Source organism: Panthera onca, chromosome B2, assembly GCF_046562875.1.
Source record: "Panthera onca isolate mPanOnc1 chromosome B2, mPanOnc1 haplotype 2, whole genome shotgun sequence".
Taxonomy (NCBI): Eukaryota; Metazoa; Chordata; class Mammalia; order Carnivora; family Felidae; genus Panthera; species Panthera onca.
The window spans coordinates 139,677,450-139,749,538 of record NC_138343.1 but is presented as its reverse complement, the minus strand read 5'-3'; positions in this window follow the sequence as shown (position 1 = coordinate 139,749,538).

The window sequence follows — 72,089 nt, the reverse complement described above, 5'->3', positions numbered from 1 at the left end:
CCTTTTCCATAGAAATCGTCCGAGGTGATCAGCTTCTAATTGGCAAATCAAATCGGATCTTCTGCTTCCTTTTACCTGGCCTGACACCAGTACTTAATTTTCTTCCTTGAAACTCTTTTCTCCTGATTTTGCTCCCATGTCTTTGGAACACATTCATTTGATCCTAGCTGGCTTCTTTCCTTTATCCTCTCCTTAAATATTGACTCTCCCTTGGTTCCACCTTCTCTCTTCATTCTTCAAGCTCTCTCCGGGTAGTTTTTATTTACTCCTGTGTTTTCATGTCTTTCCCATGGACGACTTTAAACTCATACCTCCAGTCTTGACCTCATGCTTGAACTCTCCTCAAGTATTGCCGGTTGTTTTCTGATATTTCAAACTCAAGCTGTCAAAAACCAAATTCGTTATCTCCAGAATCTAGCCTGGCTTTTGGCGTGGGACAGTCTTGCTGAAGCAGAGGAGTTTCTGGCAGGTCGGAAGATAGTTTCCAAGCGTCTCACATCTGCATTCTTTCCTGTCCCTTGGAGAATTCAAAACCAGGCAGAGGCAAACTGCTAATTCCCATCCCGACTTATCTTCCGATCTTCCGCCGATTCTGTAGTTACCGAAAACAGCACACAAAATAATGACTTCAAACTCCTGTACAAACAGGTGTGTTGGCCAGCTTTGCAGTGGGACCAGAAGGCCTTGAAGAGCCTGACTTTTGGGCCAGTACAGAAGCTTCAGTGTTATGTCTGTGTGCCTTAATCTATTTTTGTTACTTCTCTAAAAAGAGACAATAAGCATCTCCTGGAAAGTCTAGCTCTGGAATTCTGCCGTGGATGTATTTAGATGGGCCTTGTTGTGTGTCGAGGCTCAGCTCTCCCATTCTTTTGGTACAGCATGCATTATTCAGGTTATTTGAGTCGAAGTTCGTTTTGCCTTCTGGTCGAGACTGGTAATTCAGACTTCATCCAAGATATTGGGAAACAGAGAGGAAGATGTCAGCAGGCCATACCACTGATCTCGTCACACGGATGGTTGTTCTTCTGAGTGCCTGGTTTCATGAAACCCAGAGAAGAGAGTAGTAGGAAAATATTTGGGGGTAAAAGCCATGGGGGCTCCACCTGATCTCTCTTAAAGGCCACATCTTAAGCTAGTAGCTATTTACAACAAAAGTTAGCATTAGCAATCGTTAGTTGGGCCCCTTGAAGCACTCCATACATTGCTTGGGGAGTACCTGGAAAAAAGAAGGAGCCTTGGGCCAGTAGGGAGAAAATTTCAGAATAGGAGGCACTTGGTGACACAGAGACTAACCAACCCCAGTGCACTGTTTTTTTTTTTTTTTTTTTTTTTTTTAATTTTTTTTTTAACGTTTTTTATTTATTTTTGAGACAGAGAGAGACAGAGCATGAACGGGGGAGGAGCAGAGAGAGAGGGAGACACAGAATCTGAAGCAGGCTCCAGGCTCTGAGCCATCAGCCCAGAGCCCGACGCGGGGCTCGAACTCACGGACCGCGAGATCGTGACCTGAGCCGAAGTCGGACGCTTAACCGACTGAGCCACCCAGGCGCCCCCCCAGTGCACTGTTTTTAGGGTCAGCAAAACTACACCAAGATTTCTGAACCCCTTTTTGCTGGCGTGGTCTAATAATGATGAAAACATATCAGGACCAAGTTTACATAAGGATCTCAGGTTTTGAATTGGAAGCCAGTATCCACCTATGGGATGGAGACAAACATTGGAGTTGCTCTAGGAGGGCAGAGGTCTTCCTGTCTCCCAGGCAGGAAGGCAATGCAAACAAGGACAAAACATACAATGATTGGTGACATAATTCCTTTGCGTCTTTAATATTTTTATCTGGACCCCAATTTGAAGGTGTGTTTAAGGAGATCTATGGAAAGCAGATGACATGGGGGACGCTTACTGCTCTGTAGGGGCTGAGCCGAGAGGTGGAGAGAAGGGAAGATAGAGAAGGAAAAGGCGCCAGTAGGAGGGAGGCGTGGCTCTAGTCACAACTAGAAGACACTTCCTAATGGGACACATGGAGCCTTATTTAATTCTCCTGTGGCGTTTCAGTCTGGATGCTTTCAGGTCTTTTGAACTCGATGCTTTTCTCTTACACTGACTCAGTCGATGCAGATGAGAAAGTCTTGTGAGGCAGTAATGTCACCAAAAAAACTGTGTCCTCAGCTTTTATTGTTCTGTAAGGCATTGCAATTGACACAGCCCAATCAATAATGACTACTTTTAAGTGAGGAACCATTCTTGGAGACACTGCTGCGGCATTTCAGATTTACAGATATTTTCTCATTCAATTAAGAAGATGGAGACCATTCAACCCCTGCTGGTCAGAGAGCTGGAATTCCTGTAACACGCTTCTGCCCAACTACATTTGGCTGCAGAATGCCCCTATAAGAGAAAATTTGGGCCGTGTCCCCCGATTTGATGCCCAGTGTTTTACATATTCAAGGGAACTGTGTGGAACACAGCAGAGCACCTTTTCGGTTTACTGGGAAGAAGTCCTTCTGATTGAAGTTCTCCTTCTGACAATTTTGCTCGTATCAGGCAAAAAGTTGTCCATTGATGATGGTCCTTAACAGTTTGTAGCTTCTTCTACAACCTAGGAGAGATGGTCGTCAAAGCTGTGCCATTCCTTAGAGCAGCGTAAGTGTCCAACGCATATATAGAAAAAGATCTGCATTCCCGGATTTGGTTTTTTGGTAGAAAGGCTCCCAGCCTATGGAGGACAGAGGAGCCTCCAATTGTAGATACGGCATTGGACCAGATGTGGAAACTCCGACAGCTGGAGGGAAGGACAACTAAGATACCCAAAGCTCACAGGTAGCAATAATTTAAACAAGCAAATCTTATTAAGGTATGGTATATGTACAATGCAGTGCATGAATACAAAGTATGTAACTTGATGAAATCCCCCGTAGACACGTATCCAAACCAAGTTGTAGAATACTGCCAGCCTTCCAGAAAGCTTAATCCTGCCTTCTGCTAGTAAATACCCTCAAAGGCTTACCATTATTTTGACTCTTATCCCCATAAATTACTTTTGGCTATTTTTGAATTCTTTTGTATTTTGCTTTTTATGCTCAGCATTCTATTGGTGAGATTCACCATAATGCTGCTTGAAGCATAAATGTATTCCTTTTTATTGCTATTTACTAGTCCATTATATGAGTATACTAAAGTATATTTACCCATTCTACTGTTGATGGTCATTTGAAATGTGTCCAAGCCTTAGCTCTTATGACAAAAACTGCTATGAATATTCTTACACCAGTCTTGTATGCTTCCAGAAAGTTTTCCCAGGTGGATATAATATTTTATATGTCTCCCAGCAATGGGGGAGAAGTCCAGATATTTTACGTATTTACCAATACTTAATATTTTTGTCTTCTAAAATTTTAGCCATCCCTGGCAAGTGCGTAGTGATTTCTCATTGTGGTTTTATTTTGGATTCTCCTGATGAATATACTATCTTGCATTGACCGTCATTTCTTGTGCTTAATCGTCACTTGGATAGCTCATTTCTAAAGTATCTGTCCAGCTGTTTTGTTCATTTTAAAAAACTGGGTCGCTTGGCTTTTCCTTCGGGTTACGGTAATGCTGTGGATATTCCAAGAGTTCTTTGTCTAGTGTATATTGCAAATAGCTCATCATAGACCATCCGTTACCTTAGAAGTGCTGCCTCTCCAGGATTCTCTCTTGCTGACACTGATGGTCATACCTAATTCCAACCTTCTAGTACTGAAGTCCAAAGGAAGCAAGGAGAACCGAGAGGGAAATGGAGATTCCCTTATCAAGTGTTATCCAGGGGGGAGGTGCGTTTTGTGCACAACTATCCCTAAACCCTACGCCTCATGTCCTTTTACGTCTTGGGGTGCCTTTTACTCATGTCTGTCAGCACCCACATTATATTGTCGTCTCTTCACTGGACTGTGAGTTCCTGTAAGACAGGTTTCGTCTTCTCATCTGTGTATCCCCAACAACCAAGTCGGGGCCTGGCTATGTTCCACTTTGTCATTACTCAAAAAAAAAAAAATGTATTAAGCAAATAGATGGGTGCGATGATTTTAAGCATAAGAGTGACATGACGGGGTTTGCATTTAAGTAGATAATTCTGGCAGCAGTATGGAGAGAGAGGATGAAGGTCTCAAATATTAAGTGGCAATTTTAGATCACACTTGTTTAGACAGCAAAGCCAGAGAAAGTATTCTGAACAATAACAGAAAAGGTCTGCGTGTGCTTTATTTCTATAGCCAAGGGAGGCACCATCAACCCCAAAGTAATGATGATGTCAAATTTTGTTAGAGAATTTACGGAATCTGACTCAGTGATAGGTGACAATACAAGACAACAGAAAAGATATGTCACAAAGCCCAAATGACAAATGTCAATTGAATGGCTGCACACGGTTAAGCGCTAAGAGTTCAGAGGACCTAGCGATTACCATGAACCACATTGATCAGGATTTTACTAGTAAGATTTTTTCCCTAAATACTAAGACATTAGCTGATACGCGTCTTTTATTATGATGATAAGTATTATCATTACAAACCTGAAACTAGAATGAGTTGAATGAGAAAATATAAACGGGGAACGTTGAAGGGAGGAGCCAGTCGAAGTTTCTAGAGCTGCAAGGGTCAGCACCACTGAACTCAGAACGGCAGTGGCTCTGTAGGTTGCTGTCGACTGCAGGCTCTTGGATGGGGGTGCTCACCCCTTCTTCAGAGTGGACTCTGCCTCTGTGTTCACACTCTGCTCTTCCAGCCACAAGTCCCCAACAAAGCTAATCTTGCACCTTTGGGAGTTTTTATAAATGTGGGGATCTAATGCTTGCAAATCCGCGGCTTACATTTTTAATTCGGAATTACCAACATTCAAAACACACAAACTTAATTTTTTAAGAGTGGCAAGTTGTTTTATTGGGGTAAAAAATGCATAACAGAATTCACCATTGGAAGCATTTTTAAGTGTACATTTGTGAAGTACATCACAGCATTGTGCAAACAAAAGGACTCCAGAGCTTTTTCATCTTCCCAGACTGACGCTTTGTCCCCAGTAGACACCCCCTTCCTCCCCTCCTCCCAGCCCTTGGCGAGCACCCTTCTGTTTTCTGTCTTTATGAATCTGACTGCTCAGGTACCTTGTAAAAGTAGAGTCACACAGTATTTGTCTTTATGTGACTGGCTCATTTCACTATTAGCATAATGTCCTCAAGACTCATCCATGTTGTAGAATGTGCCAGAATTTCCTTTATGAGGTTGAATAATATTCTATTGTCTGTACATACCACATTTTGTTTATCCGTTCATAAAGTTAAATTTATCATTCCTACTTCTCCAGAGTGAATGTGAATATTTTTAAATTTTGTTTACATGTTGTCAGAAGAAGAAATAAAGTGGGAGGGAAGGAAACTAGAATTTATTTGGAAACTGTTATGGATCCAACACTGGGCAGTAACCTTCACACACTGTGGCCATTTGTGCCTCACACCAGCCCTGTGGAGTGGGCATTATCACAACAATAGTCAGCCAAAGGAAGTCGAGTGATTTGAACCCAAGCTTATTGTATTACAAAGATGATTAATTTTCCACGATTTTGCTGTGCATGGGGATGAAGCCCAGAGAAAGCAGACACCACAAGTTTGAAATGTGTAACGCTTATCCTTGGTTACTCCTCATACTTTCGTCATCTTTCCACTTTCAACACCCTTCCCCCAACCCCAGATAATCTGTCATCTGGGTCAACCAGGTTCTAGCTTTAAAAGGAATCGTTTTCTTTTATTTTAAAGCATGTAACTAAGTAAGGCAAACCATGATTATTTCAATAGACGCTGCAAAGCATTTTAATTCTTCACATTCATTATTTAAGGAAAAAAAAAGAAACCTTAACACTTAGCTGAATGACAGTATCCAAATCCCTTGATCCTGGCTTCTTCATCTACAAAATGAGAACTAGGTCTCTCCAAGTCTTGGATTTCCCTTGTCTCTTGCTATTCAACCCAACACTTGATTTTTGTAAATTACGTTGCCATTTGTTTCCGTCATGCTTTGCAATCCTGGAAGGTACTTCAGTGATGGGATTGCTGAATCATAGAGAAGAAAGATGTGCTTGGATGCTGGGAGTTTGCACAATGGACTGACCACAGAAATGTCAACACTTCAACTCAGTTCTTTACTGACTGAACAGCTAAGCCACGGGGATATTGCTGACTGATAGACCAATTCAGTTTTGACCTATGAGTCTCACGGCTGACCTCAGGCCCATCCTACAGCTTTGCCCTGCCCTACGGTTTTTGTTAAATACTTGGATGAGAGGTCTGCTAGCTAAATGGTCAAGTTTGTAGATGACGCGTAACTAGAAAGGATAACAAAATTAGGAGTGCAAAACATTTTTAAAAGCCGGAAGCATGATCTGAATCTAAGAATGTTAAATAGATGTCGGGGCCAGCATTTGGATCCAAAAAAAGCCAGCTAACTGCTCAAGCACAGATACGGTAGCAGTGAATTCATCAGGACTCCTGGAAATCTAAGAGACAGAAATATAACTGTCATGGACACCAGAGAGGGAGGTTTTTGGTAAGCAAACCACAAGGGCTTAGAACTTGAGTGCTGTTAGGACTTCCTCAAGTTGCCTCATTTCTGACTCTCCTTGGGTATTTGTTTTGATGAAGGATCAAGGATATTTAACCTGGAGAAGAGGGCATTTATGGAGACATGATAACTGGCAGTCATATACCGGAGGAGGCGTCCTATGGAAACAGGACTGGACTTGCCCCATGCTACCCTAGGGATACACTCTGGGACACCAACACCACCTGGGACCTGGGGCCAGCAAACCCTACCATAAAGTGGAAAGAGCATAGCCCCGACCACTTGTTAGCTGTGTCATATTCGGTGCCTTGATTAATGTGTCTCATGGGGACACGTGAGTGTCTCATAACACTGTGTTAAAGATTCTGTGACGTAATGAATCTAACGCTGTTAATAGTGTGCCTGACATGTGCATGGGGTGGCTTCATTCACGGTAGCATTAGTATTGATAGATTTTGCATGAACATAATGAAGCGATTTTCAACAAATCGAGGGATCCAGCGGCAAGTGAGAGCCTTCACAGGTAGTGAGCTTCCTGCTAACTGCAGGTGTTTAAGCAAGGGCTTGAAACCCACCTGGTAGAGTACATTCAGACGCCTCCCCTGGGTATTAGACTAGGTGGCTTTCAGGGTCCTTTCTGATTTAGAAAGTCAGTGATTCTAGATCCTTATCCATTTCTTAACTCCTTAAACAATTTTTCAAATTCATATTCATAATTTATCTGTTTGCAAAAATTTAACAAGTAACAGTTTTAGCGATAATTATTGCATTTCTATATTTATAGATAACTGGCACATATGGAGGTGGAATAGCACAATTTGATATTTTCTCATGTGCCAGATTTTTTTAATAAATATAGAAAATCCTATAGTTATGAAAAACTATTTGTTAAAATTAAACGTATATGCAACTGGGCATCTGTTCTGATATACCAGATCTCTTGAGAACCGGGTTTCCTGTTGCCATTGGATGGAACCCAATATTAGCCCAGAGTTCAAGGGCCTATGTGTCAGATTGCCCAAATAAAAATTGAAAAAATTTACTAGTCGTCACATGTGATGCACTTCTGTTCATTCCGGTTGAAATTTAATTTTCTGTCTATAAAAATAAAAAAAAAATCCCCTCCCTGCAAAAAGCTATAGTAAGATATATATATATATATATATATATATATATATATATATATGATAAAAATTCTCAATGATAAAAATTCCAAGTTGATTGCATGGTACAGTGAAAAGATGGGATTTTTAGAGCCAACTAGATTTGGGCATTAATTCTGGCTCTCTTTCTTTTTACCTGTGTGATCTTGGGCTAATTATTTAACATTCTTGAGCCTTCTTTTCCCACCAGTGAAAGGTGGAGAGTGATACCTACTTTTAGGTATGTTGTAAGGGTAAAATAACATCAACATAGTTCCTTGCTTGCAGTAGACATTAAAAAAATATTGATTTTCTCTTTGATATGTGTGAGCTTATGCATTTTGGAAATGACAATGGGGATTGTACTCATGTTGGCAATAGTTTTTAAAGTAATATCTACCATTTGTTGAGTGCTTCTTTCATGCTAGGTACTAGATTAAACGTTTATAATACACACTTGTTTAATTCTATCAGGAGCTCCTTGAGATGCATGGCATCTTACAAGAGAGGGAACTATTAGAGAAGTTAGCTTCTTAAAGATCCTAAAGCTTGCAAATGGCAGAATGGGATCTCACAGCCAGTTCCAGAGCCTGATTTTTAATTCTACTCCATACTTCTTGACTAATATTCTAAAAGAATCTGAAAGAACCAAAGTAATGTTTATGGTGTTTGCATTTTCATTTCACTAAGGTGAAACGTGACGTTTTGGTTTTACGTCATTGAATTTTCACAACCCGCTATGTTTTGTGATCACAACTCCCGTAGATTTTGACAGGTGGGCATTGGATCATGATCTCCTCGCCATTACCATGGTGCTAGTGCCATTAGGCCTGTTCTTGCCACTTTTATGCCTTGTTTGTCTTATAAAACCAAACCTATGTATTTATAGTTCTCGTATTATTAATTTACATGGTGAAATATTCCAGGCAATATGATCTAGACAAAATTGTGGACGACTGAGTTTTATCTCTTGTCTCCCTTCACCTGGGAAATTTCTCTTTGGGTCTGTCATGCCCTCCACCTCCATGAGCAGTCGGGTCCAGCTGCTTGCATTCCCACCGGCTTGCCTGGGGGGCAGGAGCCTCACCCCCAGCGGGCTGGGCAGAGTGCCTGGTACTTACTGCCCGATGACTGCCTATGACCCCCGAGAGCTTCCAGAGATGTTTGGAACACCTGTTCTTTCAGTTTAGAAGGACACAGCTCTTAGCTTTCACTGGATGTCAGTGTTTAGTTTGTTAGCTTCCAATCGAGGCTTATTTTTGCAAAGTCAAATCTCCTTTCAGACAAATGAAGTTAAACGACTGGTGGCGAGGGAGCTGCTTGACCTTGAATTATTTTTTTCTTTTCGAAGGACAGTTGACAAAGGGGCTGAGAGATGAGATGAGATTGAACATGCTCTGGACAAACCAGAGAGAGTTTACGAGCATAAATATGCAGATCAAGGAGCAAGTAAATGTGTCAGAAACTGGTGGCTTCATCTCCAGAACTGGAACAGTCCACACCTTTTTGACGGTCATGTCTAGCGCCATACAGATTGCATGGTATGTGTTTTAAGTGGTCTTCTATATAAAAATTTTTGATATTTAACAGGTTCTCAACCCATGTTATGTAGGTATTAGAAAAAATAAGAAGAGATTCAAGAAGGTCAAGAGTCTAATATTTTATTTAAAGTACAATTGGACCGCTTTCATTTTCTAATTTGATAAATAAATAAAGAAGATTCCCTTCTATCTGTAAAAAAAGATGCTGCTCTCAGGTTTGATGAACTCAGACTAACCACGTTGCAAGTGTTCGGTAGCCGCATGCAGCTACTGGCTACTCTATTGGAAAGTGACGAGTGACTATTCTAATAAATTGCATTGCTAAGAAACAGCTTGAAGAGGTCAGGAGAGATTCTCAATACTGGTTGCACATCAGAATCACTTGGAGGCACTTTAACAATATCCTGACGTCTCGGGCCCATTCCCAGAAAAATCTCATTTACTTGATCGGTGTCAAATGTAGGCACCAGTATTTTTAAACATCTCCCCCAATTGATTCTAATGTGCAGCCAGATCAAGAATTATGGGGGCGGATGGAAGGGCAACCGAAGGTAGGATCGACCTACATCCGTCGGATCCGTCTACATATGTTTCTTTGGTGCGATGGTCTGAGTGTGTCCCCTTTAAATACATGTGTTGGAATTCTAACCCCCAAAGATGATGGCATTAGGAGGAGGGGCCTTTGGGAGGTACTTAGATCATGAGGGGCGGAGCCTCATGAATGGGATTAGTGTCCTTACAAAGAGATGGTACAGAGTTGCCTCCTGCTTCCGCCATGTGAGGACACAGTGAGAAGTTGGCCCTCTGCAGCCACAGGGAAAGCCTTCACCAGAACTTGACCACGTTGGGGCCATGATCATAGACACCCAGCCTCCAGAACCGTGAGAAATAGGTGTTTGTTGTTACAAGGCACCCAGTGGATGGTGCTGAATGGGCCAAGTCACTTGGCAAAAGGAAAAAGAAGATAATACTAACACCACTAAGACATCTATGACTCGGAGGCACTTTCAGAAGGATTGTTTTCTTCACTTCACGTAGTCCCGTGTGCAGATCTTGCTGCTGTTTCGTTGAAGGCGTAGTAGAAACGTGGAAACATCAAGTTGGTTCACCCATTGCAGTTGTACGGAATCAGAGCAGAGACGAAGTTTCAGATGAAGTGACCAGTCGGGAGACCTGCTCTTTCCACGGTACCATCTTGCTTGACTTGTCTTGTTTAATGGTAATGCAAGTGTGTCTTCAGTTGGAACTATGGGTCTGCTCTTCCTTATCTCCTTGTCTAACGAAATGCAATTTCCTCACTTTGAAAGGAAACTAGAAACAAATTTCATTAGTAATAAGAAAATACAGTCAACGGCTCCTTTCCACAGAGGCAATGTTTTCTAGATAATTTTTTCAAATGTTTGGTGTGTGTGCGCGCGCGTGTGTGTGTGTCTGTGTGTGTGGAGGGGGGAGGCGTGCGGAGGAGTTCTCAAAACACGATGACTAAAAACAGGCCTTTTCCTCTCACTTTTCTGTCTTCAGGGGAACTTCCTCTATATCATCCTTTGTATTTGATTCTCCAAGTTGAAAGAGCTGTTCCCCTCGATGTCTGAGACACTTTTCTAGCCCTGACTTATGCATTTCAAAGTTCAATTTCTTGGAACTTGCTCAGAACTTGTTTGTGGGGACGCAGGATCATTGACATCGTGGTACACCCATGGGTTCCGATGGCCTGACGGCGGGGGGGGGCGGGCACACAGGTGCCGCTCTGGTACTTGGGGCCAGGGTGGGGGCCGTTGGCTCAATGAGAACTGTTCTCCACATTCTCACAGAGATTTCCTATGAGCTCTCCTGAAGTCAAATGTTTGACGAAAGGTATTTTGTGATTTATTTATCATATGGAATTTAGGACATTTAATCTGTGATTTGAATCTCAGACCTGAAGTGACTTAAGCCCTTTTATTTCAATTCACTCTGTGGTCACTAGTTTTAGGTGAAGGAGATATCTATTTGAAGCTAAGAATTACAGTTAGTTTCCAGTGCTTTACTTATAGTGTTTCTCTTGGCCTACTTTTCATGTACTTCAAAAATCACTAAATAGAACAGAATAGGAATTTGGCTCTCTCACTGATCTCAGTTGTCCTCAATTTCTCCTTTAACATTAATAGTGTAAGTAGATCCACCTAATTAAACCATTTATTTGTCATTCTTGCCGTAGAGGTCGTACGTGTGACCTTAGAGTTGCACTGCTGAGAACCTTAATTCTGAAATACAGTTGACCCTTGAACGACAGATTTGAACTGCAGGAGTCCACTTATATGAGGGTTGTTTTTAAGAAATAACAGTACAGTCCTCTACAAGCATTGCTTCTTCCTTATGATTTTCTTAATGACATTTTATTTGCTAGTTTGCTTTATTATAAACATATAGCGTATAATGCATATGACATATAAAAGATGTTTTCATTGACTGCTTATGTTATCAGTAAGGCTTCTGGGCAACAGTAGGCTATCTGTAGTTGAGTTTTTGTGGAGTCAAAAGTTATACATGGATTTTAGACCGTGGGGGGTCAGCCCTCCTAAACCTTGTGTTGCTGAGGGTCAACTGTGCGTTCCCACAAACTTCTAGTTTTGAATGCCTGGATCTAAAAAACTTCACTCAGTAAACCCATGTCACAAATTCCTGAAATTTGGGGACTACTGGTTCAAATAAAGGCATTTATCCATCCAAGAGCAGAGGAGATTCAGGGACGCACTGCCCCATAGGAACCTAAAGAAAGAAAATAATTCAGGAGATGTTTTGCAGAAACCAAACATTTTGGTACGTATAGTTCCAGGTAAGAAATTGAGATTGGATTTGGCCAGGTTTCCAAACGCCTTGCCAATCCTCATGGATCAGCATGACCTCCTTTACCACCACTGTCCCACAAAGAACTGTCAACATATGTCTTTTTTTTTTTTTTTTAAATTGCTGTAATGTTATACACCCACGGAACAGAGAGTTCCAAATTGAATTGGAAGAGAGCTTTATATTTTATAACATCATATACATCATACCAATTTTATAATAAGATACATGGTAACTTTCGCAGTTACTGGAACAACAAAAAAATCATGCTAATTCTTGCAGGTAGATTTTTACTGGATTATTCTTGGAGCAGGCCAAGAAGGAGGTAGAGGGGTTAATAAATTATTCCCCCACCCAAAGATACATTCGTTCTCTCCCCAAACATCTGTGTGATATACCATGTGGTCACGTAGAGGGGAGCAAATCTGGTAAAATCGTCCTCAAATGCACTCTTCGGGTTTGGTAGACTTCATGACCATTCTTTTTTCAGACTGGGCCGTTACTTTGCCTCTAGGCGATGTCCCGCTAACCTTACAGGAACCAACAGAAGAGCTGGTTAGGAACAGGCCCCACTGTTTCTTTTCCTCGTCTCCCGAAAGGGACAACGTGTCTCCCCGGCACCTTCAAGGCAGAGGGAGAACACACGGCCCATATTACAGAAACCTCCTTTGTACCTATCATGAACCGCAATAGCAAGAAGTCCACGAACCGCCTGAAAATTGCTCAGGACGCTGCGCGAGAAAGCTGTACCATATGTATCAAAGGAAGCAGCCAAAGGACACCCTTTCGAAGGGGAAAATTGCCCGCCAAGAGCGCCGTGGACAATCAACATGAAAACAGGGGCTGATAGAATCCCAGCTAAAGGAACAAATGTTAAGCATTCTCCCTTCAGCTCAGCTGGCCTATTATACCTCTGAATACCCAGGCTCACAATGCCTCCCCTCCCTCCCTCCAATTTCAGAAGTGTCAGACGGGAGACACAGTGCCAGCAAAAAAAAAAAAAACAAAACAAAACAAACAAAAAAAAAAACAACCTTCCACCGCTCTCTTGTTAGCTAACTGCGCTGTTTTGTTCCGTGGTTACATGTCTGCACAGGCCGTCATTGTGTCAGTCATAATTACCACCTGTTCGCCCGCTCCCTTCAGGTTCCATCACCTCCGCGGCATTAAGCAGCCAGTGGCAGGAAGCAGTGTCGATTGCCCGGGAGCAGCGACTGTCAGGCCCTGGGTTTCAGAGCATAATTGCCGCCCGCGCGCACGGGTAGCCCTGGCCTCTTCCCCTCCTTCCCCTCCCGGGATCGGGAAGGAAAAGACCCAGCCGTTTGCATTCTTTAGGCAGAGGAGATCAGAGGCACCTCAGATGTCATTTTCATGCCGTGAATCAGATCTGAACTCTCTCTCTCTCTCACGCACACGCGCGCACACACACACACACACACGCGCGCGCGCGCGCGCGCGCCATTCTGTTAAAAAAAAAAAAAAAAGTTCCAGTTTTGAAACCTGTACAGACCCCACCTCCTTGCCCCTGTTCGGTGCTGTTTACTGCTCGGGGCTGCGTGGGTTGCTTGCTTTTTAATGGTATCACCTTCGGACGTTTTTGGCTCCGGATTTGTTCGGATGACATACAGGCATCTCTCCCACTCTAACGTCACATGGGACAAATAACAGGTAGCGTTAGCTGCCATTAGTTGAGCACTTAGTGCAGCCTTTCACGCTAATTAATCTTCACGGGGCTCCCATTTGGTAGGTACCATTTTTATTGCCTTTCATGGATGAAAATAGCAAAGCATAGCGTGGTTAAGTTCTACCAGCTCCTTGAACTTTTCTTTCCTCCAAACCTCCGCACGCAGGGTACGCGTAATGGAGCCCTTTCCTTCTCAGCAAGCTAACTCCATCTCAAATATCAGTTGCTTGGGAAAGCCTTTCCTGACCTCATCCTCCAGCCTGAATTAAATATTCTTATGAACTTGACTGATATCATTTGCATAACTCTCATAGAGGCTACCATAATTGTCGGTGGTATGTCTATCACTTCCTTAATGGGGGAGGGGACTATAAATCTCCCCAATAAATCTGTTCCCTGAGTCAACTGTCTTCTGACCCAGCACTAGTTTAACATCTATATAATTATTAGCAGGAAAAGGATGATGGAAATTATGGCATTCTTTTTGGCCACTGTTTGTTTCCCTTAAATTTGCCAAAATGTGTCAAATAAGGGAGGGCTCTTCAATTTTATGTGGTTATCATGAAGCCCCAGTCATGAATGTTTACTACTGACACCATATTGCTTGGGAAGAGAATATTACTTGGAATTATTAAAATGTCATCTTTATGCAAATAGAGTCTGTAGGTTCAAACCGTAATGCTTTCACGTGGGGACTTGATGGGATTACAGTTATTTTGCCTTCTAGTGATCTCAGGGAGGGGAGGGGGGATGGAGTCATGTTGAAAAGGCCAATGGTTCCCAAAGTTGGCTGACCATGAGAATTATCTGAAGAACTTCGAGAAAACACAGATGTCCCGGTATCCCACCACCACTGAATCCGCATGTTTGGAGGCGAGGCCAAGGAAGGTGCATGTGTCAAACTCCCCTGAGTTAATTTTGATGACCAGCCAGTTTTGAATGCAGCTATTTTCTAGGCCTTGAGGTGGCTTTAAGTGGTTTGGTTTAAGCAATTACTGAACGCACATAAGAGCGATCTTCTGACGTGTGGACGTGGGACCCCCGAGAGGATAAAATAAACAACTCACCAGTCATATCAGTAGCATGAAGAAAATGAAGAAGAAATGTACATTTCCTTTTGGTCGGGATTCTCCATGACAGCCTCAGTTAGAATAACCTGGAGGAGCTTTTCTACGAGGCCTATGCCCTGGAGCCCACAGCTGCCAGTTAAATCAGACTCTCAAATCTGAGCAAGACTCAGAGCTCAGGATTCTTTGAAAAGTAACCAGATGACGCAACCAGGTCGGTGGTGGAAGGAACGGCCCAATCAAGGAAGTTTGAACCCGGGGTCCTTCAGAAATCATCGTGCGCTGGGAAAACTGGACCTTCCCCAAGACTTATCAAGAGGCTGTGAAAACAGAATTCTGTGAATTGGTATATTTGAGAGATGTTCCCGACTGCCTACGCCCATCTGTGAGGTGTATGGGCGTAGTTCCTATCGATGTCTCCCAGAAGACCTGTGACCAAGAAAACTGTGAACTTGGTTTAATCCAGTACTTTTCCCCAGAAGCCACTTTTTATTTTCATGGCATTTACTAACAGCTGATGGAGCTCCAGGAACAATGACTCAAGGCAAGGAAGCCAGGTACTGGAGCCCTGTGCAGAGGCAGGGTATGGCTCAGTCTTCTCTATCACGTACCAGGGAGTGGAGGGACCCTTGCAATCCTGGTTTTGATACATTTTTTTTAGGGGGGAAGGGCAGAGGGAGATAAAGAATCTTAAGCAGGCTCACCGCCCAGCAGGGGGCCCAATGTGGTCCTCAATCTCACAACCCGGAGATCATGATGACCGGCACCGAAATCAAGTCAAATGCTTAACCGACTGAACCCCCAGGCACCCCGGATACTTCAGTTTTAAAATGATGGGGGTATAAGGAACCGGTGGAGAGGGGACTTTAACAGGGTGAATGAATCAGGATGCTTTGACCCTTTTTTCTATGATGTCTTCATTTACTAGGTCACACATATAACCTTCACCAGGCCACAGAAACACTCTTCTAAATTTTTTTTTAAGTTTATTTATTTTGAGAGAGAGAGTGAATGAGAGAGAGAGAGAGAGGCAGAGTGAGAGGGAAAGAGAGAGAATCCCAAGCAGGCTCTGCACTGTCAGTGCTGATCCCAACGCAGGGCTCAAACTCATGATCCATGAGACCATGACCTGAGCCGAAATCGAAAGCTAGATGTCTAACTGACTGAGCCACCCAGATGCCCCAATTCTTGATAGCAACCTCCTTTGCCCCACCTTCTGCAGACCAAAAAACTTTGGCATTGGCTTGGGGCCCAGAGAGAATTAGGACTTGGTCATTGCCTTTCTCTGGGTGCTGAAATGTGAATACAGGTAACATATACTCAGTCCGAGCAGAAGCCTTTGAAGCCCTTCTTGCAGGGTTTGGGCCTGTCTCCTCGACTTCCCTCTGCCCTGAGAACAGGGCCCAGATAGCAGCTGCTCCTGCAGCCAGGGTTCCAGGACTAGGAAGACATATGCTGTTGAGTCTAGCCAAGCCCAGTTTGGCCCTCACGTAAGCTGACCAAGAAGCAAATACTCGTGCTTGTAACCAGGAAGACTTTAGTATCGCTTATTATAACTAAACGCAATAATCTAAATCTTATTGAGCTCCTGATTCAAAAAACAAACACACAAACAAAATGAGACCATCAGAAAACTTTCTATACTGACCTTACGGAATTTGGGTTGTTAAAAAAAAAATGTAATGGGACTGTTTTGCTTGTGTTTAAATAAAGAATCCTTACCTTTAGTGATCCATACGGAAATACTTCTATATGAAGTGAGATAATATGGGGACAGGAAAGTGGGTGGAGTTATAAATGAAGAATGTCCGGGGACACCTGGGTGGCTCAGTCCATTAAGTGTCTGGCTCTTGATTTGGCCTCAGGTCATGATCTCAGAGTCGTGAGATCGAGCCCCACATTGGGCTCCATGCTGAGAATGGAGCCTCCTTAAAATTCTCTCTCTCCTTCTCTCTATGCTCCTCTTCCCCACTCACACATGTGCTGTCTGTTCTCTTTCTCTCTCTGTCCCTCAAAAAAAAAAAAAAAAAAAAGAAAAAGAAAAAGAAAAAGAGAAAGAAAGAAAGAGAAAGAAAGAAAGAAAAATAAAGTCCAAGGGTTGATAATTGTTGAAGCTGGGTAATGGGTAATTAGGCCTTCACAGTATTCTTCTACTTTTGTATATTTTGGAGATTTTCTACAATAAAGTTAGAAAATGAACATTCACAGAAAGTATTCTCTATAGGTTGAAAATTAATGGAGTTTCTTGTTAGAATTATAACAGTCTTCTAATTTTACAGCATTACCAATGAGCCATTCCCATCATAAAAGAGTCAGCCAGAGATATCTAATAATTTCCACCATGCAATTATTATTACTATTTATCTCAATGGAAATTGGTGCATGTTTGGAGTTGAAACGCTAAGAAAGAGAAGTAAAGATCTGGAGCATTCAAAGGGTAATTATCCTTCCTTGAATATTGACATACTTACATGTTTTTTCCAGACGTAGATTTTGTGTAGGCGAAAGCTATTTGATTATGAAAGATCCGGTTTCTCCAAATTTTTTAGAGGTAAAAAACCTCATTAATTAACATCAAGGAAAATGGAGCATCTGTTACTTTTTTGTCAACAGACTTTAATAATATTGAACGCTGCTAATTGGATAGAACTGAAATATAGCTCTTTGTGTGTTAAATTAAGATGGTTTCTTCTGCTGTTTTTTTTTTTCCCAGCAAATTTCGTTTAAACCACGGCAGCTCTTCAGAGTTTTCCTCAACCACTTAAGCGGAAGTGATTTTCAATACTTAGGGATAAAAAGGATTCATGTCAGAAAATTCTGTCATAATTCTGTTGGGATAGTCACTGTGACCAAAAGGAAGGAGAAAAGCAGTCAAACTTGCTAACATTCCAGCTCAAGAGTTCTCTTGAATGTTTCTGAAGCCGAAGGATGAAACAGATCCATTTTACTAGGCTTGAGGAGAAACTCCAACTGGACCGCTGGTTAAAGACCAAATGAAAGTTCTTCCAACACAGGAGTGGTAGGAATTGTAGACAGTGCATACCTTTGTTTCTCTTTAAACACTGACTGCTATTACCAATGCATGGTGAATTGGCCATGAATCGCTGGAGACACACTTCGGGTCCAATTTAACCTGAGCTCTCATGAATAATAGAAATCAGAGCCACTGTTGAACGGATCAGAATCTCGTTTGGAAAGAAACGGAAAGAAAGGTGAAAATGGAACCAGGTTACTGGATTCAAAGCTGGAGTTCACTCTTTTTTTAGCTGTGTCATTTTGGTCAAATTACTCAACCTCTCTGAGCCTCTGCTTCTTTATTTGTGTAACGGTGAGAAAAAGACTTAGCCTCTAGGATGGCCGCTGCCAAGTTGTCTTCCTCCTCCGCTCTTTCCCCCGTAATGTCAGAGGCAGGCTTCCAGACTGTGTTGGTTTTTCGAACACTGGCATTCTCACTCAATCCTCTTAGGTGCACTGGGTGCCAGTCCTGGGTCATGACAAGAGTCCACATCACGTGTGAGGTTAGGCCAGGTTCTTGCGGGAAAGTTTCCTCTCAGTAGACGTGTCTTAGCTCCTTTCTGAGAAGTTAGAACTAAGAATGTTCCTCTGCCGAAGCGGGTTCTGAAAACCCTCACCCCGAACGACTTAATTTTCCATGTACGTGGACTAGACTGGAAGAGAGGCAACACAGCATGGCAGCTCTGACTGGGCCAGTTCTTCCAGGAAAACGTGGCTTCAAGATGTGACGTCCAGTTATGCACCTTGTTCACGGCACAGCTCAGAGGGCACTGTCAGTGTGAATGGTACCTCCAGGGATCAGCACTGCACAGTCCACTCAATTGGACGCCGTGGCCCCGAATTTATGGTCTGTCTGGTGGCTTGGGGCTCCCAGTGCCTTTTCTTTTCCTGTCTTTTTTCTTCCAGCTTTATTGAGGCGTAACTGACAAATAAAAAATGTCTATATTTAAGGCGCATAATGCGATGCTTCGATATACATATATATTGTGAAATGATTACCAGAATCAAGTCAATTAAGACATCCCTTAGGTCAAATCGCTACCATTTTGGAAGAAAGTGGTGGGCGCACTTAAGATCTTCTTTCTGAGCACATTCCAAGTATACAACACAGTATTATTAACTATGGTCACCATGCTGGACATGCTATCCCCATTACTTAATTCATTTTACAGGTGGAAGTTTGAACCCTTTGACTAACCTCTCCCCATCCCCCTACCTCCGTCCTCTACCCCTAGTAATCACCATTCTTCTCTGGTTCTAAGGTTTCAAGTTTTTAAGGTTCTGATTATAAGTGAGGTCATACAGTATTTGTCTTTCTCTGTCTGGCCTATTTCACATAGCATAATGTCCTCCAGGACTACCCTTGTTGTCCCTAATGGCAAGATTTCCTTTCTTTTTATAACTGAATAATATTTCATTATGTAACTCATTATATATTATATATATACACATTATGTATTATATATATATGTATTATATATATGTATATATATGTATATATATACACACACACATATATATACATATCATAGTTTCTTTACCCATTCACCTTCGATGGACACTTGTGTTGTTTCTGGCTCTTGGCGGTTGTGAATACAATGGGAAAAAGACAGTATCTTCAATAAATGGTGGTTGGGAAAACTGGATATCCCCATGGGAAAGAATAACATTGGACCCTATGTCACAAATAAAAATCAACTCAAAATGGATTAAAGACTTCAACATAACACCTGAAACCATAAAACTCTTAGAAGAAAACATAGAGAAAAGCTCCTTGAAATGGGTCTTGGCAATGACTTTTAGACAGGACACCAGAAGCAAAAATAAACAAATGAGACTATATCAAACTAGGAATCTCTGTAGAGCAAAAGAAACAATCAACAACCTATGAAATGCAGCAAATATTTGCAAATCACATATCTGATAAGGGATCGATATTGGAAATATATAAGGAACTCCTACAAGTCAGCAAAAAACCAAACAACCTGATTAAAAAAATGGATGAAGAACCTATCTTCCAAAGAAGACGTACAAACAGCCAACAGGTACACGGAAAGCTGCTCAACATCACTCAGCACTAGGGAAATGCAAACCAAAGCCATGAGACATAGCCTCACACTTGTTAAAATGCTCTCATCAAAGAGATAAGATAGAAAGTGCTGGTGATGATGTGGAAAAAAGGGAAACCTTGGGCACCGTTGGTGGGAATGTAAATTGGCACAGCCACTGTGGAAAACAGTATGGAAGTTCTTCTGGAAATGAAAGGTAGAACTACCGTAATATCCAGCAATCTCACTGCAGGGTATATACCTGAAGGGAATGAAATGAATATATGGGAAAAAAACATCCGCACTCACAGTGCCTCTTCAAGAAGCCCAGGCTTGCCTCTCTCAAGAGGCTCCCCTCTCTGTGTGCACACCTTGGGGGTGCCCCACTCCACCAGCTTTCACTTGGGTTCTTATAGCCACAGAAAGGCCACAGCAACTGAAATTGGAGCCTCCTTCATCCCATAGAACCAGTGCTGCCTTCCACCTGTGATTGCCGGGATCTTCTGGGGAGTCCCAGCAGAAAAGACCTGAAGAACACAGGCTTGGCAGGGTGCCCTCTGCGCATCTTGCTTCATGAGTGGAGTCCTTGGCCTTGCACTTGTGACTTCCCTTCACTTGAGTCTGCTGCTCAAGCCCCATGCATATCTCTAGTCTCCAAATGTCCCTTACTCAAAGCTAGTAGTACGGATCATTCTCTTGCCCATCTAGGTCATAAGATTTCACTATCTTAAGGGGTTTTCCCCAAATCTTCCAAAACGTTTAATCTCTCAAAGGGTACTCAAAGGTTGTCTTCAAAAAAATTTTCCCTTAGAGGTAAAAGCTTTTTGGGTAACATATTTGCCATCAAGTTTTGATATTCTCAATTCTTTCCTTAGAAGGCAGTCATGTTTACATACACACACTCACGCATGCACACACACTCACCCTCTCACATACTGTCACCTACACACACACCCTCTCACACATTCACGCACACACACACTCACCCTCTCCCTCCATGCTCATAGCCTCTAAGATACACCATAATCAAAAGTCACACTGTTTTTGGTTGGGTTGTTTGCTTAGTTTTAGTTAGTCCTTAATTTTGCATCTTCATTTTGGGAGTTGTGGAAAATAACACAATATTAAGATTCTGGTATAAATTCTGTGCAACTTAACACAAGATTCTAAACTAGTTGTCAATACTTTGGGAACTCCTGTTGTGTATTAGGAGCTGTGGAGATGCAAAAATATCTAAGGTATTGTCTCTGATCTTAAGGAACCTAACTTCTGCAATATTAAGTAGAATCGATGGAAATTTCCATAGTGTGATAGGTTAGATGTTGGAGGTTAAAAAAAAATAGGTCTAGTAAAAGTTGATTGGGCCCAAGTAAGCCTCAGATTGCTTAATGAATAGAAATCAGAGGCACAGTTGAAATGGTCTGAATCGAGTACATAAGAAAAAGCAGAACGGCACCATGGAAAGAGCAATGAAAGAGAGCTTGAGGTTCAATTCTGAACTTGACCACTTATCAGCTGGATGCTCTGGGCAAATTACTTTGAGGGAGGAGTGGCCAGGGGTCAGCCTGGGACAAGCATCTGGAAATACATGCTGGAAGCTGAATCTTAAAGAGTGAGTGGCTGCTGGTCAGTAGAAGAAATGGGTGGGAAGGTATTCAGACCCTCACTAGTTCACTAGCCTGGAGGCAGGAGGGGGGTTGACCACTTGACTAGAGCAGAAGGCTAGGGCTGGTGGTGCTGGGCAGATAGCAATGATAAAGGACCTGATGAGTCATGCTCAGTTCTGGATGAAGCCATTGCAGGATTACCAGCAGGCATGATACACCACCGGTACATTTGTACAATGAATTAGAATGAGTTAGGACTACAGTGGAGGCAAGACACCTGTTGGAAGGTTACAGAAATGGCTTTGGCAAGAAATGATGAGAAGCTGGACCACTCTGGGCACTGGCAGTGAGTATGGGAAAGGATGGGATCGGTCAAGAGGAATTTAGTATCGTAGCCAACAGCTAACATGGAGCACACTAACATTGGGAGGTACTTTACATATATAATTTAATTCTCAAAGTAGGGTAGGTACAAAAGGAGACAGGTACATGGCTACAGTCAGTCTACACGACACATATGAATTAGTGCCTTCTAATAGTGGGCACAGGATGTGGGGAGGAGATCGCATCTTAGTGGGTAGAAAAGTATACTCCTTTCTATGGGCAGACAGCTGTGCCAGGGCACCTATTGCTCCTTTGACTGGGTGCTTTGTGTAGTCCCAGATTATACAGTGTGCGTGACAAACTGTCAAATGAGGACCTTGAGGCTCAGAAATGTTCAGCTAGGGACGGGAAAGCCAGAGTTTACATCGTGGTAGTCTAACTCTATAGCGTCTATGTTTATAAGTGTGTGTGGTTGACATCATTGCCTTGACTTTTACGGATAAGGAAACTGAAGTCCTGGGGGGTTAAAGCAATTTGCATACCACTGGAAATGGAAAGTGGTGGAAAGGGAAACGAAACGCAAAATGTCTGTCTCCAAACCTCACCTTCCTAAAATCAAATTAACCTTAATAATTTCATGTGGCAAAAATATGACAAAATCCAAGACATTGTGGGCTAGTAATTCAGGGACTGAACATGGATGAATTGCTCTAAAATTATGAACTGTATATCTAAGAATATGATTTTGGAGCAATTAAATTGCCACCAATTTCTTGGTTATATTTTGAATGCTGGAAAAAATGCCTAGCTTGCAAATCTGATCTTTCTATCCCCTTAGCATTACGGAGGAGCATTATCTATAAAACAGAGGGCAATTTTGCAATATTACAAGAGTTACACAAAAATACACTGGGGTACAATAAGTACTGTAATATTGGTGAAAATGACCCCTCTCTCACGGAGATTTCCAATCGCCTGTGTTCCATAATTGTGTATTCAGATGCTAATTGCATGAAGCTCTTGCCGCTGCTTTGAGGTGTGTTGACAACTACGGATCCTGAACTCATGTGTCTTTTCAGCCCCAGAACACACAAAGTCATAATAATAACGATTCTAAAATGTCTGTCATCTAACAAGCCTTACATTCTTTCCACATAATAACAGATAATTCCTTTTTTTCTACCACCCCTTTGAGATAAACAGTTCTTTTCTATTTATTTTACAATGACACTGAGGTTTAGAAGAATTGTGAGCCATATACTATTGTGATAATGGTGATGGGGATGATAAGGAAGAACACCTTTGGGGGTGGTCCTTTGTGGACAAAAGACACATATGTGTTCTTTTCAGTACTGACCAGGGCGTTGTGTGGAAGGAGTGTGGCTCTGTCTTCACAAATGAGGAAATAGAGGTTCAGGAAACTGGGGTTCATTCGCTCCTTCACCCATTCAGTAAATGCTTAGCGAGAGCCCACTATGTGTCAGGGACCATTCAAGGTGCTGAGAAGATAGCGACTGACAAAAGGGACAGCAATGTCTGCCCTATGGAGCTTATACGCCGGTTGCCTGATGTATTAGTCAGCTTGGGCGACCATAACAAAGTACAGACAGCGAAGTTTTTTTTTTTTGTTTTTTTTTTTTTTTTTTAATTTTTTTTTTTTTTTTTAATAACGTTTATTTATTTTTGAGACAGAGAGAGACAGAGCATGAACAGGGGAGGGGCAGAGAGAGAGGGAGACACAGAATCTGAAACAGGCTCCAGGCTCTGAGCTGTGAGCACAGAGCCCGACGCGGGGCTCGAACTCACGGACTGTGAGATCATGACCTGAGCTGAAGTCAGGCGCTTAGCCGACCGAGCCACCCAGGCGCCCCGACAGCGAGGTTTAAACAACAAGAATTCATTCCCTCACGGTTCTGGAGGCTGGAATCCTCACACTAAGATGGCGGCAGAGTTGGCTTCTCCGGAGGCCCCTCTTCTGGGCTTGTAGACGGCTGTCTTCTTGCTGTGTCTCCACATGGCCTTTCCTCTGACCCACTCATGACCCACGCTTAATTACCTCTTTAAACGCCTAGCTCCAGGGGCGCCTGGGTGGCTCGGTCGGTTAAGCGTAGCGTCCGACTTCGGCTCAGGTCATGATCTCGCGGTCCGTGAGTTCGAGCCCTGCGTCGGGCTCTGTGCTGACAGCTCGGAGCCTGGAGCCTGTTTCAGATTCTGTGTCTCCCTCTCTCTGACCCTCCCCCATTCATGCTCGCTCTCTCTCTGTCTCAAAAATAAATAAACGTTAAAAAAATTTTTTTTAAAGGCCTAGCTCCAAATATAGTCACATTTAGGGTACAGGAAGTAGGGCTTCTACATGTAAATTTGAGGGGGGGGGGTCACAATTCAGCCTACAGTACCTGCCTAACGCATCCATCATTCAGATGGCAGGTAGGAGAGTCAGGGTTAATCTTTGCTTTTTTGACCTATTATCAGAACCTAGAAGATGCTGCCTGTTACCTACCAGATTAAGACCTGAAACGTTATTGCTGTCAGGATGCAACGGGAGTGTGTGTGTGTGTGTGTGCGCGCGCGCGTGTGTGTCTGCGTGTGTGTTTCTGACTGAACTACTTACACAGAAGAGAAACTTCAGTTTAGGGTAATTGCCCTCTCGAAGCTGTGCTCCCCAGAACTTTCTGATTCATGGCTTAGATCTCACCAATTATTCCTTCTCCTTCAGCTGTCAGCTCTTTAACATTTCGGTTTCTTCTAAATCTCTTTCCATGACTTCAAGATTCACACCATTTAAAAGCAGCAGCTTCAACTACTCTTTAGTGTTTCTTTCTCTTTGGCATCAAGACTTTTCCTTTGATAACTTCAAATGTTTCCCCTTCTACACCAACCACTTAATGCTCACCAGTGAGTGGGTTAGCTTTTCAAACACATTAATAATAATATATTTTGTGTATATCTTTTTTTTTTATCAGTTTTTAACTATGTATTTCTGCCTCCTATGCTAGTATAAACAAGGTTATTAACTGAATAATATTGTTTTTAAAAAATGTCTTAAGGAGTCCTATTGTTGTTTTTTTTTAACACTGCTTCTAAGCACAGGCAGATCTGTACAATTGAAATTTCCATTCTGTGCTCTCAGTATACTGACTGTGAAATAAATAAAAGACGGCTTCTGCATTTGGTAACCTTGAAGTTCTCGGAGTACTTTTACCTCCAAGGCTGGGTAAGTGCATGTTTTCGAGTGACTTAAGGAGACGAGTGGGGGAGGGAGAAGTGGTGCACAGAGAGTGAGCTCAGCGTTTACATGAAACAAGAACAGGACTGGAGGTTTCAGAACTCAAATTGAAAGAAGGAAGCAGAAGTGAGAAAGGCAGAAAAAAAAACCGAGTGGAATAATTTTAAATTTAAGATGCACATAATGTAGCATCTCAATATTGTCATAAGAACAGAACTTCTTATTTCTCTAATGCATTCAGAAGCTACATGGTGCTTTTCTTCTAGAAGGAGTGCGGATGACTTCACATATGTCCCTCCATTTCCCACACGTAGCACCCTGCATGCAGTGTAGCCATCTCTAGGGTACAACAGAACCGCTAGTTAATGAAAACTAATTGGATACCTTCTTCAACGATGAGCGGAAAGAAAGATACCTGGGACCCAACTGAAATAGTAAAAGCAGTCAATCATGCACCTGAATTCCGGCCTAGCCATTAATTATATTTGTTATAATAACAATAGTAAGAAAAAAAAAAGTCTTTGGGCCGGTTTTTAATAACAACAAAAATAGTATCCAGACGACCAACGGCTGTATTTCTCCTATAAATACATACTTTCTTCATAGATCTAGCCAACTCGAGGCTTGAAGTTTTTCAGGGCAAATAATTCTGTGGTTCTCCTGTTTCTCATGGGATGAAAAAGTTCATATAAGATGCTCATAATGACCTTTCGTTGTCTAAATATATATTTTTTTGTTTTGTGTTTCTTTCTCTTAATGTTTTTTTTTTTTTTTTTATTATTTTTTAGAGAGAGAGAGACAGAGACAGAGAAAGAGGGAGACACAGAATCCAAAGCAGGCTCTGGGCTCCCAGCTGTCAGCATAGAGCCCGCCTCGGGGCTGGAACTCACAAACCACGAGATCATGACCGGAGCTGAAGTCGGACGCTTAGCTGACTGAGCCACCCAGGTGCCCCTTGTTTTCTAAATATTAAGCCGATATTAGTGTGACATCCTAAGTCAAATAAGACCGGAATGTTATGGGATAAGAAGGGGTCGACAAGCTTTTCCTATAGAAAGCCAGAGAGTAAATCTTTTAGGCTTCATGGGTCACATCATCTCTGTAATACTTGGCATTGCAGTTGAAGGGTGAAAGCCAGCGGACCCTACATGCGGGTGGGTGGGTGTGGCTATATTCCAGTACAGCTTTCATTTATGGACACTGAAATGTGAATTACACGGAATTTTCATGTATCACAAAATAGTCTTCTTCTGATCTTTTCAACCATTTGAAGGTGTGAAATGTGTTCTTTGCTCGTGGGCTTGTACGAAACGTGAGATATATAGCGTTATTGGCTGACCCCTGGGAAAAAGACCTGTGTGGCATTAACGCTTATGGCTATTTAGGGATACGTCACATTATTGACTGGAGTTGGAGAATGAAGGTATTAATATCAATATCGCTGAAGTATCAGATTGGTGATTTGCTGTGTTTTCAGCACCTTGATTTTCTGCCACGTGTAGCCCAAATCTGCAAAAAACTGCCTGGTTCGCTTCGTTTCTAGCTCTATGTGCCAAGCATGAGATTGTTTGTCTATTTACTTGTTTTGGATGGCTAAGTCTCCTGTACCTTATTTCTCTCCCTACCCTTGTTCCCACTAGAAGAGAATCTTTGGGAGCTGTTCTCAGATCTTCTCTGAGAGTTAGGAGAAAGATAGGGCCATGGTGGCCCAGAGAGTGGAGGAAGGACAAAGTCAGTCAGAGAGGCTGGGTTGATTTGCTTATGCAAGATTGGAGGGTCGGAGAAAGTCGGGGATGTCATAAAGGCTGAGACGGTGGCGTCAGTTTAGGATTGGAGAAGCTGTGTAGAGGCAAATTGATGGAAGAAGGAAAGGGATTTGAGTAATGTTGTGTATTATTGACTGGTTCCCTTCTGACGTTTTCGAGAAACATAAGTAAATAGTAGAGTTCTCTTTGAAAGTTTACTTTTTGGCTTCTGGGCTATGTGTCTTCGTAAAGATTCCACACAGAGACTTGGCCACGTGAGGCCCCGGGATTTATTAGTTATATAGCTGTCTAAGATTTCATAAAACGAAATAACATCACATGCACAAAGCAACATATTTTATTTTTACTTACTCTTTCCTAGATATCTTGGAATTAGTAAATATTTCATGGACTTTGACAAGAGTGCACAACACTCACAGGGGCTATAGTTGCCGAAAAATAGGTTAATTAGAATTTTAGCTTTGGGCTTTGATGGCAACGATTGTTCACTGCTTTTGCTTCTTCTCAGAAGGTTTGAGCCTTTGTTTTGGTTCACAGGTAGTGACCTGAGTTGGATTCCTCATCTGAGGACTGTGTTCTCTAATGGACTTAAGAACAGCATTAAGAAAATAATTAATTTTAAAAGGTAATTGCCACTTCTTTATAAATTAGGAAATACCTATGTGCAGAGACTCAGAAGAATTATGACACACGATTCCTATCCAGTGAAGGCTAACTGTCACTTAGTTCAGATAACATGAAAAGTCAGAAAATAGAGTTGTCGAGAATGAGGGAAAATAGCATCCTTGTCATAAATATAAATATCTGCAGAAATACAAGGTATCGTAAATTGTGCAGAGCAGCTGTCAAAACCTCCATTAGAAACTTTATTTGAAACACAGAAAAACAATAAAAAATCTGTGGAATTAATGAACGAACGCAGTAGCCTCTCTTCATTCCATCTTGGGCCTGAAGCCATGGTTTAGGATTCACCCAGAAAATACAGTGGCTTTTGCTAAGAGATGGGTTTATTCTCTATCATGTTCCTCACTGTGACTGACACCCTCCACATGCTCGGGAACTCTGATAGGATCGTAGCACAGAAATAACTCTTCAGAATGCAATTAAATTTTTAAAATAATTTAATAACTCAAGGACAACATCCAAGAGAATGAAGTTGATTTGCTCAGTTCTTTCAAATCTCGGGCAGCAATCAACTTATCACCCAGATCCTCACCAATAAGAGCAAAGAATGGTTCTGAATAATCAGATACTTGCAAATACAGACCCCCTTCGCAACACCTCTCTGTTCATTGCTTGTATCTTGGATGTGAAATGATTTTGATCGAGGTGTTCTATAGTCACACTGCCATACCTGGTTTGCTCGCCTATATCCTGGCTGATATCATTGTAGGTACGGTTGTCTGTAACAGTAGAACTAAGCTTATGTGTAGCTCAGATAAACAGCGCCAAGAAGTGCAGTATATTCTGTTATTTACTCTCTGAGTATGCTGAGATCTCAATTACAAATTTTGTGAGCCAAATTTATCTTCTTCAGTTCCTATAATGAAAGCTTCATGTATACCACTGAAGGGTAGAAATGCTCTCAATGAGTCTTTCATGTTCCATTTGCATTTAAATCACATCATGAGCAAAATTTTATTCTAGTCTGAGGGTGTCCCTTAAGTGCATTTCCTCTTGCTCCTCAGAGACCACTCATGGACCAATAATCTCCATGTATAGACCCAAGACTGAGTCACTCAGGGCAGAGGTAGAGACCCCCATTCCCCTCATGTGACCGGATCTCTAATCATTCTTGGTACCAACAGACTTGGTGGCTCATGTGTGGGGGTTTCCCTGAATCGTCACTGTTTGTTAGGATGGGACTTGTGTTTAGTTCCCTTGCATACCCATTGCGTTCTTTCCTGAGACTGAATTCAGACCCTGCTTGGTGAGGCCCTGAAGCCTTATGAGACGATGATAGAGCCCATGTTTCAATACTGAAAAGAATACATTGACCTCAAATCCGATACCCGTTGGAAATGTCTTTCAAAAGCAAAAGAAAGACATCTTCACACAGGCAAAAGCCGACAGAATCCATCACTAGCAGAACAATATAAAAAAATGTGAAATATAATTTTTTAGGAAGAAGAATAAATATGGAGATATGGGTCAATACAGAGAAATGACAAGCATCAGAAATAGTAAATACATGGGTAAATACATCAGATATTTTCTCATTATTTCAATCTCTTTAAAATATAATTGAATGTTTTAAAAAAATTTTTTAAACGTTTATTTATTGTTGAAGGTGAGAGAGAGACAGAATGTGAATGAGGGAGAGGCAGAGAGAGAGGGAGACACAGAATTTGAAGCAGGCTCTAGGCTCTGAGCTGTCAGCACAGCTGATGCGGGGCTCGAACCCAGGAGCCTTGAGATCATAACCTGAGCTGAAGTCGGACGCCCAACCGATTGATCCATCCAGGCACCCTGAAAATGTAATTGAATGTTTAAACAGAATAGTAACTATGTACATAACGGTAAAAAGTTTGACACCACTGGCATAAGGACCATAATGGAATAAAAGGGAGTCTATTATTGTAAAGTTTTATACCAAAATATGAATTAGTATAATATCCCTTTAAAATAAGCTGCGATAGGGGCGCCTGAGTGGCGCAGTCGGTTAAGCGTCCGACTTCAGCCAGGTCACGATCTCGCGGTCCGTGAGTTCGAGCCCCACGTCAGGCTCTGGGCTGATGGCTCGGAGCCTGGAGCCTGTTTCCGATTCTGTGTCTCCCTCTCTCTCTGCCCCTCCCCCGTTCATGCTCTGTCTCTCTCTGTCCCAAAAATAAATAAAAAACGTTGAAAAAATAAATAAATAAAATAAGCTGCGATAAGTTAAAAGTGTATTCTGTAAACTGTATTACCACCACTGTAATAACAATATATTTATGACCAGTAAGTCAATAAAGAATAAAATAAAATCATAAAACCAATCAGTTTTCAAAAGGGGAGAGCCAAGAACAATTGGAACAAATATAAAACCGAGAGCAAGATGACAGACTTAAACCCAAGGATACTGATACTCACGTTAAGTAACAGTGGTCTAAACACCACATAGAGGGCCAGGTTGAATACAAAAACAAGTCCCAGATATGCTGCCTGCAAGAAATATATTGTGATTATGAGGATGGAAATAGATTAAAAATAAAAGGATGCAAAACAATATATTATACTAATACCAGTCAAAGGAAACCTGGGATAACTATGTTATTACCAAAGTAGATTTCAGAACAGAGTATTACCAAGAACAAAGAAGATCATTTCATAATAAGAAAGGAGCCAATTTATCAAGAGGACATAATGTCCTAAATGTATATACTCATTGACAGAACTTCAGAATACATGAAGAAAAAATGATAGAACTACAAGGAAAAATGGACAGATCCATAATTACAGTCAGAAATTTCAATACGCCTTTCTCAATAATTGATAGAACAAATAGAAAATCAATAAGGACACAGGAGGCTTGAATAACACTATCATCAACCAACCCTGTCTAATTGATATTTGTAGAACTCCACCCAAGAATAACGCTATATTCATTATTTTTGAGTGCGCACAGAGCACTTGCCGAGAGAGACCCTATTCTGGGCCATAAAACGAGTCTCAATAAATTGAAAAGGATATACGTAATGTAAGTAATACAAAGTAGGTTCTCTGATCACAATGAAAGTAAATTAGAAACCAGTGGTCTCTGGAAAACTCTCAAATATTTGGAAACCAAATAATGTACTTCTAAGTAACCCACAAGTCAAAGAAGAAATCAGAAGTGAAATCAGAAAGAATGTTGACCTGAAAACACAGCATGTCCATATTTGTGAAATACCAGGTAGCTCTTTGGCAAAACCCAAAGCACTGAACACGTATATGAGAAAAGATGAAACATCTCAAATCAATAACCTCAGCTTCCAATTTAAGAGAGGAAAGAAAGGAAACCACTACACATGTGTTAGGACGGTTGCATTGGGCACTTGGGCTGTCGGTTAAGCACCCTACTCTTGATCGTGGCTCAGGCCATGGTCTCATAGATCATGAGTTCAAGCCTCGTATCAGAGTTCAAGCCCTGCATCAATGGCACGGTGCTGATGCTGTGGAGCCTGCTTGGGATTCTGTCTCTCCTCCTCTCTGCCCTCTTCCACTTGTGTGAACATGCGCGCTCTCTCTCTCTCTCTCTCTCTCAAAAAAAAAAAAAAAGAAAAAGAAAAAGAAAAAAGACTGACACCATCAAGCTTGTGAGGATATGAAGAAACTGGAACAGTCATAAACCTCTGGTGAAAATATAAAATGGTACAATCACTTTGGTAATTTCTTAAAACTTTTAAACATAGGCTTATAAGATGACCCAAGGATTCTACTCCAAGAAAGAAATAAGCGTATACTCATACAAATATTTATACAGGAATATTCACAGCAGCTTTATTTGTAAACGACCCCAAAGGTCATAAGCCAGGCAATGGATACATGAGTCGTGGTATATTCATATTATGGAGTATGACTCAGCAATAAGGAATGGTGAATTACTGATACACTCAACAACATAGATGAATGTCAAAATAAACAGGCTGAGTGGAAAACGCCAGGCAAGAATCCATACTGTATCATTCATATAAAATTTATATTTATATAACACTTATATAAATCTTATATATACACATACATATGTACATACATGCATACACATATATAAAATATATAAAATGTATACATTTATATAAAATTCTAGAAATAGCAAACTCACCTGTAGTGACAGCTTGTGAACAGTTCTGTGAGGACAGGAGGAAAGGGGTGAGAAGGAAGGGATTACCAAGGGGCACGAGAGGCTTTGGGGGTGATGGATATATGTACTGTCTTGATGACAGTGCTGGCTTCGTGGTTGAACATGTACACTAAAACATATACAATTTCATTTCTCTGTTAACGGTTTATTGTTTGTCATTTGTACTTAAACTCTCAGGAAAAAAATTCTACCCCTTCAGCCTTCCTAATATATCTGTTGTGACCCCCACCCCCCACCATTTACGAAAAACTTAGAGAGTAGTAGGCTCAGTGTCGGTAGCAGGAAACTGAAATTTCCAAGCGGGTTTAGCTTTCAGTGAGCTCCAGTCTTGGAAAATCACAAAGAAGCAACTTTTACGTGGGGTTTAGTGATCTATACGATATTGATTTTCACAGCATCATCTCCTCTGAGAGTGATTATTTGTAATCTGAAGTATTTATTATGTTTCAGAGGGATACTATCTAAACATAAATAGGAACTTGACCCTACGTGTAATTTGGGGTGCAGCTTACACAGTCTAGGTGAGACTTGTGTCTGGGTCTGCTGCAGGAGCTGGAGGTTCTCAGTTCGAGTCTTGAGGAACAGAGGGTGCACAGAGCCAGGAAGTGGGGGGGAGACTGGAACCCGAGATGGTGTCTCCTCGTCCCCAAGGCTATAATTTCGAAGACGCTGGTGTCCCTCAGTAGAGCATGAGACACTCACCTGGCGCAAAAGTTGAGCAAGCTGGAGGTCAGCCCTGGGCTACCCATGAAGACAAAAATAAGACACGACATGTATGAGTTGCCATACTATCTCGAGCTCTGCTCTGCCCTTTCAAGAATTAAAACCAAGATGGCTCTAGCTCTACTTCTGCCTTCCAAATCTTGAGCCAAGTGTCTCTTGTGGGCCAGGAAGGGAATTCTAGAACATGTAGTTCAGTTTAGCTGTACTGACGCAATCCAAATCTTCCTCTCTCTCTCTCACGCACACCCGGACATGTATGAACATGTATTTGTGTGTGTGTGTGTGTGTGTGTGTGCATATACATACATGTATGTGTGTGAGTGTATGATTTAGATTGCGTCAGTATGGTTGAACGCAACGACATGTCCCAGAATTCCCTTCCCGGTCCCCGAGAGACCGTTTTGCGTGCAGGTTCACAAAGACATGAGTCAGAAATGTGATGATACATTGAATACTTCGGGGGAAGCTCTTCAATGAGGAAGGGTGCATGCGGTATGCCAGGCTCTGTGCCGATTGCTTTACGTGCATCGTCCAGAATCCTCTGTCCTTGGTAATTCTGCGAGTCTACGTTATTGTCACCCTTTCGCAGACGAGAGAATGAGAGCAGAGAGGCCAAGTGACTTGTCCAAGGTTAGATGTTAGGAGGAGGCACAGAAGGCCTTCCAACCCAAGGCCTGCGTTCTTCCCATATGCTCTGCACCTACGCGGCAATTCAGTGAGATGAAAACAAAAAACAAAACTAAAAAATATAAAGAGTAAATCACCAGAACATTTTTAAGATAACCAATTACAGAACCTTTAAAACATGGCACTGTTAAACAAATTGAAAATCCTCCGAGATAAATAACCGCTCAAATCGCATTCTAAAGATTGTAATCTCATCTGTGTTAGGACCCTCTTTAATTTGCGCTGAGTACACACACTCCTAAAATATACGCCAACAACATGTGAATGTTTACTGACTTCAATTTAAAAGGGAAAAAAAAGAGGAATCAGAATAGCCGCGTGTTTCAGGGAACAGGCTGGTGGGCGCGGGTGGGAATGTGACAGAGGAGGGGGAAAAGCTGGAGCCAGAGACCGAGAGACCCTGAGCGGGAGAACTAGAGAAGCCTGAATCTGAGGCAGAGATATGCAAATGTGGCCGGGTCTGTAATGAAAAATCTCCTTTATTAAACTGTGCTTTATCTGGGAACAGTCTTCCTTTTAGGAACATATCCAAGCAGAGATAAAGGCATCTTACTATACTCATTAAACTGTGCATGGCTTGATGCAATCAGACTTGTATAATTTGCATATGGAGTAGTTTAATCTAGCTCATCCTGTCTTGCATCTATTGTTAATCATGCCGAGGCTTCCCTCCCTCCTTTCCCCCTCCTTCTCCACTAACCCTTTGATTTAAGCAGATAAATGAATAGACATAAGGACGTCAACATCTTTGTCAGTGATCATCCACCTTGTACGTTCCGAATATCCCTTGGTTTGCTGATTACGTCTTGGTTGGCATTCCATATGTTTTCGATAGTGTCCGTCTTGGCTAATTTAGAACAAGCCATATAGAGCCCATCAAGGTGACAGAAAAACATTAATATCATCCATTGTGCGCCCAAGTCTCTGTTGGTCTTTTGCCATAAATAATACGAGGGGTGTTCCCGCTCTGTTTATTGGATGGCACCTGCTTTCCACAAAGGGCCGTTGAGCCAGTGCGTGAGGTTTGTGCAAAGATGCTTTGAAGAATATACGAAAACTGTGTAATTACTTCTTGGCAGTAAGTAATCTGCGGTTATGGAGATGGGTGCAATTTGATATTCCACGTGTTGGTCTTTGGTGAGGATGAGAATTATTCGGAGTCTTTGCTTGGGTCAGTTGTATTGCTTCCCATGAGTTGTATTAAGGGGATGAAGTATGGAAAGCGGGGAAAAGGAAGCAACGTAAGGTTTCCTTTATCTCCTCTGGACTTCGACTCAACCCCAAATCTTAGAGATCTTCTCCATCCATCCCTCCACCTTACCTCCCCGTGCTGGAGGTAGGGGAGGAATATGGGAAAGACGATGTTGGGAAATTTTCTCAGGAATGAGTTGCAGCCACAGAGCACTGGTGGAGACCAGCAAACACGTCTATGAGAAAGCCTCCCTCCCACCATCCCCTCCCTGGGATAAGACTGTGTCATTCCTTGAAAGTAAAGAACCTGTCCCCAGGAGACACAGAAGGAAGGGTGTCAATGTGCCCCCAGGACAGGACCCTGAAAAATTTAGAAGTGTGAGGTGAATAACATTTAAACATTTTAATCAAATCCATACAGAGCTCATTCCTTGGCTTGTACCCACTACAAGTTCAGGTTGTTTCTTGTGAGAAGACACACTCGTAGATTTGAGGGCAAGAGAGTGTGGGAAACAGGGGGAAAGCAACTCCCCTCCTGTCGGACAGGCACAGCCTTCTTGAGGGCAGGTACTAGCCTGGATTTAGAAGAGGTGGGAAAGCAGTAAGAAAAAAGCAGTTCCGGGGCTGGGGGAGACGGTTATCTTGGAGAAGCCGATGGTACTCAGGGCAACAGAAACATGTTAGGGCATCCAGTAAAGCTGAGAGAGCAGGGAAGAAAGCAAGACTGATTAGGGGAAGGAGCGAGTTCTAACCAGGGAGGTGACAAAGATGATCTTTTTCTTGGGAAGTAAGAGTACACGTTCCCACTTCTAGAGTGTTCACTGATTCACCAACATTCACTTTCCTCATTCCACTCTGGGTCTTTAGGACACAGCCCTAATATAGGATACATTTGGAGTTTGAACTTAAATATACACGGGTATCCAAATCTTGTCCTCCATATCCAGCCAGATAGGAAACAACAACACGGATGTCCGTGAATTATTTCATTTAATCTTCCCCACAGAGAGGGAGTTATTCCTATTATCATCATCCCCGTTTTTACATATGATGTAGCAGGCTTGGGAAGGTACCTCAGGTCCCTTGCTCAAGATTGCTCAGACATTTGTTGGTTTGGGCTTTCTGACATCTATTCTGACACTATTCCTCCACTTCGGTTAGCCCCCGACTTCCTTCAGGGAGAACTGCTTCCTGTAGCTGGTGCGGGAGAGCAATTTGTCGTGCCTGTCTCTTATGCCTCCCTCTCTCTTGCCACCTCTGACCATAGAAACCAGGCGGGGGGGGGGGGGCAAGTCCTTTGCTTGTGTCTTTCTGGGACACCTGTGGCAGGCATGCAACTCACGTTCATCCTACCAGGCCTGGGCACACGATGCAAAACAAGTCGGGAGGAGGCATTCTCGCAGCAGTGGTCAGCCTGGTTTGTGGTCCAAGCTGTCCAGATGCTGGATTTCCTTCGTTTCTGCCTGCTTTCCCACCCTGGTCGTCATGGCTTGCTTCGACTCCAGGCACCCCAGATATCCTTAAAATAATGGCACCTTTGCCAACAGAGCCAGAGGACAACGGTTACCTTGATCCTCAAGTTCAGCGCCTCACTTCATTCTCCCGCCATTGAGAGGTCGTCCTTCTTGGGTTCTGATTTGGTGACGGCATTTGCTCATTTCTCCGCTGTGCCCATATACATCCTACCCGTTTGTCAAGTTTCAGCTCAGACCCTCTCCTGAGGCCTTTCCTAACAACTCTAGTCCTGGCAGACTTTCTGTTACTTTCACCTAGGGTCCCCCAGCTGTGGTTAACACTGCTGAACGTTAGCACTGCTTCTCACACTCTCTGATGCACCCCTTCTAAACTCATGGATGCATTTATGTATTCCACAATATTTATTATGGGACAGAACTCTACTAGGAGCTAATGACAAAGTGGGAATGTACACTTTAATCCTATGATGTGTGCTTCCAAAGAGAAGTAAGGGTTCTATGAGGAAGTATGATGGGAAGTCTAACCTCACCCTGGGCCAAGGAGAGGTCCAGCGGTGTATGAAATTTTTAAAATGTCATACAGAATGGTATACACATGCAAATTTTTCCACAGCAGGCCTGTGTAACTATCATCAGATTCTCAAATAGGTCCCTGGCCCCCAAAATATTAAGAATCCAAGCTCCAAGCTTCTATGATCGTCTCTCCAATGAGTGAAATCTCTTTGGGTTGGGGAACTGTCTTATAATCCTCTTTTGTTGCCCAGGTGACCTACCCCAGCAGTGCTAAGCATAGAGTAGATTCTCGATATTATTGATTACTGAGAGACTCGAATAAATAAAAAGCATTGCTTCAAAATGTAGGTCAAGAGTCTGCTTCCAGTCATGTTTTTTTTTTTTTTTAAATTCAAATTGAATCATCATGTATGTTGTTCGATTCATGTACTTCAGAGCTGTATTGGCTGAGATAAAAACCTGGCAGTGAGGAACGAGATCATTTTTAACTTCCTGATTGTGATGTTAGTCCGAAAGCTGTACTTTTCAGTGCCTGCTGACCCTGTTTTTTAGACGCCAGGCTGTTGCCCTACATTTTCTGTGATCTTCCGGGCTGCGTCTAGGGCGGGAGTGCTTTAATTTCATCCTTGCCTCAATAGGTAACTAGCCCTGTTTCCCCTATTTGCTATCAAGCTGGGAAGAATACAAAATGCCTTTCTCATTCATAATGATCGCTATCAGACTTCTGGGAGATCTGATTGAAAAACTGGGTCCTCTGGCCAGACAAGGAATCTGGAAATTAGCTTTTTATAGTTTCGAGAAGCCTTGGAATGAAAGAAGATGTTAGCAGAACAAGTGGCAACCAGGTCAGAATCAATATTTATTGGCTTATTAAAGGAAGGGGGCTGTTGGGAGCAAGTGTGTCCCTCCACATGTGGGGGCTGGGGAATAGGAGTCTCTATGGGCCAACTGCTGCCTGCCTCTGAATACCAACTGTCAGGGTCAAGTGTTCTCATTTTTCTTATATTTACAGTCTCTGAAGTTTCTCATTTAACATGCCACAGGGCACACGTGTTAGCCATTCAGGTATTAATGCAGCAATTATTAGACCAGAAGCGATTCTTAGTGTCTGATTTATCTCTCTCTTTACCCCATCCTTTCCCCATATGCTTGTTTTGTCTCCCTTTCAGCATGTGATCTCTGTGGGGGATATTCTAGTAGGATTTCAATCTTCGAAGACAGTCCATCTCTGTGTTCCGGAAGTCATGGCTGTGCTCCGGAATCCGTCTCTCGCTTGATGAAGGCACAGAGATGCATAGGCACCGAGCATTCTGAGGAGAGTGATTTCCCCTGGGATGTGAGGAGGCCGGGGCGGTGTTCTTCCCCCAACCTCGCCTCTCCTTTTGTGTTTTCTTCCATTGCCGATAAAAATCTCCTCCATTATTGCTGATACTAGAAATTTCTCCTAGAAGATGGCTTCCTTTGGGTCAAAGTGTTCTCTAGGAGGGAGAAGGATTATATACTAAACCGTATGTGAGTCTCAGCACACCTGAGTAATTCATGAAATTCCAACATTGAACACAATTTCATTGAGCAGCTAGTCTATACTTGACTCTGTGCTGTGTGCTTTATATAGGTCAATGCATATCATTTCCTCAAAAACCTTCCGTAGTAGGCTCCCTCATGACACCAATTATAACTTTGAGTTGGCTCAAAAGCTTTCCTGGTGCAACATGTGTACGTGTACATGTAAGTATAATTTTATATGAATAAAAGTAATAACAATTAAAAACTATTTTTTTCTGAAGGTTATTTAGTTGATATGCAACATGACCAGAATTTGAATCAGTCCAATCTGGCTTCAAATTTAAGGTCTTTTCATTATACAAAGTGAAATTAAACCAAAGTCACTGTATGTGTGTGTGTGTGTGTGTGTGTGTGTGTGTGTATAAAATACTTCATTAAAAATATATTAGTTCTGGCACACCTGAGTGGCTTAGTCAGTTGAGCGTCCAACTTTGGCTCCAGTCATGATCTCGTGGTTCCATGAGTTTGAACCCTGTGTCCAGCTCTGTGCTGGTAGCTCAGAGCCTGGAGCCTGCTTCAGATTCTGTGTCTCATCTCTCTCTGCCCCTCCCTACTCGTGCTCTCTCTCTCTCTCTCTCTCAAAAATAAATAAACATTAAAAAAATTTAAAATTCTGAACATATATATATATATATATATATATATACTTCTTCACATATCTGTCTCTCCCAAATTTATATTGGGGAAGATCATCATAAACTATAACACCTAAATATTATTGGGGACTAAGAGATGGAGCGATTCAGTCATGTAGTGATATGAAGTGGCTACTATGTGCTAGGAACTTTTCTAGTTTCTGGGGAGATCACTGTCAACAAAACGAAGCTTCCAAATCTCTGGGGAAGCTCATGTTCTAGTGGGGGTAGATCGCAAAAAGATATACATGCATGTAAAATATAGTATGGTAGAAGGTTACCCGGGCTATGGAAGACATACATCATGGGTGAGCAATGGTGGAAGGAGGACGGGTGAAATATAATTAGGAATCTTAAGTTGGAGGCCACGTGGAAAGCTACCTACTATGATTTTCAGAAAGACTAAGAAGAATGGAAGAGAATAAGTACAGGTAGGTCTTTTAAAGGTTCTGCATTAAAGGAGAGAAAGAAATAGTACACAGAAAGAAAAGTGTTCTTTTTAAAAAATTTTTCCCAGTATGGTAAATATAGTAGGTTTGTGTGCTAATAACAGTAAATCAGGAAAGAGTGGGGAGGGGGGATTAGAAGAAGCAAATGAGAGATGGGGAAGTTACTAGAGATATGTCTCTGGGTAGCTATGAAGGGTTAGGATCTAGTGGGGGAAATGGAAGGATTTATCTTAGCTCAGAGCCCTTCATCACTCACGGTACAAGTGAAAGAGACGGAAGTCATGGGCACCACTGTGGGTAATGAGGGAAGTTCAGTGGTAGAAGCACGTTCAAGTCCTCAGTGAATGGCTTCCATTTTCCATGGGCGCAAGAAGCTAAGCTATCAGATGAGAGTGGTTATAGAAGGGAAGTGTCCGAGACAGGAGGAGGTGTGAAATTACCGCATGGTCTAAGGACATATAGAATATTACCACATGGTCTAAGGACATATAGAATGACTCTTAGGCAGGATCTGGAGATTTGAGATTAGTGATCATGAATTTTAAGTGAAAATAACAAGTTAAAGATTAATGTAAAAAACTCGTGGCAGGGCGCCTGGGTGGCTCAGTCAGTTAAACATCCAACTTTGGCTCAGGTCATGAGATTGTGGTTCATGGGTTTGAGCCCCATGTGGGGCTCTCTGCTGTTAGCACAGAGCCTGCTTCAGAGCTGCTGGCTCCCTCTCTCTTTCTCTGGCCCTCCCTTGAGGTGCACGTGCACTTCCTTTCCCTCACTCTCTCTCTCTTTCTCTCTCTCAAAAATAAATAAACATTTATGGGGCATCTGGATGGGTCAGTTGGTTGAGCATCTGACTTTGGCTCAGGTCATGATCTCAAGGTTCACGAGTTCGAACCCCACGTCGGGTTTGCTGCTGTCAGTGCGGAGCCTGTTTTGGATCCTCTGTCCCCTCTCTCCCTGGCCCTCCCTTGCTGGCGCTCTCTATCTCAAAATGAACATTAAAAAGTAATAAATAAATAAATAAAAAATACTTAAAAAAAAGAGAAAATATTAAAAAAAAAAAAACCCAAACGTTATATGGCAAATCCACTCTGCCCCAAACCCATTCCCACACTCAAGGTCTTGGAAAATTGGAGGGGAGTGAACAAGTGAGAAAGAAGGGATGGGCCAAAATCAGGATTTGCTCACATTGAAACTACCTACATTCACATATTTAAGCACCATGAAAACACTCACCATTAAGAATCTTAGTTTTTTCTTCACCACAGTCACCTACTTACTGGATGACTCCTTTGTGAGTGGGACTCCAGAAGCCCCTCTTATCACTCTGGCCAACTGGTTATTCTGGCAACTGGTCAGCTGCCATCTTTGTGACTTCTTATATGAGTATCTTAGAAGGCTCAGAGCAACATTGAATGTTAAAAGCAGATGTCTGGTCTCATCTTGCCGGTAAGACGACAGAAACGCAGAGAAGAAAAGTGATTTGCATGAAGTCATCTAATTTGGGACAGAAGTAGAACTGGTAGCCAGATTTGCAACTCCTGCCCACTGCTCCTTCTGGCACACCTCTCAGTTGGTTCTGGGGCTCAAGACAAGTACACAACCTCTTTCAACCGGGAAGTGAAAGGTGGCTCTTGTGCTGAATTTTACAATGTCGCTTCATGCCAGATACATAAACCACACTGATATGAAATTAATTTCATTTGCTTGCTGGCACTCTAACAACGAGTGATTTAAATAATGACACCTTGAGAGAACTAGTTGCAATGTGAGATCTTTAAGATTTCATCACTAATCAGGACAATCAGGACAACAGTGAGAACTTTCAAATTGGCAATCACAATTGGACCCCTTCTCCTCCTTTACGTGACATTCCGTGTTACAAGCCTTCATCCTAAAATTAAGAATTGTACTTCTGAGATGTCCAGTGCCCGCTCATGTCAGACTGGCAGTGTGAATTCTAGACCTTCCATTAGACCAATTATCGTTAAATGTGAAAAGCAGGAGAATAGCATACAATCCACTATCTAACAACTTTAATTTCCCAGCAATCGTGGAACAACTACCTGGGAGGGAACAGTATGATGAAGAAACAATGATGGGGGCAAGTCATAAAAACACTTGTGTTTAGTTTCCCATAATTAATTACGTAGTTAACTTTTGTCATTGCTGTGAAGGAATTAACGTTTTCTGACGTGTACTTCTTTCTTTAGGATATAGCATAATTGATTACTTTCTTTGACAAGTTGGGATGTGTACGGGCCAGAGCACAGAAGATGGGGCAACGGGTTGGTCCCTGAAGGTGATGACCGATGATCCGATGGGCTTGGCTACACCAGCGATCACTGAAGTGAGCACGGACCGGTGAACTTCAATGCAAAGTTTCCAGGGAATCACAGCTTAGAAGTTTAAGCAGAATGAATGAGCGTGATTTTATTCACGCGTGTAGACATTTGAAACAATGATGGTGATTCTCAAGTGAGTCTCAAGTGAGTCTGGTTGTGAATCAATCTCAACCTGGAGAAGGAGTACCCACACTATTATGTTGCCACAGCGTGTATATCAGGGACATCTTTGTTAAAGCAAAGGTCTATTTCCAGTGTCCCCAAGAACCTGTAGTTCTTATAGTTAGAGACCTCTACAGATAACGAGATGTCTGTGTGTGCATGTATATGTGCATGTTGGTTGGTTTGTGGGGAGTGATTGGGATGGAATTACAACACCAGAGAAAGAAATGCAACATTATAGATTTTGAGACAGAAGTTGAAGTGTGGTTGTTCCCCCACTCAAATCTCTGAGAGGGTTTTATCACGAAGGATCTCTGAAGTACCTAGAAGACATATCAGGGGGGCTTAGCCATGTCACCACAGACCTCTGCTTTTACTTCTTTTCTTTTTAATTTTTGTATGTTTATTTATTTTTGAGAGAGAGAGAGAAAGAGAGACAGAGCATGAGGCGAGAGGGGCAGAGAGAGCTGGAGATACAGAATCCGAAGCAGGCTGTCAACACAGAGCCCAACCTGGGGCTCGAACTCATGAACCTCAAGATCATGACCTGAGGTGACGTTGGAGGCTTAACCAGCTGAGCCGCCCAGGCACAACTCCATCTTGCCTCGTACTGCACGTCTAAGAGAATGGCCAGAAATAATGGCTGCTTTACACATGCTTATCATTTGAACACTCTCAGTATCCAAATCCACACTCCGAACCATGTCCTCTTTTCCATCTCTGAGTTAGACCTTTCCGTCGGCATTGCCGTGCTCACCGTGGGTTCTCAGAAAGTCTTTGGATGTAGTGATGATGCCTGCTACAAATGGAAGACCACGCACTCTTAAATTTACCCAACTCGGTCTGACATGATGAAGTAACTGACAAAGCATTTGATGCTCGACCATAGACATTGTGCAGGGCAAGGGCTTTAGCTCTAACCTCTTTCAAGTACCTGGTACCTTGGGGTACCCTTAGGGAAGAGGATGTGCTCTTGGGTAACACGAGACAATCCAATATATTCTATAGGCAGTATCTTCTAAAATTCCTGATTCGCTTTGTTTTATTTTTTGTATTTTTCAAGAGAGAGCAAGTGAGCAGGGGACGGGCAGACAGAGAATCCCGAGCAGGCTCCAGGCCGAGTGCAGGAGGCTGAGGCGGGCTGGATCTCCAGAGCCTGAGATCATGACCTGGGTCAAAACCAAGAGCGGGACTTTTAACCGACTGAGCCACCTGGTCTGATTGGTTTTAATAGGAGGACTTGGCAAGGAGGAAGAGATCTTGTTCACGTAAGTGGTCATCTTTTTGCCTTGAGAAGAAATCATAAATAGAAATAACAAAGATTACTAATTGGTGCCGACAAAAACTTCCTACTGTCTTGGAGATAAAGTGACCAGTTTTGATCTGTTCGGAACTGCTCAGAGGTCCAGGCCATGGGCCGCAGTGGCTGAAATGGTACATGTGGGGCTTTCTTTGGTGAGGAAAGGAACCATGGTATCTTGGAGAAGTGACTTCACCAAAAAGAGAATTGAAGGGGTCCTTCTGAGATAGCAGTAAGACTGCCTGGTGTGTTCATTTGAATATAAAGGCATCAATTAATCACTAATTAATTTTTTTTAACTTTTATTTTTCTTTACTTTTTTTTTGAGAGGGAGTGAGCCAGGGAGGGGCAGAGAGAGAGAGAGAGAGGGAGAGAGAGAATCGCATGCCGGCTCCATGCTTGGGGCACAGCCCGCCTCGGGCTTGATCTCATGACCCTGAGATCAGGACCTGAGCTGAAATCAAGAGCCAGACGCTTAACCTAACTGCGCCACCCAGGCACCCCAATCACTCGTTAATTTAGAAGACGTTCGTGAAGCCGTTGTCCTGGGTGTTAGGGATATTCAAAGGTAGCTACGGTAGACCCGTGTCTGCGAAGAGCCTACAGTCTGGAGAGGAAAGCAGGCATCCACAAATGATATTTTTATCATTTTAATACGTGGCAAAGATAACTGACACGAACGTGTAGACGGAAAGCAACGCAGACGCACTTCGCCAAGTTCCGAGTGCCTACAGGCACGCGTAGGACGTGGTCCTTCCGCTGCAGAACTTACAGTCCATTTGCGGCAATAAGTCGGCAGCTGGCACAGCAGTAATTGCAGTGGGTTTTCATAAAAGAAAGATGTCTGTTCCAGCTGGGGTGATCCGAGAAGCCTTATCGCTGAGGAAGGAACCGAGTCTACCCCTAAAATCTGTCTCTCCGACAGATGAAGGGGGCAGCATAAGAGGCACCTCAAGCAGGTGAAAGAAACAGGAAACTGAAGGGCATGGTCTGGGCTCCATGTCTATGACTCCCGCAAGGAAGCACCCTGAGATGCCTGTGTGGGTGACTCTGAGAGGTTTCTAGTGTCGTGGTGGGTTCTTGAGACCCCTGAGAGGGAGTGGCACTCTCTCAAGTGTCCCCTGAGTTCCGTAAAAACCAGCCACATCTTTACAATGTGCCGAGGAAGGTCTGTTTACATGGGGGTGGGGAGACGAATGGAGGTAAGATGATGGATTGACTGGGGTCTGACGGAAGAGCCGTGGGTGACAGGACGTAAGGGAGGTGCTGTCCTCCTCTTTCTAGAGGCCGCTCTGGGACTTCTTCTGGTTGATCGTGATAGGCCTGGCAGAAGTTGTTTTAATTTGGAGAAGGAATGGAACATTGTCTGTCCCAGTCCCCCACGAAGCTTCTGGAACACTCTGACTCGGCATCCTAAAATGGGTGCCGGGGTAGTTCAGGCCCTGTGAGCCTTTGTCGCAAGGAATATGAGCTGCTTGCTTAGCCAATAGCCCTCACCCAGCTTCCTTAGGACCTCGGAGACCGCCTTCAGTGTCATGGTGGGTTACATGGGACACTGGGAAGAAGTGAACATTTAGGCCAGCCCATAGTTTTACTAGAACCAGCCAGATAGTGGGCTTGACATCTTATTAGCTCCTTAGTTCTCTTTCTTCATTTGTAGCCTCGCTCCCTCACCCCTTCGCCTGCCTCCACCATTTTCTCCTTACCACAGCACAGGTACAACCACAAAGTGAGCTCCAGCCCCCCACCTCTAATAAAGTGAATGCTGTTGTCAGTTCAGATAAGGGCACCCGCTGGACAGAATGGCAATATTTTCTATCCTGGCAAACGTGATCATAAGTTCAGTTTATTAATATTGCAACAGTCGCACTAAATGAGATCGCTTGGCTAACAAACCATTTATCAACAAAACGCTGCCACCTACTGAAGTTTTGCAAACAGCCCAGATGATTGGATAAGATCACAAATTCGCCCTGTCACAAGCTTATGGTCTTTTCTGAAATCATTCCGGAAAAGAATGATAACCAGCAAAACCAGACAAGACATCTCTTTTCTGCAGTCTGTTTAGAAAGTGTCAGTGTAAATCCTACAGAGTGGCATCCAAACAGAAAAAGGCATGGGGGCCCCTGATGTTCAGTTGATTATGGAATTTCCTAGTAGGGCTTGGGATGCTCCCAAACAACTGGTAGATAGGGCTGTGTCTATCAGGAGAATGTTCTTCACAAATTGATTTGCAACGCTGATGTTCAGTCTGCAGTGAAGGCACATAAAAACCACTCGGTTTTTATTTTTATTTTCCAGAAAATAAATATATTTGGTACCAATGAAACTTAGGATGATGAGAAAAGCTGTTTTCCTGTAAGAATACGTAACTCTGGAAATAGAGTTTCATTCAAGGCTCCTTAAACTATGGAAACCGCTTTAGAAAAGGATAATGAAGTTGTGTGGTGCTTATGAAGTTCAGACCGCTTTAGGAAGTAGAGTGAGAACTAATTTGTAGCGCTAAGGGGGAAGTTAGGGGAAACGCAAAACCCAAATAATGATGATTTCCGTGTGATTTATGCCTTCCAAAGCTAATCGTCGCTCTTCTTTGAAACATCTTCAGACGTCACTTTGAAATGCTGAATGACAAAACAGGGCCCTCCGTACCATGACTCACACTTGCCCCAGCTCAGTTCTGGAGCAAGCAGAGGTTGGCCAGGAGAGAAAAGAAAACATAGTGGCCTCTGTAGAGCTCTGTGCCTCCTTCTCACCCCATTTTACATAGATGGAAAAGCGTCATTTCTCCTACCATACTGTGATGGTCTCAAGGGTACGGCCCTGGCTCCTTGGGTCTCGGACAATGGCTTGCACGTTGCCGGCCCCATAAAATTAATATGTCTGAGATCTAGATAGCAAGTCACCAATTTTAGATAACTAATTTTGTAGATCCCCGGCATGAGGGGCTTTTCAGGACTAAGTTCTCTCTCTCTCTCTCTCTCTCTCTCTCTCTCTCTCTCTTAATTTTTTTCCTGGAAATTCCTACACCTCCCTGACCGTCATGGGTATGAGATTACTGGCTGAATGATTTCAGTGGATGAATACAACCTTTCTCTCCACTCGCTACAAGACCAGAGGGTGGAGAGGAGGGACCCGGCTGCCCGTGCCTCTCGATGAGGGCGTGGGAAAACTCCTAGCCTGGACATCTCGTAAGCATGTTCCTGCCTCCGCTCTGCCATTTTTCTAAATTCATAACTCCAAGCGAGCTTGAAAGTAAGCACATGCAGCATGGGAGTGGGAGAGGAAAGCAGGCTTCGTATCGGCTTTGGGGTCAACTAAACATAATAATAACAAATGACGCCGTTGATTGAACGCCAAGTACGTGTCCGTGTGCTAGGCATTTTACCTGTATTCCTTCCGTTCCTCATAACAATCCCTCATGGGAGGAGCGAGTCGCTGCACCTGTTTCACAGACAAAGAAACTGAGGCCCCGAGAGGTAAATGACTTGGCCAAGTCCATCCAGATGGAATGGTAGAGCAAACCCCGGGCTGGGTCTCCTGGCTCGGGAGACCCTGCTCTTTTCAGGGCACCAGTCAGAGCCCAGCTTCCACATTTTCCTCTTGGCTTGCACAGAGTGTTAAATGGAGACGGGTTGGAAGAGAGGAAGTTCCTCTCTCTTCTACCCAGGGAAGTTACGCGGCTCTCGCACATGGGAGAATAAAGTTCACAGTGTGCTAGTAAATGAGATCGTGGGTAGGAAGCCCTTGGACCTCCTTAGAAGTAAGTGACTATAAAAAAAAATCCAAACCATTTGTATTACTCTTGTAGGTGATGTGATTTCAAATGGACAGAGAGCACAGTTTGTCTTCTGTTCCAATTGGCATCCCTTCATGCCGTTCTGGGAATTAGTTCAGAACTGACTACAGGAAGCATAAATCACCTTTGCTACCCAGTACTGTTTCCTAGCAGGCCCATATTTTCCCAGGAGGTTCTCTCTCTGTAGTAGATAAAAGTTTGCCTTCATTTCATGTGATCTCATTTCACTTTCCTCTTCAGTAGATACCAGCCAATGTCCATCATTCCGGGCAAAGCAGGATCCTGTCCCGTATACTTAAATTCCAGGTGGTCCTACTGGAGCCTCACTTTTTCCATTGAATGCCTCCATCACTCCTATTGTTACCAGGGGAATAATTCTCATTCTCATTGAAAGGAAACGCACATTCTGAATGTGTAACAATAACCTGCATGCAGCTCTCTGATTATAAATATCAAGTGTTATAAAAGCCCCATCAGTGTAGTGATCAAAGGCATGAAGGGACTCACTGCTGAAGCAGCAGGTGACCCAGAACAATCGGAATAAAGGGAAATGCTGAGTAGACATGGGGTCCTAAGAAATTCACATTAAAGATTTTTCCTGACGTATTGCGGTTGTGCCTTATAAAAGGATTTAACTAAGAGCTAACAAGGCAGTTGATTTTGCATTGAATGCTCTCTGATAATTAAAAATAAGTTTAAGATTTACCGATCAGGAGTAATTCCTATTTTTCATCCCTAATAAAGCCAATAAATGTTCATTATAAGAATCACTTTCACCACAGGAAAAATATATTAAAAATGCTTCCATTGACACCTTCTTACAGAAAGATATTGTTCTGTGCATATAAGAGTGATCTGGGTCAAGGAGAGAAACGCAGAAAGAGCTGATGACAAATTAGTCAAAGAAGGCAGGTGCTTCTTTGGTGCTTGGTCAATAAATTCTTTTTTATTTTCAAGAGCAAATAATTCAGGCTGAGGAACCATCAGCCACTCAGATTGAATGTGCTCACTATGTCTCCCCCTCCCCAAGCGAGTGTGGGGAGCCACCTCCATGAAAAATACCCGTCCCCATTTTTTTAAGGTCACTGATTGATTTCCTTACTTAGAAATACATTTGTCTCTCACAAAAACACTTTTCTGGAGCGTAAAATTCACTAAGGATGGGGCCCATGTTAGTCCCAGTCCAGGGGAATTTCTGAGAATCCCAAGGGACAGTTTCATGGCCACTTCATGAAATGAGCTCAGAGCCAAGCCTCCAACACTGGCCTGTCCACGCGGGGAGAGGCTGTCGGGCATCAGCCAGACCTGAAAGGAAGCAGGGCTCTTGCTGGAGACACCACCCAAAGCAGAGAGAAACAGGAAGAAACATACTGGTTTCTGCCTGCTCCCACCCTCCAATCTTCAGCCAGCACCTCCCACTAGGTGAACCTCTCCAACAACCAGGAGTGGGGCACCAGGAAATATAGTTCCCTGCAGTCTAGAGCAGAGCGGGAAGTGCCAGGAGAGGATCGGAGAAGACACAGGGGAAGGACCATCATGGCGCTACAAATGAACACACACGAAGACATTTATGTCTGTCTAGGAGGGGTTCCTGGTTTGAATTTCTTCATGCTTTAGCTCTTCTTCCAATTTTAGAGCATCTGTGCTGTTTATTCTCTTTATTATCTTTTAAAGTACTTAACTTAGCATTCATGGCAACGGAGAAGGCCATGGTGAACTTAATGACTAGATGTGGAAGTCATTAACAGGAAATACTTGATTAGGAGAACACTATTTCTACGAGCCTGATTGAATTGTCCCTTCCCTCACTTTTCTCTGTGCTACACAATACTGCGGGCTGCTTCCAAAGGTCTGGAGCTTACCAGATAGCTCATTCGTGACTTTTAGTGACCGGGGAAACAATGAAGAGGAATATGGCCCTTGATCCTCAACATCTCATTAATGTCTGCATGAGGACACGGTGAATTTTCTAGAAGCCACTGGAACTCAGGGGGTCCAGGGATGGGGTGTTAGTGAAGGGAAGCCAACTCTTGGGATGAAACTCCATTGCTGTCCTTTCTGCAGTGACCCTAGGCGTTAGTCCTGTATGTGGGGGAGGAGGACAGAAGCCGCTTTTCAGTTTTATTTGCTTTTGCTTTCATTGCTTGGCTCTTTCGAAACAGAATATTTTCTTTAAGAGTGCTTTCTCTTCTTTTCTTTCTCGTTCATCTGCTTTTAAGATTCCAACTTCTAACTATTATTATCTTTTTTGACCATTTCAGCTCTTCCCTCTACCCCTTAATTGGCCTGAGAAGTCCCTCCACTTACAGGCTGAACAGCAGCCTCAGCCCTTCCTGACCCAGAGAGCCAGGGTGGAGCATAATTGAGGGTCTTTCGTTGTGATATTGTCGGGCACTCACAGTCTGCTTTCCTAATGCCGTTCCATTAGAAAATTCACCACCCTTCACATAGTGAAGGTGCACTTTGCTGTGACTTTGGCCATGTTGCAATTCCACTAATAGCCTTTTACTGTAGGGAGACTATCTACAGCAGCATCTAAAAGTACTTCTTGAGGCAGAAGCAAATAGGGGACCTAAGAGGAGGCTAAATGTTTTGCACTCCCACCATAATTGCAGTTACGAAAAAGTAATTGATTGTCTGCAGAAGCAGTGCGCTTTCTACCTTTAACCACGTGTTTCCATCCCATGGTCTGGGAACTGCCGCAGACACTGAAAATAAGTGAAAAATGGAGCACATCGTAATTTCCCAACATTTGCGACCCTGAAGATACAGCATGTTTCTTTGTCAATGTTGGTAATAAAATCTAGCATTTAAACTTTTCTTTAAAAAAAATATCGGACCGAAACCATGCACTGTCTAAAGATACCTGTCACAGACTTATTACATGCAGGGGGGCGGATGGTAGACTGAAATGAGTTTTCATTGCAGACAAAAGGTAGTTTTCTTTAATTTTCTGTAATTTATTTCATCTTCTGCTGGAGACCCCATTCTTCAGTGAACAGGGGAGAAACTGCCCATGAAAGGAAAATTGATTTCTTTCCTATAAAAGGATATCTTTGGGGTTAATTTAGTTTCTCTTAAGTAAATGTTTAGGCTTTTAGGGCTTTTCTCTCCCTTCTTCTCGCCTGGATGGAATCTGGAGTTTCCACTACATTGTCCTCATATCATAGTGTCCTCCTCTGGTTCTTGCTGGTCAGAGGTGCAGTATCTTTCCAACCTTGCCACAGAGTAGGGTCCATACCGGAATCTTCATTAGGGGGAGCACAAACCAACCCTCAACTTGACCAACACCCTTGACCTTGGCGTTGGATGGCTCTCCGCTGAATCTCAGCCATGTCTTCTATCTAATACCTAGGTTAGCTGACCTCCTTAGAGCTCCTGTCACTGACCAGCAGGCTTCACTCTGGTAGGTTCACTGCATCTCAATTCCTCAAACTTTCTTCTCTCCCACTGGACACTCTCAGGAATTTCAGTAAAGTTGGCAGTAGAGTTAGAGAAATAATGAGGAGAATTTTGGACTGAGACATCAAGTCCGCAACAACTATTTCAAACTTGGGATCCTTCCTAGAAAGACAGAAATATCTTAAAACGTGCCCATTTGTAACGTTACACCGGAGTCATGAGATGTGCTTAGATCAATGGTTTACACCCCAATTCCTGGGCAACTTTGGGGATTATTGGGGCCTGTCCTATGCTCCTGTTACAAAACATGGAAAATGTCTTTGGCCTAAAGAAACAAATCCTTCTATTCTACGTGGGAGCTGAGAGATACACAGGATATTGTCGCTAGTCCTTTCTATGATGAGATTTTTTTCCCCTTAGTCATTTTTGACCTACAACATGGTCGGTGTCATGTTGAATATGGCAATTATGTGAGGACACTTAGGATTTTCACCATCTATGAAATTATTCAATGAAGTGGTTGTTGATTATCCCAACTGCCAGCCAGGATTGTAGCTGGAGTGAGAAACTCCATACTGATCTCCAATCTCTTCTGCAGTTCATCCTCTTCTCTCTTTTTCTACACCCAATGTTATAAAAACTCTTCAGTTTCTCCAAGGTGGGATGGACACTTTCCTTGGCCAGCCTTTATAATCCAAGTGGGTTGATATGCAACAGAGAGATTTTGGAATCCAGACATCATTTCTCTCTTAACAAATCCTAGGTCCCCAGAGATCTCACTTTGTACTGAAAAGAAAAGTCTCATGTGAAACCAAAACTAGTCATGGCTGCTTTGTTCTCTTTGGAGTTACCCACTGGAGAACCTCAGACATGATGATTTTAAGTAGAGTGAAGAATGCACTGCTTTGTTAAGGATCTAAATGTCAAAAAATAAAGCTTTAAAAACTTTTAGGAGAAAATGAAAAGAGAATATCGTTATGACGTTGGAGTAGGAAAAGATTTCTTAAAGAAAGTTTCCAAACCCATACCAAAGAGGAGGTTGAGGTAGGAGGTGGGACACAGGAAAAGAGGACTTACACTGGGAGAGGTATTAGTTCATTGTTCTATCTCCCCCCACCAGAGATGTCTCCTTCTCTCTTTAAGTCAAATTGTGTGTGTTTGGGTGGGAGGCGTTAAAGGAGCCTCTTGGATAACCTGACGTGTTGGCTGTGGAATTTGATGGGGTGTTTGATTTATGTCTATAAAAAGGCTATGGTGAGAGTGGGGAGAGGAAGCTGCATTGGGAACAAGCAATGGTCCCCAAAAGAGAAAGCCTGTGTGGATGTTCCCAGTCTGGGGGTTGGAATCTCAGCTGTCACTATGTAGCAAAGGAGTTGTTGTTAGAGATTTCCAGTGGGGAGCCTCAGAGAAACCCAGAAAGGTGCCTATGTATTATAAACTCACAATGGGAACATGCCACATTTAAGGGCACTGTCACCAGATTACATTTGTTTCTTATCTTTACTCTCTATCCCCACATCTCCCACCCCAACCAGGGATGTATCAGAAACTGAAACAGGTGACGTGGGGTATGGCTGCAGGAGAGATGAAATTAGGAGGGAAATGCTAACAAGACTTCCCTGGGGAAGGAAGTTGGTTTAAACATCTGACTTCGGCTTAGTTCAGGATCTCGCAGTTGGTGGGTTCGAGCCCTGCATCGGGCTCTGTGTTGACATCTCAGAGCCCGGAGCCTGCACCTGTGTCTACCTCTGTCTCTCCCCTCCCCCACTTGAGCTCTCTCTCGCTCTCTCTCAAAAATAAATAAGCATTAAAATAAAATAAAACAAAATAAGACTTCCTCTAAGACAAGTTTCTCAGCCTAAACAAAGTAGCAGGGAATCTCAAATACAAAGGTAAGCAAAGAAACAAGACTCACCAGCCACCAAAAGTAGACACACAGAAGACAAAATATAGAAGAACTAAAGCCCGAAGAAATAGGCTCAGCCGTGACAGGGTCTCTCAGCTTGGGTTTCCCCAGCAACAAACCCAGGTTCTAGTGCAAATAAGTCTTTGGAAGGTGAGGGAAAGAGCAGGAGGAGAGAAAGGAAGTGAATGCCATCAAATCTGCATGCACCGTGGCAATGAGAACTCAATCCTGTTGGGGAAACAGGATCCGGGTCAAACACGTGAGTCGGTGATCCAACCTGAGAGTGAGGGGGTTCAGGTAATTTTACACCAACTTTCAATAGTCGGTGGTTGAGGACTGCTCCTGAGATTTAATTCCTTAATTCCTCCAGCCAGCAATTTTGGCAGCAATGTGGGCTTCGTAGGCAAGAGAAAGCCCTCAGGCAAAGAAATACAGGCACTGGCAACTGGCTTGTGTGCACAGTAGTGTTAAGAATGAGGAGATATGCATGAACACCAGACAGAGCCCACTACGGAAACAAATCCGTGACTTTTGCAATAAAGTAATGTCCTCAAAAGGTGTGGAGAGATATTGCATTCACTTGCCGTTAAAAAAATTAAGTAAGGGATTTGGAAATAACAGAGATACGCATATGTACACGCAAACAAAGAGTGAATTAATGTAAAGTTTAAATGGAAGAATTCATCCAGAAAATAATAGAAAATCACAAAGAGTTAGAATACATGAAACAAGGCATAAGGGACGGATCCAAACGTACCCATCTTTTCCAGAAAAAAGAGAATAGAAACAATGGGCGAGAGAAATTACAAAATAAGAGAAAACAAAATGCTATCGCCAAAAAAGAAATAAGTTCTTATCAAGGGCTAATGAGAATAATGTTACAAAGACATACACCTAGACATGAACTTTTCATAATGGAAAGTTCTTAAATAGATCTATATACGTGGGAAAATATGGCATAAGATAAAATGAATTTTCAAGTTTATAAAGAAAGAAAATCTATTATTCAAATATGATATTGTCACAATTAGCCAATTTAAAAATAGATCTCTACCTCACATCATACCTCAAAATAATTGCAGGTGAAAAAAATTTAAAAAACCCAAATTTATAAAAACATGAGAGTAAAATTATAGGAGTCTTGTCTCACATTTACGGTCAATTAATTTCAACAATTGTGCATAAACAGTTCTATGGAGAAAGAATAATTTTTTCAAGAAATGATGCTGGGACAAATGAATATCTACATGCAAAAGAATGAATCTGGATCTCTATCGCAAAGCACGTACAAGAATGAACTCAAAATAGATCAGAGACCCAAACGTCAGAACTAAAACTGTAAAACTCTTGGAGGAAAACATAGGAGTAACTTTTTGTGACCTTGGATCTAGTGATGGCTTCTTAGATATGACATCAAAATCACAAGTTCAAAAAAAAAAATAGATAACTTGGGTTTCATTAAAGATAAAAACTTTTGTGCATCAAAGGGCAGTACCAGGAAAGTGAGAAACCAAGCAGTGAATGGGAGAAAATATTTGTAAAGCGTATGTTTGCTAAGGGGTTTGTATCCAGTATACATAAAGAACTCTCACAGCTCAATAAAAAAATCAGATGATAGCAAGTGTCAGTGAGGATGTGGAGAAATTGAAACCCTCATACACTGCTCGGGAGGAATATAAAATGGTGCAGCCATTTTGCAAAACTTACTGGCAGGTCAAAAAGTTAAACCTAGAGTTCTCATTTGAGTCAAAAATTCCAGTCTTAGGTATAGACCCAAGAAAATTAAAAGCATATGTCCATGCAAAATCTTGTACACAAATGTTCATAGCAGTATTATTCAAAATAACCAAAAGGTGGAAACAAGCCAAATGCCCATCAAGTGATGAATGCATAATTGTGCCATGAAAAGGAATGCGTTTTATGCTACAACATGGACAAACCTTGAAAACATTATGCTAAGTGAAAGAAGCCAGTTCCAAAAGACCACATATCGTATGATTTGATTTATATGAAGTGCCCGCAGTAAAGCAAATCCACAGAAACAAGAAATACATTAGCGGTTGTCCAGGGTTGGCGAGGATAGGAGGATTGAGGGTGGGTGATAAGCTAAAGGGTACAGCGTTCTTTTTTAAGGCCATGCAAATATTCCGAAGTTGATCATGTTGGTGATGGCATAACTCTATGAATATATTAAAAACCATTGAATTGGTTACACTTTAGTGGACAAGTTATCATGTGTGTGAATTACGTCTCAATGATGCTTTTACAAAAACAAAAAATGAATCTATTTCTATAATCTTGAAGTATATAGGACTTTGCTAAGCATACAAACTGCGGAAGTTAAATGAACAGATTGATAAATCAACATTCAAAATCTATATTTGGTAAAAGATACGATAAAGTTGAAAAAAAAAGAAGAAGAAGTTACAGGCTGGGAGAAAATAGTTGCAGAGTACATATCAGACAAAGAATTAATATCCAGAATATATAGAGAGCTTCTACAAACATCAAGAAAAAGAAAATGATAATTGATGAAGTGAGTATTGGGGGGGGGGGGTGGGTAGGTCACAGAGGAGGAGGTAAGAAGTAGGGCAGGAAGGGGATGGGGAGGGAGGTGGTCCAGTCTGAGGACAAAGCGCTGGAGAATAGAGCGGCCTAAAGTTGAATAAAGAGCTTGCGTGCATATGAGCCTGGGCTGGACATTTTAGTTCTGGACACAAGATCGCTCCTATGATTGAAAGAGCTATGAAGACTTTTACTCGGTCAGGTCTTGGAAACATGTGAGGATTTGTCTGAGTGAGGAAGAGGAAGAAAAGGTGAAAAAGTCTGAGTCTCAGGTTGGGTTTGGAACAGGAAGGTGTAAGAACGAAGAAAGCCATTTTCTGCTTAGTCCACGAACTAGTCCTAAACATGCGGAAAGCACTGGAACTCAGCTATGGCTAGGGCAAACTAAATTAAAATGATATATGCTTCATCCATCACGTTGGACAAAACTTCACAAGCTTGGCAAAGGTGTGGGGAAATTGATATTTTTGTTCTAGACGGTAACATAATTTGATACTTTTTGGGACGTCGTTTGGTAGTCTTTATCAAAATGAAAAATTCTCATTTCTTTTGACCCAGCTAGTCCAAGTATATATATATATATATATATATATATATATTGCTGCAATATTATTACTAAAATAGAAATGTGGAAAAACAACTTAAGTTTCCATAAACAAGGACATTAAATAAATGTTGGGGATTTCTCTACAGCACGCAGGTAGCAATAACAAAGAATAGGGAGGGAGCTGCATATCTACCAACGACGAAAAATCTAGATCTGCTGTTAGGTGAAAAACAAAGACAATTTCAGGAAAATGCATGTAAAATGGTTTCATTTTGTTTTTAACTTTCCATGTATCAAGGGAGGTCTTTAAGAATACATAAAATGTTTCAAGTGCTTTTTCTGGGACAGAAATGTAGGGGGGAAAGGGGGACTTTTTGAAACACTTTTTTTTAATGTTTATTTTTCTTTTATTTATTTATTTATTTAATTAATTTATTTTTTTTGAGAGAGAGACAGAGCATGAGCAGGGGAGGGGCAGAGAGAGGGAGACACAGAATCCGAAACAGGCTCCAGGCTCCGAGCTGCCAGCACAGAGCCCGATGCGGGGCTCGAACCCAGGAGCCGTGAGATCAGGACCTGAGCTGAAGTCGGACACTTAACTGACTGAGCCGCCCAGGAGCCCCGAAAAGGAAACTTTTATTTCATCTTCTATTTTATCACTCTTCAACATAAATATAAGGAGAAGCAAGTAAGTGAACCACACATTTAATTTTAAATTTTCCGGTAGCCACATTTAAAAAAGTAAAAAAGAAACGTATGACATTATCTTTACTAGTACATATTTTCAGCGTAATCTATCCAAAATATTATCACCTCAACCTATAATCAATATAAAATTCTTCTTAACGTGATGTTTTACAATCTGGTTTTCGTCCAACGTCTTTGCAATCTGGTTTTCATACGCTCAACAGTCCCTTGCGGCTAGTAGCCACCATTTTGGATAGTGAATTTCTGTATCTTATTTACTACTGCCATGTTTTAAATGATTTTATTATGTTTTTGTGTTTCCCTTATTATTAAAAAGAGCAAAGAATCAGAACCTTTCAAGTTTTCCTAAAGAGAAAGGAAAAGAAAAATAAAAGAAAGCAAAACAAAGGAAACTGCCTAATCACCTGCCTTGCACCCATCATTTACTGAAAGTCCGTGTTTCTTCTCTTCTGGGCTCTGGATCATTGTTATTGATGTGGGTGATTGGCAAAGGGCTGGGGTGGGGCGGGGGAGGCAGAGCAGAGGGAATGTGGTTTCGGTCCCATGGGACTGTGATGTGTGAATTGGTGGTTCCCGAGGGAGTTAGGCAGCTCTCTCTGGTTTTAGCGGTCTTGACCTCCTCTGCCCAGGCAGTAATCAAATCACCTATATCTGGTTGAGGGCCTCCCCCAAGCATGTGAACAAGTGATTATTGCTGGACCGGACATGCCCTAAATCCCCCTGCTGCCTTCTGACCCTTTCAACTTGTCCAGTCGCCCTACCTTGGTTCTTCTTTATTATGTAAACACACAGACGCAAAACCAACCCTTGGCTTTCTTCTGGAAGAATAAATATCCCCAGTTCTTCCAGACTTTCCAACACGGGTATTGTGTTCCCCTGGACCCTTTCCAAGTTCTCCACACCTCGTTTTAGTGCAAAGCCCCGGCACTGTCATCTAATTAATGGAGTTGGCCTGGTTAACTCGTGGTGGCCACACTTTTCTCCCCTGGCTTACACATTGTGGCATTTCTCCTCACTTGTTTGTTTTGTTTTGTTTTGCTTTTCCCCACACAGCAGCATTTTACTTTGCCAGTGATTCCTATATTGCATTTGTAGAGAGAGATCTGACACCAGAGTTCTTCCTCTGTTCACAGGGCAATTGACTCCCCTGTAAGAAATAATATAAATTATCCTTTCTGGAAGTATTCTTCACTCCTTTAAACTTTCAACATGACAAAAATTGGAATCAAAATTTGTGACAGGCCGAAGATAACTACTGAGATCAGAGAGAAACTCCCTGATTTGAACAACATGCAGGAGAGACACGGAAAATATTAAGTTAAATACTGGTTTTCATTGCGGATTCATTTCATGGCGGAGTCAATTCAGACCTCAACCTCCCTTAAGCCTCTGGGGTCGGGATAGGAACCTCTCCTGTGAATTTCTAATCTATCTTGTCCCTAAAGTGGTAAATCTTAAAACTTAATTGACTGTGAATATATATTTTATTGTGTTTACTTTTCCTGGGGCTTACGACACACCTACAAGATGCACTGAGGCCAGATGTTGGTCTAGAAGAGATTGTTAAAGGCAAGAGGCCCTTTGAAGTAGCTTGTTCCATCAATACCTATAGTGGTAAATAGAGGCATTGTATTTGGAAAGAAGATGGAGCACCTTCTCCAACACCTTTATCCAAAGGACCTTGAAAGTTTCTTTGGATGCATATCCAATGCAGAAATTAAGCATTTTAGGGGCACCTGGGTGGCTCAGTCGGCTACGTGTCCGACTTCGGCTCAGGTCATGATCTCACGGTTCGTAGGTTCAAGCCCCGTGTCGGGCTCTGTGCCGACAGCTCAGAGCCTGGAGCCTGCTTCGGATTCTGTGCCTCCCTCTCTCTCTGCCCCTCCCCCACTCATGCTCTGTTTCTCTTTCTCTCTCTCAAAAATAAACCTTAAAGAAATAAAAGAAAGAGAAACTGAACATTTTGCGTTTTACTCTTATTGAGTTGAGGTTCAATCAAATATTAGTTACGATGTTATTTATACTATCATAACAATTATACAACCAGTTAATTCCACTGAGCTCTTAGCGCCTTGAAGCCAGGGCCTTTTTCAGGTGCTCGGTTGGTCTCTTGTGGGGTTCCTAGCACAGTGCCTGGGAGGTAGTCAGCACTCAAAGTGAGATTGCTGAATAAAGGACATGGGTTAAATGAGATCACATTAGGAAAAGAAACCACTCATTGCTTTAAGAATCCTATTTCTAGGCAATCAAATGCCACTTGATGCATTTGACATTTTACTCATCCAGTTGTAATGTTTATTTTCCAGGTGTGGAAAGAGTAAAAATAATAATCAGTGTATATGTTCATTTATTTTATTTTTTGCCAAAATGTTAGCAGGGTGCGTGATGTTTATGCCTGTGAAACTTACCGCAAGTTCCTGCGTTGCTATTTTCAACTAATGTTGTATAACAACAATTACTAATAATGTCAATGCCTTGTGCTTATATAGCAATTTCCATCAAAGAATTTCAACAGCTTTCAAGTCAAGGCCTTTTCAAGAACAAATTCATATTATATTATAGTCTTACTTATTTTGAGAGTGCTTGCTGATATCGTTCATTTCTTCGCATTTCATCTGTTTTAAATCCTGTTTCTTTTTACAATTCAATTCAATAATCTGTGAGCTTTTCAAGACCTCCCTCACCCCACACCCCAGTACATACTATTCTGTATTTGAGGCTAGTCAAATGTTGCTCGTAGATCCTAGTCTGAAATAGCCCTTGATAAACAGATGAACATTTCAATTGGAAATACCAATTTACATTCCAAATGATGCAAATGTTGCCCAAGGATCAAGAAACAAGGTCCATTACACCTACTGGATGAAGACCTGTAGTTAGGATTAAATCTTGGTAACAGAGCTGCTTTTAGGATCAAATAGAAGCTCCAAACATAGAAGTTCTTATCATACCAGTGAATGACTTCCGATCAGTACTTTCGCTCAACTAAAACTGGAAATATGATCCTATGAACCCTTAATAACAATCAGGATATAAATTTTTACATTTTAGAGTAAGTTTACTTTCTACATATTATACACGCACATACACACACATATATTCCACATACCATATACATGTATATATATAGTATAATATCTAGTATGATATAGCATGATTCTCTGGAAGACTCCAGCTGGATCCCAAACTGGTGTGGCTCTTTCTATATTTACTCAGGGTGGAATATGAAAGGGACTTGGAACAAAAATGATCATAGGCGTATTAAGTGTTATTTTATATCCGTATCTGTGGGGTTTACTTATCCTGTGCACATATAAGGTAGGAGAGAGATTAGTTAAGTCATTGATAATTGTTTTTCCTGTGACAATAAATCAAGTCAAAGCGTATTTTGCATAAGTACCTTTAAAAGCACTCTCTCCTTAAAAGTTGCAATAATTTTGAGTAAACACATTTGAACGAGAACGCAAAAATGCAGCCATTCATTCAGATGTTTTGTTTACACAATGCCAGAATACAAGAACAATCGGAAGTGTTTGGGTGACTAATTGGCTCAAGTGTGTGTAGTGAGACTTCCGTACCAAATGCTTCACTATTATTCCTATTATCATTATCAGTTATAATTCGTATTCATCTTTTGAAGTTTGGCAGACTATAATCGAATGTAGTTTTTCTTAATCATGGATCTGAATTTGTACCTTTAGAAATATGACTTCAAGAAGGGAAAGAAGTAAATTATTCAGATGGCATATTTATCCAATAGCAATGAGAATAAAACACTTTTATTGAGGGATCGGCATAGTTATTTCTACATCCGCATTGATGTATCGGTGCCGTAGAGTCTCACATTCGCATTTATGAAGGGGTGTGCCATTTGAATTATCTGCTTTTATGAATTAGCTTGTAAAAATAATGCAATTGCTATTGAGGCTGTAATGCCTCGTAGAATTGGCTCTGCTTGTTTGTTTTGACAAGTGAGGTTTAGTTTTATGATAATATTTCAGAGCACACGCGTAAATGCCCTGTAGTCTGTTTTGTAAAGGTAATGAAGCCTTAGTGATCTGCAATCTTACTGCTGCTTCCAGATATTAAATCTTTGCTTGAAAGTAGAGTGACATTGGTATATTCACTGAGAATTCTTAGGCCAAGGAGAAATGATAAGCATCCCCACCACAGGTTTGTTTTTTTTTTTTTTTTTTTTTAGTAAATGTATCCTGGTCGTTACCTTGATGTATTGCAGTGAATATTTCGAGAGCGTTATTCAAAGGATGGATTATCTTATGTGAACAAGAGCAACACATATCTGTACCAACTCTTGCATTGCCCCGAGGGCGTAGCAGTGAACAAAAGCAGACAGAGGTACTTCCCTTGTGGAGCTTACCTTCTAGTGGGAGGGACATCCAAAGACAACAAAACTATGCAAACAGGGCACAGCCATTCTGTCCTGGGCTGCTCCTAAATGCCATCCCTAATCTGTCTTCCACACAGCAGCAAGAGCAAGGACCTAGATCTTGTCTGATTATGAGAAAGAAAGAAAGAAAGAAAGAAAGAAAGAAAGAAAGAAGGGAGGGAGGGAGGGAAGGAAGGAAGGAAGGAAGGAAGGAAGGAAGGAAGGAAACCCTAAACTTATTGCCAAGGCCTAGAGGCTTCTGCCCATCTCACACCTCAACTTCCAATCCAACTGTCCTCCAGCCACAGTGGTCTTCCAAATGCTTTTGCCAAACTCACCACTGGCTTTGCTTATGCTGTTCCTATTAGCCACAATGCTCTTCCCTTTGTTTCATTCTACAACCAGCTCTTTCTCAGCTTTTTGGACTCCTCTTAAACCTTATCTTCTCAAGGAATCCTTACCCAACCACCCACCACGTTATTCCCCAAGCCTGGTTTGGTTTCCTTCATTTCACCTATAGCATTTGTCTTTATTTTATGTGTTACTTTTCTGGGGTTTTGCATGTTGCCCCAGTCGGATGCAAGTCTGCATGCATAAGGACCATGCTTGTCTGGTTCATCATTCTGTCTCTATCTAGCACCTGACATTGTGCAATGCACATAGTAGGTGCTTAATAAAATCTTGGCTAACTGACCTTGACCAATGGCCAACTGTCTGAATGAATGAATGGAAAGGAAGGGGAAGTGAAAACCCCGAATCATCACCCCTCAATACAATACATCAAATTCATATCATACTAATTGTGTTCGTTTGAAAAGAACACTCTCTCCCCTGTTAACCCCCCAAACGCCCACCATACATGGGACTGCGTCAGCTTCCTTTGCTCTTTGCTATTATAGCATTATACTTCTTTCACTATTTTGATCTCACTTGGCACTTTTTCATGTTGAAATTTTACATTACCTTGGGAACTATTTGCTTAATATTGGCTTCTCTAGAGAGAGTGAACATCACAAGGGCCAAAGCTATATTGGTTTTGCTAATGCTTATATCCACAAAGCTAGTACAAAGCCTTACAAATTATAAGCACTCAATACAAGTGTGCCAAAGGAATGAAGAAACGGAGTTCTGGCAGCCTACCTAATTTCTGCCAGTGTATGCCCTCTGCACAAACACGCTAGTCTGACCCTCTCAGGGTTGTATAGAATGACTTGGGATTTCCCAATCAGAGGAGAAAGCCTCTTAAATTTCTACCATTTAAATCCTGGACTACTCAAGGAGTGAATGTTTTTCTCAAGTTTTTACCAAAGTAACTAGAGGTTGGGTAGAAACGCCTTCTCTGGTTTAATTCTTGATTTATAATATGGCTTATTTCTATTTTCATTTTAGCAAATGGAATATAGTCATCACAATTTAATCTTGCTTGGACGTCACGGAGAGATGAAGTAAATGGGTGAAGCAGTTAGGAGGAGAGAGGGCGGTCAGGGCAAAAATACTGGAGGTGACAATGCCCTAAGACATTCAAAATGAGTTAAACAAAACTAAGCAAACAAGCCCCATCAGAATGCCATCAAAACATGACCCAATGTCCAATGACTGATCAACGGATGAACAAAATGTAGTATGTTCCCAGAATGGACTATTAGTCAGCCTTTAAAAGGAAGAAAATCGGGACACACGCAACCGCACGGATGAGCTTCGAGAACGTTACGTTAGGTGAAATAAACCAGGTGCAAAGGACAAACCCTGTGTGATTCCACTTATGAGCGGAGCCGTGCTTGGTGAACGTGGTAGAGACAGAAGGTAGAATGGGGTTGTCGGTGCTGGCAGTGGGAAGTAATGGGGAGCAGGGGCAGAGATGACAGACGCATTAAACAAGAAAATAGTTGGTGTGGCACTGTGCTGAGAAAGGGAAACATTTTTTTTTTTACATCGTGACCTATTTCATTTATTCTCATTTTTTACTGATAAAAATATCTTCTCTCTCTGGTTGCAGCTGGGCTCCCTGCTTGACTGTGCACCCGTCAACCAAAGTTCTACTGGAAGAGGTATGAATCGTGGCAACGCTGATATTTTGCAACACATGTCTTGTTGTTTTGGTTTATAGAAAATAAGATGCATGAATACTAAAGTGTGTAATAATATAACTAAATCACATTTGTGGGATGCTCTTTGTTTTGCAAATTAAAATGCACAAACAGCACAATCCTTTTGTCTTTATCAAACAGTTTGCTGGGTTACCTCAACTTGGAGCGTGTACATAAATATTCAAATTGAGCTTTTCACTCGGAGGCAATTTTGACATTTCCATATTGGGTTCCTCAGTGGCTTCGCTACGAAAAATTAACCACAGGTGACCAAAACATGATCCCTTATGTTTGTATTACAATTCTCCCAGTAATACACCTGACAAGTAGATGGTATCATCAGGTGAAGGTATTATAAAGGGTCTAACCACTTAAAGAATTAATAATAAAATGTTTATGGGGAGATAAACCTACCATTAGCTCAAATAGTCCAGTTGGAATCTCTGATGGCTCCGTGTCTATTTTCTATCACTCTGAGATGTTCTGGGTGGGAAGCACTCTTATTTAAAAGAAGGTTGTGCTAGCTAGCTGCTTCGACTGATTTCAATTGAGTATGTGAGCAGCATTAAGAAGGGACGTGTGCCAGCCGGATGCATATGGATGCAGGAACAAAACCAGCCCTAGTTCAATCTCTCTTGCAATTCAGATGAGTCCCTCAGGGACGGCGCCTTTCCATTTCACTCTCCGCTCAAGACTTTTGCCTCTTTGCAGATGAGAGTGAAGGAAGGAGCCACATGTCCTTGGCAAGGGTGGACAACAGAATTGCACCAGAATCACATGATGCAGCATGGACTGGTGAAGAAGCGGGTGATCTGGTAGTAGAAAGCATGTGTTTATGCCCTGGCTCACCACCTGGCCAGCAAAGCAGCAGCAAACATCTCATGTCCAAGGACAGGTGCAACTGCTCTCCACAGAGCCTTGGTGAAGATGTGACTGTCAGTCATATGAGAAAGTGTCCCACGAATATTTGCTGGACCTCAGAGTCGACCACGATTTCCCTCTCTTATTGGCATTTGGGATTCATGCCCCCTTATAATGCTTCCCTGACCCCGTCCCCCACTTTTGCTGGAAACCTCACCCAGAGTTCAGCCTATCCTGGCTGTGCTTTTCAGATGAGTATCACCCAGATGGGTGGGTCGCCTGGAGGACCTTGAAGATGTTGGTGTCTATAGAGCACAACTCGGAGACAGCGGCAGAGAAAGGCGGTGGAGTTAGTTCTATTAGCCTTAGACAAACATCTTTGTCCGCCAAAAAACAAAACAAAACAATATAAAACCAAAAGCAAACCAAAACCAAAATAACACAAACCGGGCACCTCCAACCTGTTACATATCTATCCCTCCATATATATCGGAGTAAATTATGCTTTCAGGGATTCTTTCTAAAATGCTAGGTCAAAATCTCCCTTGCTGACAGCAATTTTCAGGGCAAGTCCAAGGGCAGCTTTTGACCTGAGGTTATTAATCCATCATTACTGAAAGTTCCACTGTATAATGTTAGATCATAATATCCTGAGTTATGGTTATTTAATGCATGCGTTGTCTCTCTGTCTCTGTCTCTCTCTCTATACATATGTACATTCTTACGTGTATATATGTACACACACATACAAATGCATCAATACACACACATACAAAAGGGCCCTATTTATTTTACCTGCAGTGACTACGTTTTCAAGCTTTATAGGTCTATACTTTCTTGGGCTTAATGTTGCATTAATGCATTTTTGTTTGCCTGAATGACTTCTCCCCAGCCCTAGCTTGAATCTGTTCATTAAGATTTCATGAAGTCGGCTCTTGATGAATTCACAAGCCAGAACTGCAACTTTCTCACTGTTTTTGCCGTGTTAAAAAAGCGCAGCACCAGCTTTTCATACTAGTGGATGGTAGAGATAAATTCTCCAATGCCAACTCGTCACCTCAGGATGACAGAACTCCCGCTGAATGTGCATAAGTCCTTTATCATGTGAAGTGATTTGAGCGAAACAAACGGGTTAGTTCCTGTGTGGAAGGCTAAGAAGTGACTCCTTTAAAATGGTAAACATTACAGTACATCACATCTGGAAAGCTGGTGTGGCTTTGTTTGTTGTTTGTTTTGGTTCGTTTTTTTTCTTTTGTGCTGTGTGTTTGTCTGAGATTTCTGCGGCTGATGTGAAAGTTGCAGATTTCTTTCGAGAGGAAAGTTCCAGAGAGGGGAGGGATGGGAACCCTCCCTGGGGAGATTTGAAGGATTTGCACAGTACCGGTCTTGTTCTAGTTGACAAGTTATTTTCACGCATTTCCTCATCGAGGGTTTTGAAATCGCAGAAATCCTATTTGGGGGATCAGGGAGGTATTGCCTTGTCTTTAGTTTTTAGCTTTTTGAGCTAAGGTGAAGAACATGATTTGAGAGCAGGACACAGTATGTTGTCATCAAGGCTTCTGTGCAGTAATGGGTTGGAGGGACGGGAAATACTTTGACTTAAGTAAGATTAAGAAGGCCGGAGCCATGAACACTTCCCAACTTGACTTGTGTGGACCGTCTTCAGCATTTGGCGTGAAATACTTGGTATTGAATGCTACTCCCAGGAGATTAAAGAAAAAGGAAAAGGGCTCACGGATATGAGAAAGGACAAGGACCTGTCCCTTTCTTTCCCGACATGCTCAACTGCTGTGGCTTCGGATAGGCATTTCTGTATGGCCAATAGAGTGGATAAGCATAACATTTCACTGAGCAAATACCGAAGATTAGAGACGATACCTACTTTGAAAGTTGTAGACACGCAATCCCTCGCAAGGCAGTTTTTATCTGTTTTACTTTGAGGAAAGAAGATTTGGGAACACAGGCCTGGTGTGTGGGCCCTGAACTTGGGCTTTTCTGACTCTAGATTCCATGCCTTTCCTACTGCACTGTCGCACTGTTCTTTGGGATACTGGCTACACAGCTGTAACGAAGACACGTGAAACAGAAGTTCATTTTGCTCTTATGAAACAGACCCGGGTGGCCCAGAGGGTTTTTACACACAAGTCATCCGGGGACCCAGGTTGGTCAGGTGAATTGCTAGGTCCCAGCCAGTGGGAAGAAACAGGTCCTCTGTGGCAAATGTGCCCAAGATGATGACCGAAGATTTGCGCGCATCGGTTCCAGCCTGAAAACCCGTACGCATCAGTGGAAGACAGGCACTGCAGTGTGTGTCCGGGTGGCCAGGTGCACAGGTAAAATGAAAAGAGAAATGGATATTGGGAGACAACTCTCTCTACCTCAACCACGGGACCTCCACGGTGCTTCTACCCTCCACGTTCATGGGAAAATCGGGACAGGAATAGCTGGAGCTTTAGGAAGAAAGGTAGTGAGGAAAGCAGAGCTGGGAATGAGAGAGAGAGAGAGAGAGAGAGAGAGCACTAGATTTTAAGGTTCTGTTTTTATAGCATTTGTTAGAATCTGAGTATAATCTGCCCCCAGATTCCCTGTTCAGAGAAAATAACTTTCTCTTTCATTCCACTCACGTGCTCCTCACAATAACCCAGAAATGGTCAGTTTCAGGGTATTTCTTATTCCAGAAGGTAATACCAAAACCACAGCCGGCCTATTTGTTTGTTCTATATTTTGAGGTCCCCTCAACAGGGCCATATTTCTGCAAGTCGAACTGCTTGGATGGCTCCAGACTTACCAACTTGGCTTAACTCCTGGAATATTACTTAGTTTCTCACCATTAGCTGACCCAAGACTGTGAGGTGTTGGGGCTGGCATGATCCTGTGATAAACCCTTCTTTTGTTTGCTTGTTTGTTTTGATTTGCTCCCATTGTTTTTCATTTCTTCTCTTTGAATTTCTGCCTCACTTTAACTTCTTGTAGGCCACTCTTTTCCCAGTCTGATAAAGTACAAGGGTTTATTTGTTCTTTTAATATGTTTGATGAGCACCTACCGCGTGCCTGGTGTTTTTGTAGGAGTTGGGGATTCGGCACTGAACGGAATGAAGTCCCTATTTTCATAGTGCTTCCAGATGAAAGGCTTTTTTTTCTTACAGAGCTTATTTTCATAGATGCCAATGTGCGTGGGGAAGAGGGAGGAGGCAGCAGGCAAGAGAAAGCAAACATGCCAATATTCAACATGTCACTTGGTGATTTGCGACACACAGATCAGCAGAGAAGTGGTTGTGGGGACTGGGTTATGTTGGGCGAGCAGTCAGGATGGACTCTGTTGGTGGCATTTAATCTGAGACTGGAGTAAAGGGAGGGAGGAAGCCACGCTGATTTCAAGATCAAGGCAGACTCCAGCAACTGTGACGACAACGTGCCCACAAAGTAAGGGAGAGAGGAGTAGAAAATGAGGCGAGAGAAGTAGTCAACAGAGATATCAGCAAGCCAGGGTAAGGACTTCGGATTTTATTCTGAGTGAGACAGGAAGCTATTCGAGTGTTTTGAGCAGAGAAACAAAACGGCCTGATTTCCATACTGTGAGCTGAGAAGTCAGCCACTCCCTCACTTCTGCTTTATTCCATTGGTCGCAAGAGTCAGCTCAGATTCAATGGAAGGGTACTATGGAAAGACATGATGCTAAGGGACAAGATAATTGGGGTCATCTTGGAGGCTGGCTAATGCATGAATATCTGCTTCAACACCATTTGTTGAAGAAAACTATGTTGTCCCTGTTGAATTACATCGTCACTCTTATGAAAATTAATTAGCTGCTGACGTGTAGGTTTATTACTGGACGTTCTATTCTGTAACAGGAATCTGTATGTCTAAACTATGACGGGTGCCTGGATGGCTCACTCAGTTAAGAATCTGATTTTGGCTCACGTCATGACCTCACGGTTCATGGGTTCGAGCCCCCGCATCAGGCTCGGTGCTGACAGCTCAGAGCCTGGAGCCTGTTTCGGATTCTGTGTCTCCCTCTCTCTCTCTGTTCCTCCCCCACTCATGCTCTGTCTCTTTCTGTGTCTCAAAAATGAATAAATGTTAAAAGAATTTAAACTGTGCCGACACCACACTGCCTTACAGCAATTTATGAAATAAGGTAGTGTAAGGCCTACAACTTTGTTCTCATGTTGTGAGTTAGTTTAGGTCCTTTGTATTTCTATATACATTTTAGAATCATCTTGTCATTAAAAAAAAAGGCTATTGGGATTTTGATCGAGATTGTATTGAATTTGGGGAGAATATACATCTAAACATTACTGAGAATTTTGATCCATAAACATGATACATTTCTACATTTGTTTAGATATTTTTTGATGTCTCATAGCAATGCTTTATAATTTACAAGTTAAGGTCTTTGCTTATACTTTAAGTTTATCCCTATATAGTTTGTGTGGGTTTTTATAATGTTTATTTTTGAGAGAGAGAGAGAGAGAGAGAGAGCACAAGCAGGGGAGGGGCAGCGAGAGAGAGAGGGAGACACAGAATCTGAAGCAGGCTCCAGGCTCCAAGCTGTCAGTGCAGAGCCCAATGGAGGGCTCAAACCCAAAAACCATGAGATCATGACCTGAGCCAAAGTCAGATGCTTAAACTGACCAAACAACTCAGGTGCCCCTTTTATGTTGTTGTTGGTTTTTTCTTTTTTTTTGACACTATTATAGATTTTTTTTCATTTCAATTTCCAACACTGGGCTGCCAGCATATGGTAATACAACTGAATTTATTTATTGACATCTTATGGCCTTAATAAACTCATTTATTAATTCTCCTGGCTTCTTTGTAGATTTTTTTCTTAGATTCTTTAAGATTTTGTACAAATTCAACCTTAATGTCTATGAGTAAAGACAGTTTTACTTCTTTCTTTCCAATGTGTATGTCATTTATTTCTTTTTCTTGCCATATTGCACTGACTAGGTCCTCTAATCCAATGTTGAATACAAGTGGTAAGAGTAATTTTACTTTGTTCCTATGCTTAAAGGAAACTCATATAATCTTTCACCATTAAGTCTGATGTTAAGTGTAGAATTGTCATAAATGCTGTTTTTTCAGGTTGATGAAATTCTCTTCTATTTCTAGTTTGCTGAGAGTTTTTTCATTATAAATGGATATTGAATTTTGTTAAATTCTTTTGCTGCATCTATTGAAATTAGCATATCTATTTTGTGTCTATTAATATGATAAATAAAGTAGATTTTTCTAATTTTAATGCAACTATTGCTTTCTCAAATAAACCCCAATTGGTCATGATGTATTGGCTTTTCATTTATTGCTAAATCCAATTTTCTAAAGTTTCTGCCCTCATGTTTGTTACGATGTTAGCCTATAGTTTTCTTTTCTTGTGATATCTTAATCTAGTTCTGATACCCAGGCTGTGCTGGCTTCGAAAATGATATAGAAGGTATTCTGTTCTCTTTTACTCTCCAGAAGAGTTTGTACAGAATTGCATTTTTGCTCCTTTGTCTGGTTGAATTCACTGATGAAGTCATCTGGACCTGAATCTGGAGGTCTTTGTGGGAAGGTCTTTAATCACAAATTCAGTTTCCTCAATAGGTACAGAGCTATTGTTTATTTCTTTTCAGTAGTTGGTGTCTTTTAGGTATTTGTTTTATCCAAGTTGTCAAATTTATTGGCGTTGTTCATGATATGATCTTATTATGCTTTTAGAGCATGTAGAAACCATAGCAGTATTCTTTCTTTTATTTGATACTGATAATTTTTGTCTTTTTTAAAATCACTGTTAAAGGTTTATCAATTATATTGATCTTTCTCCACAAAACAGCTTTGTATTTTACTGTTAATTTCCCTATAATTTTTCTTCTTTCTGTTTTATTGCCTTCCATTCTTATTTTTATTATTTTCTTTCTTCTGTCTACTTTGGGCTTAATCTTCCATTCCTTTTCTAATGTCTTTACATATAAGCTTAAATAATTGAGTTGTATACTTATAAATTTTCCAACAGAAGATTTTAATGCAATAGATTTTCTCTCCATATGCTTCTTTAGCTAATTTCCCCCAGATTTTAATATGTTGTCCTTTTATTCTCATTTAGTTAAAAAATGTCTTTCTAATTTTCTTTGTGGATTTATAAAAAACTTAATATTTGAACATTTTCAGAAATCAATTTTTTAATTGATTTTGAGTTTACTTTCATTACAATCAGATGATGTGCTCTACATTTTAGTCCTTTAAACCTCATTGAGTTTTGTTTTATAGAGTGTGGTCTATCTTGCTGAGTGTTTCATGTGCAATTGAAAAGACTGTGTTTTCCACTGCTGTTGGGTGGAGTTTCCTACAAATGGCAATTATAAAACTTTTTTTGAAGTTTTGTTCAAGTACTTTATATCCTTATTAGGTTTTGGTTTAATTGTCCTATGAATTACTGAACAGATTAGACATTGGAGAAAAGAAGATCAGAGACATTAAAGGCATAGCAATAGAAATTAAGGGACTAAAAGAAGTGGGGAAAAACTTAGGAGGCAAAGAAAAAAATAGATTAAAATAATGCCTGAAAAATTTTCCAGGTGATGAAAACCAGAAACACACAGAGCCAGGAAGTTTAGAAGATCCTAAACAAGAAGAAGCATAGGAAAACACACACACACACACACACACACACACAAAACCCCCACATGAATCAAATTCTTTGAAAATATGTGATAATAAGACAAATTTAAAAGCAGCCAGAGAAAAAACACACATTCTGTATAGAGAAACAGAGAATCTTAAGAATAACAACACGTTTCTCATCAGAAACCATGAAGGCCATCAGACAATGGAAGGACACATTTGAAATGTCAGGGGAGGGGGGGTGCACCTGGGTGGCTCAGTCAGGTAAGTACTCGACTTTGGCTCAGGTCATGATCTCACGGTTTGTGGGTTCAGTCCTGCATCAGGCTCTGTGCTGACAGCTCCGAGCTTGGAGCCTGCTTCGGATTCTGTCTCCCTCCCTGTCTGCCCCTCCCCCACTCACATTCTGTCTCTCTCTCTCAAAAATAAACAGAAAAAAAATAATTTTTTTGAAGCGTTGGGCATAAAATCTGCCGACCCACAATTTTATGTCCAGCAAAAGTAACTTTTAAAAGAATACATGCAAAATAAAGACTTTAGGACCAACAACAACTATGAGAATGCATCACTAAAGACATCTACTAAAAGAAGCATTAAAGGAATTTATCCAAGCATAAAAAAAAATTATGCCAGATGGATATGAGACCAAAAAAGAATGGTTAGTACTCCAACTTGTAAACATGCATGTAAATGTAGAAGGCAATTCTTGCCTTGTTTTTAAATTACTTTAAAAGATAACTGATCATTAAAAGAAAAACTAATACGTTTTTATTGTAGGACTTACAATCTAGTAAACGTAAAATGTATGGTAACAATGCACAACGATGGAGGAGAGAAGTATATTGTAAGGTTCTTAGACAACATGGGAAGGGGTGACATGTAATTTGAAGGTAAAAGCTGATAAATTGAAGATGTGTACTGTAAATCAATCCTGAGTCATTTTTAATTCAGATGTTTTACCTTATTTTTACATTTTCAATTTCTGTCTTTATTTTCCATTTTTCTCTTCCTTCGTTCACATGTTCTTTTCCATCTTTGAACATATTTACGATTTGTGATCAGAGTCATTGCCCTTGGCGATCTCTGCAGTTTTCTCTCCAGGGAGCTGCCTTCTTTCTGGTGCTCAGTTCTAGCGGCCTTAGCCTTCTTGACTTCACCTTTATCGCCTCCCCTCAGTCATTCCACAGGCTCTGCTGGGCTGGTCCACCCAGTGCCTGGAACTGTCCCGGCCATTGGGCCAACGAAGTCACAGGCTCACCTTCTTTTCCTTCCCTCTGGGATCACGGTCCTATGATGACTCTTGTCCAGTGTCTGAAAACCATGGTCCCATATGCTTTTTCCATTAGTCTAGTTGTTTACCACCGGAGGGCAATATGAGTAGCTCATGATATTTTACAGGAAGTGGACTCCTCTCAAAATTCTCATGCCTCCCTCCCGTGTTGGGGCGTGTCAGTTGCTACCCCTTGGTGCGCTCCACGCTCTGTGCTTACCTTCGAACTCTTCACGCTGTATTTTAACTTCTAGTTCATGGGCCCCTCTCTCCTTCTGGTCTCTAAATCTTCAGAGCAGTGGTTGCCTCACTCATCTTTCTGATTTTAACGCTTGGCATAATATCTGCACAGAAGTGATTCTCAAAACTATTCATTCAGGCTTTCTCGTGTTGTCGGGTCCTTGGAACCTGTGAGGCAGCAAATATCACACGTGCATCAGGGATGGCAGAAACGGGACACATGTCTTGCCACTTGCCCTATCAGATCCCGAGGCAGACGTTATCGATCACCAGAGTTCTGCTCCCCCCCCCCCCCCCCCGAGAGAAACTATGGCTTTGAACTCCTTCCTAACACGCTTTCAGATATCTTCTACCAATAAATATGAGTTCACTCGTATGCTGGGCCACTTACTGGCCATCCATGAATTCGCATCATCCTTTCTTGAAAATAGCATTTTAGGGGCACCCGGGGGGCTCAGTCGGCGAAGCGTCTGAGTCTTGGGCTCAGGTCACGATCTCACAGTTGGTGAAGCTGAGCCACTCTGTGCTGACCGTGCGGAACCCTGCTTGGGTTTCTCTCTCTCTCCCTCTCTCTGCCCCTCCCCCACTTGCGCTCCCTTTCAAACTAAGTGACCAGCAACTTAAAAAATATAAAAAAAATTAGCATTTTATTTCATTTACTTAGTGAACATTTATAGGACACTTAGCATACATTCGCTTCCCCCGAAGCACCTTACAATACGAACTACTTTATTACAACTGTAGGCTGTCGCAACTTGGGGACTTGTAGGCTGTCGCAACTTGGGTCGTCCCCATTTTCCAGGTGAGGAGGCTGAGGCACAGAAAGGGGAAGTAACTTACGCAAGGTCCTACACCTCCCAAGTGCTAGGTAGGGATACTATTCCAGGGAACCTGGCTTGGTGCCCTTGCCCTTCACCGTTGCACTCCGCCGTCCCTCCCCACCGTGGCCCAAACCAACCAACACACTTCTCTTTAGGAAGAAGCTAACAAAGTAGTTAACACCTTTTCTGACAACGCTG